This window comes from Sciurus carolinensis (genome assembly GCF_902686445.1).
Source record: "Sciurus carolinensis chromosome 14 unlocalized genomic scaffold, mSciCar1.2 SUPER_6_x, whole genome shotgun sequence".
Classification (NCBI taxonomy): Eukaryota; Metazoa; Chordata; class Mammalia; order Rodentia; family Sciuridae; genus Sciurus; species Sciurus carolinensis.
The window spans coordinates 8,093,297-8,165,385 of NW_025920104.1; the positions used below are offsets into that span (position 1 = coordinate 8,093,297).

At 34.6% G+C, this 72,089-nt stretch overlaps 1 non-coding gene and 1 pseudogene across 1 annotated transcript; one reads left to right on the plus strand and one right to left on the minus strand.

The window, feature by feature from the left end:
- Nucleotides 1–2,607: 2,607 nt before the first annotated feature.
- LOC124973102 (ankyrin repeat, SAM and basic leucine zipper domain-containing protein 1-like) lies at nt 2,608–44,041 on the minus strand (annotated as a pseudogene).
- Trnat-ugu (transfer RNA threonine (anticodon UGU)) lies at nt 21,591–21,663 on the plus strand. The gene has a single exon. It is a non-coding gene; the product is annotated as a tRNA-Thr (tRNA).
- Nucleotides 44,042–72,089: the final 28,048 nt, after the last annotated feature.

Consider the following 72,089-nt stretch of genomic DNA (forward strand, 5'->3'; position numbering starts at 1 on the left):
TCAAGAATCACATGATTATTTCAATGGATGCATAAAAAGCATTTGAAAAAATAGAGCACCTCTTCATGCTTAAAACACTAGAAAAAAGTGGGGTAGTGGGAACATTCCTTAACATTGTAAAGGCTATCTATGCTAAACCTATGTCTAATATCATTCTAAATGGTGTAAAATTGAAAGAATTCCCCCTAAAAACTGGAACAAGTCAGGGATGCCCCCTTTCACCACTTCTATTCACCATTGTCCTTGAAACACTAGCCAGAGCAATTAGGCAGACCAAAGATATGAAAAGGATATGAATAGGAAAAGAAAAACTCAAACTATCCCTATTTGCTGATGATATGATTATATACTTAGAGAAACCAGGAAATTCCACCAGAAAACTTTTAGAATTCATAAGTGAATTCAGTATAGTAGCAGGATATAAGATCAATGCTCATAAATCTAATGCATTTTTATACATAAGTGATGAGTCTTTGGAAAGAAAAATTAGAAAAACTACCCCATTCACAATAGCTTCGAAAAAAATAAAATACTTGGGAATCAATCTAACAAAACTGGTGAAAGACCTCTACAATGAGAACTACAGAACACTAAAGAAAGAAATGAAAGAAAACCTTAGAAGATGGAAAGATCTCCCATGTTCTTGGATAGGAAGAATTAATATTGTCAAAATGGCCATACTACCAAAAGTGCTATAGAGATTCAATACAATACCAATTAAAACCCCAATGACGTACCTTACAGAAAGAGAGCAAGCAAACATGAAATTCATCTGGAAGAATAAAAACCCCACAATAGCTAAAGCAATCCTTCACAGGAAAAATGAAGCTGGGGGTATCGCAATACCAGAACTTCAACTATACTACAAAGCAATAGTAACAAAAATGGCATGGTATTGGTACCAAAATAGACAGTTAGATCAATGGTACAGAATAGAGGACACAGAGAGAAACCCAAATACAATTTTCTCATTCTAGAAAAAGGTGCCAAAAATATGCAATGGAAAAAAGGTAGCCTCTTCAACAAATGGTGCTGGGAAAATTTGAAATCTATATGAAACAGAATGAAACTAAACCAATATCTCTCACCGTGCATGAATCTCAACTCAAAATTGATTAAGGACCTTGGAATTAGACAAGATACTTTGCAGCTTATAGAAGAAATAGTAGGTCCAGATCTTCAACATGTCGGCTTAGGACCAGACTTCCTTAACAGGACTCCCATAGCACAAGAAATAAAAGCAAGATTCAATAATTTGGATAGATTCAAACTAAAAAGCTTTCTCTCAGCAAAGGAAATTATCAGCAATGCAAAGAAAGAGGCTACAGAGTGGGAGAAAATCTCTGCCAATCATACTTCAGATAGAGCACTAATCTCCAGAATCTATAAAGAACTCAAATACTCTACACCAAGAATACAAATAACCCAATCGACAAATGGGCTAAGGAAATGAACAGACAATTCACAGAAGAATATCTACAAGCTATCAACAAACATATGAGAAAAAATTCCACATCTCTAGTAATAAGAGAAATGCAAATCAATACGACCCTAAGATTTCATCTCACCCCAATTAGAATGGTGATTATGAAGAATACAAGCAACAACAGGTGTTGGTGAGGATGTGGGGAAAAAGGTAAACTCATACATTGCTGGTGGGGCTGCAAATTAGTGCAGCCTCTCTGGAAAGCAGTGTGGAGATTCCTTAGAAAACTTGAAATAGAACCACCATTTGACCCAGCTATCCCACTCCTTGTCCTATACCCAAAGAACTTAAAATCAGCATACTACAGAGATACAGCCACAACAGTGTTCATAGCTGCTCAATTCACAATACCCATATTGTGGAACCAACCTAGATGCCCTTCAGTTGATGAATGGATAAAGAAACTGTGGTATATACATAAAATGGAATATTACTCAGCCATAAATAATGATAAAATTATGGCATTTTCAGGCAAATGGATGCAATTGGAGAATATCATGCTAAGTGAGATAAGTCAATCTCAAAATAACAAAGGTCAAATGATCTCTCTGATAAGTGGATGATGACACATAATGGGGGTTGGGAGGGGTTAGTTTTAGGGTCAGGTTTAGGGTTAGGGAGCGGGGCAAGAATGGAGGAAGAAGGGACTGTTAGAGGGAAAAGAGGGGTGGGGGCAGGGGGAAGGGAAAAAATGACAGAATGAATCAGAGGACATTAGCCTATGTAAATTTATGATTACACAAATGGTATGCCTTTACTCCATTTACAAACAGAGAAACAACATGTAACCCTTTGTTTACAATAATTAAAAAAAGGAAAAAAATGCAAATGCAAGTGAACTGTTGACACACTTACATGAAAAAATAAAAGTTAAATTAAATCCACACACAAAAAAATGGGAAGTTCATTACAGTGATCAGTTTTAATTTTTTGTCTTATTTATTTTCCTTTGCTTGTGGGTGATAACCCAGTATTTTTCAACTAATTTGTATGCAAAGGAAAAATATTAATTTACTTTATTTGATATTAAATTGAACAAGTGATACTTTACCAGATCAGTACTTGTTACTGAATTATCATGAACTTATTTGGAGTGTTCTTCAGCATTCAGACTTTTTCACTTAATAATTTTGTTAGAATACCTTATGAGAATTTACAGGTAATTCAGTAAAAATATTCTGTACAGCAGTTATTAAATGGCCACACTGTTTGTTTAATTTCAGAAGAAAGTGGAGGAACTCATCACCACTAAAGAAAGGAAACAAATAAATAGAAATCACTTAAGAGCAATTTTCTTCCTTCTACTGCTCTAGATACAAAATCTAGTTATAAAATTAATAGATCCTTTAAAAATGTTTATAGATTAGGTAATATGTATTAGGAACTGAATTAGTTCTTGTATTAAACCAATTAAAAAAGAGGAAAAATAAGTTTTGAATCTTAAGGATCTCATATTTCAAGATGAATGTGGACACACAACTGTAACATTGTTACCTAAAGGGATACACGAACAGGAAAGATAAAAATACCAATATTTGAATATCTACCATATGAAGAGACCACTAGTTATTTTTACATATATTATTTCTTCCAATCCTCAACAACAACTAATATTAATCTAGTTTATAAGGTAGATCTATAACTGAGTTATTAAAGGATTTTAAACAAGAAAGTATAAAATCAGGCTTTTGTAGAAGAAAGTTTATTAGGAGAGTGATGTGGCTTAGAGAAACACAAAAACAAAAGTAGAGAGAATCACTAGGAGAATAATAGAAAGAATCATTGAAGAGATGATGAAGCTTAAACTAAGGATCTGTCAGTCTCATTGGAAGGAGGAGGTTGAGTGGAGTTTAAGAAACTTCTGGGATAAATTGAAAAATGTCATGATAGATTTCATGCAAAATAATAGAAAGAATTTGGAATGATTCTCTATTATTTGCTTTCCATTAAAGTTGGTGCGAAGCAGAGAACTGAATTTGAGGATGGGTGGTGAGGAGAATAGGGGATGGAGAGAAAACACCGTGGCATAATAATTAAGAGCACAGACTCTTGCATCAAGACTAATGCTGAGTTTGGAATCAACTACCACACTTACTATCTTTATGATATTGCACAAGCCTAATCTTGAGCCAAATGTTTCCATATCTCTAGAATGGTGAAAAAGGACTTTCAGAAGGACTGTTGGAGGCAATACAAAGAATTGTGTCTCCAAACAGCTGGCATTCAAGTAGACTTAATTATGGTAATGACTGCAATTAGGATAAGAGGCAGGTGGTAACCACTAGTAAGAAGTAGATAATGCAGGTCTTACAAGGATATTTACTCTGAAGTCTACAGACTCTTGAGTTTACATACAATTCAGAGGTTCAGTGATTTCCATCGGGAAAAAAGTTACATTTTTATTTTTACTAACCATTATCTGGAATTCAGCCTTTCTTGTGAACATATTAACAAATCACAAGAGTAATTAGAAATGTCTGTGACTTGATCAACATTAGAAATCAAAATTATGGTCACAAAGATCACAGAGAAAAAGGGCATGCTGTGAAGAGAGAGCAATTGATCAAGGGAAAACACAAAAGACATTAAAGGAAAAGTAGCTTCAGCAGTAGAAGAAAATAAGGAGTTAAATTTTGCTATAAATTACAATACAGGGGATCATTTCAAGACAAAAAGGTCAAGCACAATAAATAATGTAACTACCAATTTTCACTAAGAGAAGACCTGTTGACTAGATTAGTTTCAGTAACACAAACTAATTTACAGTGAAAAGTACCAAGAAACACAACTCAATAATTAAGTAAACAAAGGTTGTAAACAGCTAATTCAGAGAAAAAGAAACAAAAATTAAAATGATAATAAATGTGAGAATATAAAATGCTATATTCTAGCAAAATGATAAGAATTAAGTAGATCATTAGCATTAAGAGTTGACAAGATCATGAGCTAACCTTTCTGGAGAAGGTTTTAGTAGTATCTACTGAAATAAAAATGTACACAAAATCTATTACTAAAGAACCAAATGACACTTTTAAATCCAAACAGAAATTCTTAGTTGCAGAATTATTTCATTATAGAGCATATAAAGTTTCTCTACCACCATTTCTAGGATGATACATTATCAAAAACAAGCAAGTCAGCCTTAAGTAAAATCAATAGGAAAATTTTCCTTAAGAACCCTTACAAGAAAATATATAACATTTTCAATTAAGAAAAGTCTTTTCTGTTAGCTTGAAAAAATTAGGTAGGAAATATTGTTTATAAAATATAAACTTTACGAACATAAAAAATATATATATATATATATATATATATATATATATGTCACTGACAAAGAAAAAGACCTTACAGTTGCTTTTGATAAGCAAATTGAAAATAAAAAAATATACTACTTAGGAAGAGAAAGTATTTATAAAAGCATTTTCAAAATACATGTAATTTTTTATTCCATTTCCTTTCTGGGCTTTACTATAGAAAGGACAGAACTTAAAGAATACAAGACATTATTGCTACCCAAGCCATAGCACTAATTACTTGTATTTTTTTCCATGTGATATTTATATATACTTATAATTTAGATATTAGTGCTCTTTTAATATGCAAATTTTGTATACTACTAAAAATACTCAACAAATAAATCATTAACATGAACTATATTTCATGAACTCAAGGAAATTATTATCGATTCAGAGTTGCCCCTGGAAATATCAAATGATATCAGTTATGTAATTCTAATAGATGATTTACAGATATACATGTGGAATATTAATTTATCAGCTCTTATTCTAAAAACAGGAAGGGACTCAGTAAGCAACTCAGATGAAATGAGCAAATATTATTAGCAAAATCACAGTTTTAATCAATATAAAGAAAATATATACATTTCTTTTGACATTATTTTCAGAGTCCCTGGGTACAGACAGTCAAATCATACAAAACAAACTCTTCAGAGTACCATTTTTATCATATACATCAAAACCACACATTACATAACCTACAAAACTTTGTATGACAGCCCTAATACTTTTGCACCTATTTATTAAAAATAAGCAAATATGACACAGGTATGGTTTACTTAATCAAATTAGCTATGTCTCTGTATTTGTGTGTGTGTGTGTGTATGTGTGTGTGTGTGTGTTTGTTTTAACTAAGCTAACTATAACCTTGTCAAAGGACTATAGCTTAAGCACCAGTAACATGAGGCCTGGTCACGTGGCTTGCTTTGTCAAATAAAATATGATTGGAAGTCACTGTGTGACTTTTGAACACAAGCTTAAAAAGTAACCAACTGACCTACTGGTTCTGCTGCTTGACTAGTGTATTTCTTTTTTTCCTTTGCCATAGAAAGAGCTTATCAGAGACTGGGACTGCTCCTTTAGCCTATTCGCAACTAACAATGTGGAGAGCTACCACAGTTATTCAATAATAACCAAGAAATAAACTTCAATGTTAGAAGTGATAGACATTTAAAAATTATTTGTTATAACAAAATGTAGCAGACTAATAAATATAATACTCAATATTTAAAATTTGAAGTCAAGCATTAAAACTTAAAATCTATAATAAAATCATTATATTTAGGTACTATGTACTCATTGTAGAATATCTGAAAATAATTCAAGAATCAACATTTTTACCACCCAAAGATAATAACTGGTATTAATAACTGAAAATAACTGAAAAATATTCTACAGTAATATTTTCTTTAATACACATTTAATTCCAGTATTTTTGTTAGGAATGTACACAAATGACATTATATTTCACATGTAATTTTACATTGTACATTTTATGCTTATTCTGAGTATGTTTCCATGACACCAAGGTTCAAAATAATCTTGATGAAAAAAATTATACTGATGTAATCTAATTCAACCATTTTGTTGGATGTTACATCTTTAGTTTTAATATTTTTACTTGTTCTAATTAGTAGACATGACAGTAGAATGCATTTTGACATATCATACATAAATGGAGTATAATTTCTCATTCTTCTAGTTTTATATGATATAGAATTACACTGGACATGTAATCATATATACAATAGGCTCATAATGTCTGATTTATTCTATTATCCTTCCTAACCCTGTACTAACTCCCCACCCTTCACTCCTTAGAATGTTTATAAATAATAGAGGTGAATAACACATTACATGTAACATTTTATATCTATGTAAATTTTTCTTTTTTGAGAAAGACCAGTTTCTCCATAATCAGAACTGTGAGAAATTCGACACATTCAAGTAAATTTCAGGTAGCTCAGAGCTAAGAGAAAATATCTGGGCAGAAATTGATAAAAATATCAGACATGAATGAAAATTCATTATTTCTGTTAAAAAATATCTAAAAGATGCTGTGGAATGGCAACTTTTAAAAATTGACCTTTTTTTAATTCTACAAGTCTACTAAAGTAGGAAGAAAGTAAATGAAGTAAGCATATACACTTTTGTAACAGAAATTATTGTAAAAATTTTTACACATACAAGAAAAGCATGAAACAAAATGAACAAATATATTCAAATTTATTGATTTTAAAATCTTCTTACATGATAATCTTCACAATATATTGAAGAAGGGGAAATGCCTATAAGATAAACTTCATGATAAGGTTTTAAAGAAATATGGATAATATATGTTATTCTTTGGAAGACTTCTCTAAATTTTAAAATGGTATGGAAATCCATTTGTTTATAATTGTTACAATGTTAGCTTTAGTAAAGGTGCCCCAGTGATGATACTATTACATTTTTGAGTATTATATTTTATAGAATACTGTAATTCACTGGCTATTTATTCAATAATATTTGCCTGTAAAGTTATATCCAGCAATGAAGAACAAGACTAATATATACATCAAGTTCTTCTGGTCATTCTGATGTGACCACGTATGGAATCACTACTGTAAATCATGATTACTATTTCTCCATATGTTTTCAAAGACCGTATATAGAAACCACATATCCATTGACATTTCTGGAACTTTAAACTTAAATATACAAGCCTCATTTATAACATTATTTCTGGGGAGAAAAGAAAAATGGAATATGTTGAAATAAAAAATAGTACTTGGCAGTGGAAAAATGTTAGTATTTTAAAGTATCAAATGAAATCCTTCACAATGCATTTAAGAGAAGAGGAAATGTCATAATAAAAAATTATGTTTGTAATTTTTTTATTTGTTCTAATTAGTTGTATACTACAGTAGAATGTATTCACATATTTTGATAGCTCATACATAAATTGAGTGTAATATCTCATCTTTCTGATTATACATATTGGAGCATCACATCAGCCATGTAGTCATATATGTACATGAGGTAATAATGTCTGTTTCAGTCTACTATCATTCCTAACTCCATACCCCTTCACCTCCCACTCCCTTCAATACCCTCTGCATAATATACAGAAACTCAATTCTTCCCTAACACCCCCAACATTGTGAATTAGCATCTGCATATCAGAGAAAATTTTGGGTCTTCAGATTTTGGGGTTTGGCTTATTTTTTTAGCATGATATTCTCTAACTCCATCCATTAACAGCAAATGCCAGAATTTCATTTTTCTTTAAAGTCAAGAAATACTACATTGTATGTATGTGTGTGTGTATATATATATGTATGTATATATACATATATATGCATACATACCACATTTTATTTATTTATGCATCTGTTGAAGGGTATCTAGTTTGGTTCCATACTTTAGCTATGGTGAACTGAGCTACTATAAATAATGATGTGACTACGTCACTGTAGTATGTTGATCTTTCAGTCCTCTGGGTACAAGTCGAGAAGTGAGATAACTGAGTCAAATGATGGCCCCTTTCCAAGTTTCTGAGGAATCACTATACTGCTTTCCATTGTGGTAGCACAATTTTGCATTCTCAACTGCACTGTATGAGTCTATCTTTTTCCTCACATCCTTGGCACTTATTCTTGATAAGTGCCATTCTGACTTAAGTGAAATAAAATTTTAGAGCTGTTTTGATTTTCATTTATCTAAATGCTAGACATTTTCAACATTTTTTCATATGTCTGTTGATCAACTATAACTTCTGTGAAGTAATTTTTCAGTTCCTTAGCCCATTTATTGATTGGGTTATTTGGTTTTTTGGTGTTTTTAAAATTCTTTGTATATCCTCAGATTAATGCTTTATCTCAGGTGCATGCAGTAGATTTACTCCCAATCTGTAGGCTCTCTCTTCACATTTATTGATGGTTTCTTTTACTGAGAAGAATCATTTTAGTTTCAGTCCATCCCACATATTGATTCTCAATTTTGCTTCTTGTACTTTAGGAGTCTTGTTAAGGAAGTCAGATATAGGCTGTCATGGTGAAGATTTGCATCTGATTTTTTCTTCTAGTAGTAACAGATTCTTGGTTCTAGAGACTAAGTCTGTGATCCACATTGAGTTGAGTTTCATGAATGGTGTGAGATAAAGGTGTGAGATAATTTCATTTTGTTGCATGTGACTTTCCACTTTTCCAGCACCATTTGTTAATAGGCTATCTTTTCTCCAGTGAGTGTTTTTTGCACCTTTGTCTAGTATGAGATACCTATTTATGTGGGTTTTTGTCTCTTCTATTTTATACCATTTACATTTCTGTTTTGGTGCCAACACCATGCTGATTTTATTACTACAGCTGTGTAGTGTATTTTGAGGTCTGGTATTGTGATGCCGCCTCCTTTGCTTTTCTTGCTAAGGATTGCTTTGGCTATTCTGGGCCTCTTATATTTTTCAAATGAATATTGTAATTGCTTTCTCTAGTGCTATGAAGACTGTCATGGGAATTTTAATAGAAATTATATTAAATTTGTGTAACATTTTTGGTACATGGCCATTTTGACAATATTAATCCTGACTGTCCAGGAGCTTGGGAGATCTTTCCATCTTCTAGGGCCTTCAATTTTTTTCTTAGTGTTATTTAGTTTTTATTGTAGAGGTATTTTGCCTCTTCTTAGATTGATTTCCAAGTTTTTATTTTTTTTTTGAGGTGATTATGAATATTAGAAACAATACTACTCTGGTATTGAAGGTAAGATTAGAGGATTCTGAGGAGGCAGAAAAATGTGATTCTTTATAGGGAACTCATTGGATTTTATGCACATTTGTGGTAGGGAAGGAGGATCTGGGGATTGAACTGGGGGCTTTCTACAAGGTAGGCAAGCACTCTGCAGTGGAGCTATATAGTATATCCCCAGTTTTTTTTTTTTTAATTTTAGTTTAGGTCATGCTCTCACAAAGTTACCTATACTGGCACCCAACCTGTCATCCCCTTGTCTCAGTCTCCCAGTAGGTGGGATTTACAGACATGTATAATCATGCCTAGCTACTGTCAGGCACTTTTAAGGGCTGTAGAGATAAATATCTGTATTTGTCCTCTGCACAGACATTATTCTTAAATTTGGTGTCTGTAATAATGGTTATTTTTATTTATTTATTTATTTTTTTGGTACTGAAGATTGAATACAGGGTAACTCTAATGCTGAACTACAACAAGCCTCTTCTATTTTGAGACAGGGTCTCCCTAACTTGTTTATTGCCTCACCAAATTTAGGAGGTTAGCCTCAAATTTGTGTTCTTCCTGCATTAGCTTCAGGGTCATCAGGATAATAATGGTTACTTTTTGAGTCCAATGAAACTAAAAGGGAGAAGGGGATGAGAATTTTCTAATTATTAAAGGAACAAACAGGAAACAATGAGTTAAGGGAAGCATACATAAGAAAAAGACTCTGTTACCATGTACAATGAGAAGCAGAAGATGAGGGAAAACATAGTTGGTAAGAAAACTCCAAATAGTGAAGAAAGATATGACAATAAAGAAAATTTCATAGTTTAATTATCAGGTAGTATTGCTAAGTAGGAGCAGCTCACAATTACTTGGTAGAAGAAAAACAATTTTTATGGGTAATTCAGGATTCCAAAATCAAGGTGTTTTACTATAGCTAATGTCTACATACAAAATTTTTTTACAAAAATTACTAAATATACAATCATAATCTAAAGCAAAAGAGTCTTAGGGGTTTTCTTTTTTTGATTTTTTTTCTTAGTTATACAAAGCAGTAGAATGAATTTATGTATTTTGATAAATCATATATAAATTAAATTTTATGTCTAATTTATCTGATTATATATATTATAGGATCATGTTATATATATATATATATATATATATATATATATTTACACACAAACATATGTGATGGATTTTGTATTCTATGCTAAATCCTTCTATAAGCAAAAACCCTCCAGCTGTATTATGTACAGTGAAATTGTTATCTTATTTATTCTAGACATCATATTTCTATTAATTTGGTCTAACAGTGGCTAGGCATGAGACACAAATAATTTTGAAATTTTTATTTCTTCCTACTAAATATGACCCTATTGTTTGGGGGGATTTGATTCAACCTGCCAAGAGACCATAGAAGAATTTGGGCAACAATGTCAATTGACATAGAAAAATCATTGATAAAATTCAACAAATATTCATGATAAAAAATTTTAGAACAATATGAACAGAGCTGAATATTCTGTCTCATAATAGTATCTACAAAAATCCCTACATAGCTAAAATCATGCTTGGTAGTAAAAAAAATAGTAAAATGAGCGATTTTCCCTTAAGAATGAGAAGAAGAAAAGAATGTCCATTATTCACCTCTTATTCAACAAAATACTGAAGGTTTTGTCCACTGTAATAAAGCAAGAAAAATAAAAAGCACAAAGATTGGAAAGAAATTATCAGATTTCTCTGTAGACCACACTATTTCTATAGAAAATGTCAAATAACTTAGAAAAAAAGCCTTCTAGATCTAGTAAGTGAGTTCAGCAAAGTTGAAATATTCACAATCAGAAGATATAAATAAATGCATGTGGAAACAAATAAAAGAGTCAATACCACTAACAATGCTGTAAAGATAATGAAAGAGTTAAATTTGGTATATATTTAGATTTATGTAATAAAAATTACATAATGCTGATTAAAGGAAAACCTTGAACTTGTGTGCTCATGGATTTACTAGACTTAACATAGTTAAGATGTCAATTTGCATAGGATTAGTGCTATTACTATAAACATCTCAGAAAAGTTTTTTGTAGACATAGAATAGCTTAATTTAAAGCATATATGAAAAGAGAAATGTTCCAGGATAGCCAAGACAATTTTGGGAAAGAAAATAATGATAGGAATAATTTTTCCTGATGCTAAGTCTGTCCATTTACAGTTAGAATAATCATGACAGTATGGTAAAAATTGGACATTGCTAACTGGAAAATCTGAAATCTAGATCCAATTTCTGAGCACTTTGGATTTTTGGATTAGGGATGTTAAACAGGTAGCATCTATGGAAATATTCCCAAATCCAAATACACTTCCAAACATCTGTAATATTTCTGATCCCAAGCATTTCAGATAAGGGTAGATAGTCATGTACAGTTACAGAGGGACAGACACCTGAAGAAACTGGAATAGAGAACCCAGAAAATTCTACACTAATATGTCAAATTTAGTTTTAACAAATAATGAAAACCAAATCTGCAGAAGGAATAACCTTTTTAACAAACAGTGCTGGAACAATTGTACATCCAGAGTCCCCAAATGAACTGCAGCCTCTACCATACAGTCACAAAAATGAACTTAAAATGTACCATGGACTTAAAAAAAACATTAAGAATCTAATTTTTTAAAACTTGACACTAGAAGTAGGATCTATAAGAGGGAAATGCTAGCCCTGAAGATTAAAAGTTTGCTCTATGCAAGACCCCATTAAGATGAAAATAAAAATTACAGACTAAAAAAAAATAGCACAAATCCAACAGAACACTAGAATTTAGACAACTTCCCAAAATCAATGTTAAAAAAACAATACATACAAAATTAAATGGGCAAGAGACAGAGACACTTCACCATAAATGATACACAAATAGCAAATAAGACATGAAAAGATATTCAACACCTTTATCCTTTAGGTAAATTCAAATAAAATCAAAATGATCCATCACTATGCTCCTGTAGAAATGGCTAAAAATAATTAGTGCTGACACAAAATGCTGATGAGTATGCAGAGAACCTGGATCACTAATATATAGTAGGTTGAACATAAGATAATACTGACATTCAGGAAATAAGGGGACTAGTTAATAAAAACAAAACAACTAAAGTGTAACTCCCATGCAACTTTTAAAATGCTCTCCTGAACATTTTACCAGGAGATATTAAAACTTACTTAAGAAAAGAATCTTATTCACAACAGTTTAAATTGAAATAATCAGATTTTAAAATCTAGTTAAATGCCCCTCAATTGTTAAATGATTAAAATGTCGTTAAAACATAGCATGGAATACTACTCATCCACAAAAAGGAATAAAGTATTATACTGATACATGCAACATTATTGACTGAACTTAACAATGATCGCAAAAAAATCAATTTTTAAAAGACATTTACTGCATAATTCTATTTGTTTAACATTCATGAAATAATACTATAAAGATGAAGAACAAATTATCATTTGCTAGGTGTTAAAATGGGGAAAGGGATGAGTATGGCTATAATGCGGTTGGATGCAGAAGCCAGTAGTACAGGAATATTGTAAGTGTTGACAGTGGTTACATGAAACTATACATGATATAATTGCATACTTAAATATACTCACACTAATAAATGCATGCATATCTGGTAAAATACAAATAAGCTCTGCAGATTGTCAGGTTTGGATATTATACTACAGTTATGTAAGACATGAACACTGGATCAAACTGCATGAAGAAAGCATGGGATCTCCCTTTTATCTCTGAAATATGTGAATCTATAATTATTATAAAATAAAAAGTTCAAAAACATTCACTTCTCTATAATTTATTAATAAAATCAAAGACTTTGGATTATTAGTATTCAGTGCTTAACAAATTTATAGTATTGGAAATGAAATTTATATCTTGATAACATATTTCACATAATAAAGGCTAAAAATATATCCAAGACCATATGAGAAATGCTTTCTTATTAAGAGAAAATATTACTACTCTAATGTTTTTCTTTTTGACATCTAAAATCATTTAAAGAGTGTAAGAACTATACTAGGAAAGCATGGTATCTCTTATATAGCCTGATTGAACAAGAAGCAATAAAAAATAAAGCATTAATGTTTCAACATGAGTTAAGATGGTGCGCTGGTTTGCTTCTTAGTAAAATAACTATAAAAATTGACTTTACAAAGGCTATCTTATTTCTGAACAGAGAATATTTCAAAATCTCTTTCCTTGAGAAAATAATGTTATAAAATCAAATGACAGACATTATCAATATTAATCTCAACAAGAATAGTTGACTCTACATAATAGTAATATAAATTGATAAGTTAACTTTACCTGACTTCTGACTTTGCCAATTCAGGTAACTCTCCAAAATTTATCTCTTCTACCTCCAGTTCTTTAACAGCAGCCAGAATTTTCTGCTGATCTTTATTGGTAATCCCAATCTAAGTAGAAATAATTTCAAGGTGTAGTTAAGATAATTATACTAGAATAATTTAAACTTCAAAATCATTGAAGAGGTTTTCTGCTGAAATCTGCATCTTGAAAAACAGATGTATTAGAAATAATATACTAAAATATATAGTTTGCTTATAAACATGACTGATGAAGCTATTTACACTATTAAAATATTTTTGCAATAAAAAATAGTTGTGATAGACTCTCAAACCTAATTACTAGATTTTAATATATAATAGTCAAAACAACAGAGTACAAGTAGATATAGTATGCTTATTTTGATTTCTGTAATAATTAAAATTAGTGAATCTAATAATAATTTCAGGTTTCAATCAAAATTAGTGATTATAATATTTTCAAGTTTCTAATGTGTTCAGGTAACAAAGTTCATTGCTTTTTTACACAGTCTATCAAAATACCTCTAATATTTCTCAAACTACTTTTTAATTGTTAATAATATTAGTGTCAAATTCATGACTTTTTATTTGTTCTTTTTACATATACATGACAGTAGACTGTATTTTGACATACTGTACATACATGGAGCATAACTTATCCCATTAAGTTATGCTAATTAGGATCCCATTCTTGTGGTTCTATATGATTTGGATTCCACTTGTTGTGTATTCATATGTGAACAAAATAATATCTTGATATTTTTGAAAAAATAACAATACTGGTACTATTTGTAAGACACATACCTATATCCACATTGTTAGGTATAAAGCCACCTTTCTCTCCCGCTACAGGAACCACCTGTCAATCTGCGTTACCCCCGCCTCTCCCTGTTACAGGAACCCAGCCTGCCAACCCACCTGTCAATCTGCATTACGCCCGCCTCTCCCATTACAGGAATTTCCAGCTTACGTTGCAGTAACCTTCCTGCCTCCCACATTACATTCTAATATGTCATTGGTCCATCAGTCAGTCTGTAATAATTCTCCTCCGCGATTGGTTCCTCCCAGCCTGCGAAATTCCCATAACTAATAAGAAACCCTGCGCCATCTTCTTCTTTTACTTTCCCCTTTCCCCCGAGCGGGCACGAGTCGTCCACATAAAATAAAAAGTTCCTCATGTGGGACCTGTCTGCGGAGCGTTTTTCTGGGAGTTATCGATGAACCAAAACTTCCCCTAACATCTGGCCCAACATCTGGCCTAACATCTGGTGCCCAAAGACCCGGGATGTTTTTTTTTCCACTGACTAAGCAAGTGGAATCCCATCCGATGGCTCCTGCACCCACAGATTCAGGCTCACCTTCCATTTACCTGGATGCCCAGTTTTCTGCATACAACACCGGACTCCAAAATTGGTGAGTTCCCCTTAGGCAGGCCCCTGACTATTTAAACACATCTCGGCCACCCGCAGCAGTCCCCTCCTCATTTAAGAAGCGGTCGCCCCCACAGTTCCCTCCGCCAGCTTGCGGCCTTCCACCGCTCGCCCGCACTTCCCTCTCGCCTCCCTGCGGCTTCATCCCTCGTAGCTCCCGCCGCTCAACTGCCAAGGTGTGGGGGTACCTCCTTGGTCCTCATAATTGGTCTTAGTTGTTGGGTGGATGTCTGAATTTTATGGTGCTGAGATTCTTTCTCAGGGTTTGAAGCTCGCTCTCTTCTGCCGCTGCTCGTCTCACGGCTCCCTCTCGCCGCCCTGCAGCTTCCCCCCTTCGTGGTTCTCGCTTGAAATCCTGGCCAGGTCTTCAAACTCTCTCGACTCTTTGCCCAGTTAAACATTGATTTCAGGTGATGACCAAATCATTGTTCTAACCTCTCGTTGCCTGGCAGTGTGGTTCTTGGGACTCCAAATCCACTACCCAGGTGGGTCTCAGATTACCATGGAATTCAAAACATCCAACCCAGCAAACTCACCCCTGAGATGCTTATTAAATCATCTCAAACCCCTTCACCTATTCCCTGAATCAGAGCTAAATTGTCCTTTAGATAGTAAGTCAGAATGGTCTATTTATGACACCCTAAATTTTAGCTTTATACTAGGTAAAATTATATGCCTTATTATACTAGTTATAATTAAGTACATATATGGGCAACCTGGTGAATGGAACGGAGCTCTTCCCCTTCTTGTTTTTCCTTTCTTTCTTGCTAAACCTCTCTTGGCTTCTCCCCCACCTTTTAACCCTTCTTTCCCTTACAAGTTTACTTCATTCTGTTTCTCCTTCTGCTCCTCCATTCAGTCCACCAAGTACACCAACCATGCGGTCTCATACACACATTCTAGCTCCTTTACTGGAGGTGGCTGACATGGAGGGAGTAAAACCTGAACACATTCTCTTAGCTGATTCCTTATTTTCAAATCTTTTCTTTCTTAGCTCTCCCTGCAGACTCAAGAACTTAATAGGACCTAAGCATCAAGTCTCTGCTAGAACATATTAGCCCCTTTCAGATTCAGATCTCAGTCAAGGGTTACATTGAAATGTAAATGAAGAAAGGCTCAGTGGGAGACCAGGTTAAAACCCAAGAAAAAAAAATGTCCATTTTAAATTTCGCCTGGGCTACAACTCAGAATACTTTTCTCCCTTTTGACTTTTCTCTCCTTCTCATTTTCTCATGCTTTAATTAATAACCATTATCATTTTTCTTCTAGGACTTTATTTTTCTTAAATGCTGTATTTTTGAGCTCACAATTTTGATCCTACAGACCTAGGTTAATGATTTTTTATCAGTTCTTTTTATTTAACTCTAGAGTTATTTTTGAACATCTGTTACATTGCAATGGAGATAAATATTACAGGGCCTTTACTTTTGTGTTAAATATAAGCATGCATAAAAATTAAATTTTTAAAAAATGGATCCAAATATTTTTTTAACTCACGTGATTTAATGAGGTTCAATTTAAATTGGGTAAACTGATAGAAGTAAAATGTCCTTAAAATTAACTCACAAGTCTCTAAGTGGTCAAACTAATAAAATATTAATGTTTATAAAATGTCTAACATCAATTCTTCTAGGAATTTTCTTCAACAGAAAAGAGACGGCAAATACTATTGGTACACTTGTCTGATAGCTTGGTTTTTCTACAATAAGATGAGTGAATTGGAGTCAACATGTATGGGATTACTCAAATGTGTTTGTTAGAGACATCTGATTAATTTATAAGGTTATTCCATGGAGTAACATACTTTAAAACATTATTCTTTGTATATTAAATGTGTTCTTATTTTCCAGGTATACAAGCCTTTAAAGCAGAAAATTTATCAAGCTGCTGTTCTCCAAATTAAACTTGTCTGTAATGGTAAACCTATCATTTAATATTCTATTACAGGACCTGTCATCAATAGGGTATATGTAAACATTTAAGAAAGAGTATAATATGCAGTAGCAAAAATGGAACTCAGCCAAAATTCAAGATAGCTATTGCACAAACTGAATGTTTTACTGTTGGTAATTCCATTTTGTATTTTCCTTGTAAACTCTAATTGTTGCCTGATCAATATTTTGCAGAAGTACTGCTTCAAGAGCAAACATTGTAAATTAACTTGGAATAGTAAGCCATCACCTATAGGACAGATAATGTAAACCCCAATTAGACAAAAGGGGGTAAATAACTGTAAAGTTATAGACATTAAAGCTAAATCCCAGTACTCTTACTTTATGACTGGTGAGACTGACTTGCTTGGTGGTTAAGATCAAACTTAGAGATTAAATACAGAGGCCAAGAAAAACTCCATATTTGGGTCTTGCCCTCAAAGTCAGCCTCAACCCAGGGAACAAGAGGACTTCTCCAAGGAGCTTTGCAACTCTGGGTCACACAACCTCCTGAGCAAGGAGATTGATGAGGCTGCTAGAGAAAAAGCCACTCAGTGCATCTGCTGCAGAGGAGGGTCACAGAAAAAGGCAGACATCCCTGATGCTTTCAAGGAAAGTCAGGTCATCAAGAAGACCCTGCCTAACCAAATGGCACTAATGAAGCTAAGAAGCTGTCTTAAATTCTCTATGAGTGACCCCTGTGGAAACTCAGCTGACTCTAACAGACAGGAACAGGTCACTTTGACCAGTTTGATCTTAAACACCTAGCAAATCAGTTAAAACTAAAGTATAGCCATTCTTGGGCATTTAAAAATAATAGCAACTATGAAGAGAAACTGCTAGAGTCAGAATTTTTAGTCAGTTTAAGGCCTACAGACACAGGTAGGCTTAATATATGTTTGCTAGTAACAGCTTAAGCATAGAGATCTCTACTAAATGTTGTGTTTACATTCCTGATAACCTAGACAATGTTAAAGCTCCCAAATTAAGGCCTGTCCTCTCCAGCCTTTGCTAGGCCTTGTTATGGGAAAAACTTCTCAATTCTTCCACCCCCTGTCTTTTACTTCCATGTCAATTAATCAACTTGTATTGCAGAAATATCAGGATCTCACAAAAAAAAAAAAATTAGAGCCTAGCTGCAGATGTGCCTCCAGGATTGGAGCCTGGCTGCAGATGTTCCTTCAGAGAAACTAACAAGTCTCCAGTTCTTCCTGCCACAATGATACCAGCTCTACATCCACACCCAGCAGGAAGTAATTACAGAACACTGACCTTCATCCATGTACACAAAAATTTGTTTTTATAAAATAGGAAATGGGGGAATGTTAGGTATAAAGCCACCTTTCTCTCCTGCTACAGGAACCACCTGTCAATCTGCATTACGCCTGCCTCTCTAGTTACAGGAATTATGTTGCCGTAACTTTCCTGCCTCCCACATTACATTCTAATATGTCATTGGTCCATCAGTCAGTCTGTAATAATTCTCCTCCACGATTGGTTCCTCCCAGCCTGCGAAATTCCCATAACTAAAAAGAAACCCTGTGACATCTTCTTCTTTTACTTTCCCCTTTTCCCCGAGCGAGCACTAGTCGTCCACATAAAATAAAAAGTTCCTCGTGTGGGACATGTGTCTGCAGAGCGTTTTTCTGGGAGTTATTGACGAACCAAAACTGCCCCTAACATCTGGCCCAACATCTGGCCTAACACACATACATTTAAAAAAGCATCTCTTATTTCTAAGAAGTCTGTTTTGCAAATCTATTTCACATTTGGAAATGAAGTACTGGTTTTAACTGAGATATCATGACCACCTAAAGGAAGAAAACCACAACTTTATTATGTCTTTAAGTGTTTTTAAAGTCACTTAATACTATAATCAGATTTTTAAATGAATTTTTCATAATCATATTTAATCAAGAACCTAATAAAGTATCAATCAGTTTGTAACCCTAGGATTACTGAAATAGCAAATAAAAGAAGGCCCAATTTAAACAAAAAAATAGTATAGCTAGTTTTTGAAAATGATACCAACCTTTGCGAATTCATCATTTTCATGGTCAAAAGGTGTCTTAAAGTTATGTCCCTTTCCTGTAGAAAATGTAAAAAAATCCCTATTACCTTTCAATATAAATAGTACAAAGGGAAGTAGTTAAGTGTACATAAGACAGTGAACTGCTGCACTCTTAAACAACTTCCAACTTTCCAGAGGGGATAGAGATGTAGATAGAGAACTACACTACTGGGTAGATAATATATACTCACCTCAAAAAGTATAAATATAACTAGTTTTCCAGATTCAAATAACATGATTACTTTCAAATTACTTTACAATTTTGCTTACATGACATGAAAACATTTCTATCAAATTGGATAGAAATTATATTTATACTGAAGATTACTCCAAATAGAAAAATAGTTTCAAAATTTTGAAATAGTTTCAAAATTGTACAATAAAACCCAACTCTAGTCAGGCATGGTGGCATATGCCTCTAAGCCCAGTGGCTCAGGAGACTGAGGCAGGAAGAGTTCAAAGCCAACCTCAGCAAAAGTGAGGTGCTAAGCAACTCAGTGAGACCATGACTCTAAATAAAATACAAAATAGTGCTGGGGATGTGGCTCAGTGGTTGAGTGTCCCTGAGTTCAATCCCTGGTGCCCCAACAAAAAACCCAACTCTAAAGCACCTGAACCAAATGTGCATAATCCTAAGGGGGATCTGTTTTAAGTACTAATTTATTGTATCACTATCCTCATAATTCTAGTCTACTCAAATCCAAAATATTTGCTTAAAGTACTTAGGTAATGTTTGGCATATGGGTCTAATTTAATATTCAAGACAACCTTACATTACCTATTATTACTTTAAGGGAAAAAATGCTTAAGTAACATATTTTGGTCAAAAATCAGAGGAAGAATCTTATGTCATGTTTGTTTGGTTTAAAATCATGCTTCTAGTATTCTATACAAGAAGATCAGCAACTGCAAAAACAAATGGTTTATTTACAGTGGCATTGGACTGTTGGCAAAAGTTGTTAAATTCAACTAGCTTATACTTTTTGTAAATATAATAAATTTGGGGGTATTTATTACAAGTTTCAGATGGGATGTATTATAAATTACACAGAAAAGGTACAGCATTCATTCATAGGCATCTTTATGAATTAAAATTTAATGTTATGTTAACCAACAAATAAACATATATAAATCTCACCTTTAGTAACTCTGTCATATGTTCCAGTCCAAGACCATGTGAAAATATTTCCAGATTTCCAAATGCTGTGTATGAATTATACATATTTATAGTGATGTCAATTTCAGAACAGACTATCAATGTATGAATAATAAATATATGCTTATATTTTAAAGAAAAATTTAGAATAGTAAGAATGAATTAATATAGAATATATTTGTAAATGTACACTCTAGATTTGATGCTGTATCAAGGATTGAGCAAGTGTTAATTCATTTTTCTTCTACCTGGGTTGGAACTGAATCCAGGGCTTTGTAAATGCTAAGCAAAGCAAATCACTGAGCAATCCTCTCAACTCAAAGCAGGCTTCCTAAGCAATGATATCAGAGGAAATAGGTGATGGCAAAGTGTAGTTCATCTTTCCTAAGAATGAAAATACTCATTAACATATAGTCCTTGTAAAATATCTGCATGTAAAATTCTCTTTAATTGTGATAAGTAAGAATTAATGAACAACTTTATATGGGGTAGAATGGTTTATAATTGTATACTGAACAATAGTGCTCAGGAAAATATTTTTAGTTTTAGTTTAAACAATGAGTAATGTGCTTAAAATACTCAGAAAGCAAGGGATAATACAGTGTGAATACTAATGCAGATGCTGAATCCATTAAAATGCATTTCACTAATATTTTACTAAGTTTACATTTAAAGTCAAAGTTGTTATGATTAATATTGGTACACATAAATAAAGCCCTCTAAAATTATGGAGACCAATGCACCTAAAACCCAGACATTTCTAAGTGATATTTAAAAATGCTTGTCAAAGTATAGAATATCATATATCTTAAACACATCATTATATGTAGAATAAGTAGTAAAAGCATGCATTTTTAACTTATTTACAGGAATTCTTTTGAAATAAAATGTTACCCAAATATGTGAACTTTTTCTTTATCAGAATCTGCTATCAATTGTTTACAAAGAGCCTCTTCTTTACTTAGCTCTTGAAGCTTTCCTTCCAATGGATTTAAAGTCAAGGAAAGAAAGTTGAAGATCTGAAAAGGTTCAGAAATTAGCCAAATATAGTTAATATTTTATACACTGTTAAGTGCACTTAAAAAGAAATAACATATGATTATTTTTAAAATGGAAAAAATAGGGCTGGGGAGATAGCTCAGTTGGTAGAGTGCTTGCCTTGTAAGCACAAGGCCCTGGGTTCGATCCCCAGCCCCCCCAAAAAAAAAAAAGGAAAATAAAATTTTAGCAAGGTATAAGGGACAGAACTTTCATGACCTGTTACCCTGAGAATGACTTTTATGAACTCAAGTAAATTCTTTCTTGACATAAAATAAGCAGAAGAATATAACTAATTTGAAAGAGTAAAATTAGAGTAGCATTTTTAGTAATATATAATACAAAACTAAAATGCCATTTTGATAAATGACTCAGAAAGATCAAGTTTAAGGTAGTAACTGAAATGCATTGCTAAGAGGGAAGGAAGCAATAAACTTGCTTAAATGTATACAAATCTCAACTATATACCTCAAAGCAATATGGTAAAATTTGTTAGTATTACATTCTAACTTCTTACAAAGTCAAGGCTATGTCATGTAATCATTCAAAATATAAGATCAAATTTCATTATAATAAATGATTTATGATTCAATACAACCTTTGATGCTCATAAATTTATTATATCAAATTCAGTGTTATCTACCCAAAATTTAATAATGTAGTAAACTAATTTTTAGTTTCCTAATTTTCAATAGTAAGAAGAAATAATGCAAAAAATGTTTTGTTGTTCTAGGGATTGAACCCATGGGTGCATAACCACTGAGCCAATTCCCAGGATGTTTTTATATTTTATTTAGAGACAAGGTCTCTCTGAATTGCTAGGTGCCTTGCTAATCTCCTGGGGCTGGCTTTCAACTGGAAATTCTCCTGCCTCAGCCTCTGGAGCTGCTGGAATTACAGGCATGCACCACCATGTCCAGATTTCTTTTTGAAATTTCACAAGAGTTTAGTGATTAGCCTCTATTCTAGAATAATTTTGGAAATATACATATTATTTGGAAAATGATATCATGTTTATTAGATTGCTCAAAATTTAGTGAAGTTATTTTATGTGCAGTATGACAGTTGTATGATACAGTTTGTGGAATTTCACAAACTGTAAAATTCAGAACCTCAGTGTTATGAACTCTTGAACTTAATAATTTTACAATGGCATTGTACTTGACTCATGCTTAGAAAGTACAGGCCACTGACTAAAAGTTTAGTATTCACACCAAAAGTTTGTATTCATAAAATAATTTGATATATGGCAAATATTTATCATTCAGCTTTAAAATCTGAATGACAGCAGATCATATACCCAAGTATGTTATCACTTTACCACATACCTTGTCATACATATAGGAATAAATGTTGCTTAAGGATTTAACTTTTAATTTGTCTAACATCTAAAACTTAAAATTATATGTTTTAAGTACATCTTCAAATGATTGACACTTGTCTCAATACAAAAGTTAATTTTTAAAAATCTAAACCAGTTTAAAATATTAGTGTACTCTACTTTTATTACCAGCAACAGAATAAGACTGTTATCCTTTTATATAACTTATCACACTATATATGTCTTTGATTTAGTAGATGAAAAATTACTAGAAAAATAATAGGTGGAGAAAAAATATTTATACATTTAATAGCTGAAAAAACTATTATTACACTTGTGAGTTCCAACAAAATAACATAAAGTTCTATATAAGAGAATATGATATACCACAGAAAAATTAGTTTAACATATAGATGATACCTCAAGATGTTTGTTTCTTTTTGCAATCTCACTTGGTATCTTTCCATCTTTGGTTGGTAGCATTTTATTAGCTCCAAGTTCAAGCAACATCAAAACTATATTTTTATGACCTTGACATGCTGCCCATGTTAAAGCCTATAAGGGGAGGAAAAGAGGATTGCTTAAAGAGAAGGAGTGCACATGAGACAGATAGGAATTGTTTTCAACAGTATTAATGGCACATTAAAAAAGAGAAAATGGTTAATTTATAGAATGATACAACCTCTTCATTTAACAATATAAACATATTTATCATATTGTAATGTAACATACTTCCCATGCTATAATTGCAAAGCAGACTGCAATGTTCACTGTTTTATAAAATCAAATATTTTACAGATAAGCAATGTTATGGAACAAAATGATTTATATCTCAATCACCAAAATGTTTTCTACAAAAAAGGAATCTTTATGTAAATTCAGAGTCCAGGTCTCTTTGCACATTGTAATTTTTGTCATGAATAATGACTACCAGAGTCAAATGCTTACTTTTTTCCTCATTCATTTGTTGCTGTTTTTCACCAGTGATTATATCCTAGATTTTCTGTAATTATTACTTCTTAGAAATACTTTTGTAATAAAAACAACCAAACATCTATTTTTGTAGATTATGAGTAATAATAAATTTAAACACAAAAATTTAAAAGAAATATTGTAGAAGTGTTTCTTACAGCATAACCATTCTCATCCTGGGCATTCACTTCTGCACCATGTGCAACCAGGAGAGCAACCACCTGAGGGTGGCCATCCCGTGCAGCATACATAATGGGGGTCATCAGTCTCCATTGAGGAGGAGGAAAGGAGAATTAGGGTTAGGGCTGCCATTAATGATTCTCAATTTCATGAATTTAAGTACACACAATACTATCAGTATTGTTTTGAAAGCAAAAGAAAAAGATATAAAAGCATTTAATAAGTCAGATGATTTAAAAATCTAATTTTCCAGGAAAAATATAAAAGAGATGACACTTGAAGAACTGAATGCTAACACAGCACCCTCTAGTTAAGAAATATATAAAAATTAATAAAGCATGATTTTTAATGTTTTAACAATTTATACATTCATCTAGGAAATCATCAGGTTAACTGCACTATGCTTATGCAGGGGATATAGTGATGATGATGCAAATAAGCCTCCTCCTGCACTGGATTTATTAATTCTAAATCCTTATTACATTTTATATGGCAGATTGCTGAAAAATGTAAACTTTAAAATCTTTCTTTATATCTTAATGTGTCACATTATGATTCTATTTAAGACTAAAATAATTTTATTCTGACTTGAAGTCTTACTCTAATCAAGAAAGAGATCAAATAATTTAGTCTGACTAACATTGTTTGGAAACTACTTTCTGGGAGAGAACAATAGTTTCTCTCTAGTTTATCATTTTCATAAAACTGGATATTCAGACCCTTTACTCCTGGGTGTTAGTCAGCTTATTTCTATACCAAAGGACACTAGATTATTCTATCAGTTCTACTTGGGCTGAATTTAACAGTCTATTTTTAAAAAGGGTCTGACATTCTGGGACCAATCTTCATTAATCATCACCAATATCTGATTTAGAAACAAATAACTTCAGAGAACAACAAATTAAATAAGTTCAGAACTCTGCATGTTGATATAAGAAAGTTTATCTTGGTTATTCATATTACTTACAATACCTATAACAAAAATGTGTCTCAATAAGGCTTATTATTGTTAGGTAAATTCTGAATCTGATAACTTCATGTCAATGTCTAAAGCACAAAACAATTCACACATTTATCTGTTTTTTTCCTATTTCCTAGTATATTTTGATTGCCTTATTTGAAATTATATGCTACATTAAAACATTTCCTCCTTTGTCTTGAATATCCCCTACCTAGTGGTTTTATTAAGATACACAATTTTTATAAAGTGAAGATAGAATTTTCTGGATAATTTAAGCAAACACAAAAAGTACATTCAACAGAAATATTATGAATCAACTACTTATTCTAATTCTTTACTACATGTAAATGAGACCTCTTGGTAGTCTCTCCTCCATTCCATGTTCCCCTCACAAAGTCCAAACATGCACCTCTCAAGTCTTTCCTGTTTCACTAAGCCATCATTACTCAGACATAGGCTAGTTCATGATCTTCCCTATCACTCCATAAATAAGTCTTCAGGAGGTCCTAAGAGCCCTACCTTCACAAAATATCTGCAGATGAGCACCTCTTCTCACCTTGTCCTCCAGGACAGTAGTCCAAACCATACCCATTCTCCCTGAACCTGCATTATTGCAAGAGCCTCATAGCTGTTTCCCATGCTTTTTTTTCCTGTCCACTTCAGTTAATTCTCTTTGAAAATGCCAAGTTGTTCCCTTTTCAGGGAAACACTGTTACACTGGTTTCTGACTACTGAGAAAAGATAAACTTATCAAACAGAACAGCAAAATCCTATGCCAGTATAGCTTATCCAAAATTAATTGAATTTTAATACTATTTAAGTGAAACCATCAATAATGTTGCAAGACATTTTTGAAAGGAAAAAGAGCAATTCTTCTAGTATTTCCTACTTGTTAGTTTAATGAAGTAGCAATTTCATTATCTCCTCAGGAAATTTTAGAATATATTATCTGATCTACTCAAGTAACATGGTAAACTATTTGTGCTACTGATACTTTCAACACTAATTTTCATCTTTTTCTTAAGATTCAATGTAAAGAATTCTCATTCTCTTTTAAAACTACTGCGATTTGGTTCTGCTTGCTCCTAACATAAAAAAAAAATTAGTTTATTGTATACTCATTAATTTTTATTTTTTCCTATCACAAATTTTCCTTTATTTGTTTTACTTCACTTAACACTAGTAATGTTTGATATTGATATCTCTTTCTTTTGGCTTACATTTACTTACAAAGTTATCAAGTTCACACACTTTTAATTCAACCACTTCTAATGAACAGGATTTAGCTATTCTTTTGTTTGTTTTTAAGACTGAATCTCAGTCTGTCTTTTAGGTGATAAATCCAATACAGTCCCATTAACCCTAATGACTGGTATACTTGACAAAATTCTTTTCAGTTTTTGCTGGTTTACTACCCACTACATTTTGAAAATCTGGTGACTCTATGTTTCTATTAAACTTTAGTAGTTTTCTGTGCCCTTAGTATCCTGCAACACATAGGAGAATTTCACTCAAAATGTCAGTCGTGCCTCTGCTCAAGATGACGGCTTCACATTCCAAAGTATATGCAAAAGTCTTTATTTTGCCCCTACTCTTGAATGCAGAATGAATAAACACATAATTACAGATCCCAAGTTTATTTCTCAGACTATTTGCCTTCTTCCACATATAGCTTCTATATTATGAAATATGTTAGATGGAAATTTCTGTATAGAAACACTTTGTATAGGTAAAGTGTCTCGTTAGTAAGCAACTCTTAGGTATTTTTCTTTATTCTTGATATATTGAGTTCAGAGTGATGTGTGCTTATTTTAATTTTTAATCAAAATATATGTGCTAACTATTTGTGTTTGAATTTTGCCACAAGTACAAGAAATATTTGAACTCTAAGGTTTTGTGTCTTCAGTTTGGGAATATTCTTGGCCATTATTGATTCAAATACTGCATAACTTTTTCTGGAACTCTTATTAGTTAGATGTTAGAGTTTCTGGAAAGATTCTTCATGTCTTTAACCTTTTCCCTTATATTTTCCACTTATTACCTTTGTCTTTTTTTCTAGGCAATTTTCTTCACATCTAGGTTCTAGTTCATTAATCCACTCTTCAGTTGAGTCCCACCTGCAATTTTGCACATTATACTTAGTTTTAGTAATCAACACTAGTTTTCATTATTCACTGTACTTGTTTTGTACTTCCTGTTTGTTATTTTGTGGAGGCAATCCCTCTTTTATTACTCAGAACAGTAAAGTTCTTTTAGATTCTATTTTCACTAGTGTAAGTGAATCTTTTTGTAGAGTTTATTGTTTCTGTTTCATTCCATGATGCTTACCTTATGTAGATTTTAGTGATTTGTGTCTGTATACATACTTTTCAGACTATTACTGTAAAGGTCCTCCAAGCACAGAAGACTCAAGTCACTAGCCTTCACTTTGCCTATTAGCAGTTTTAGATCTTGCCAGAGTTCCCATCTGTTTCTTTCATCAGTTATTCATTTTCCATTACAGAGGTAATTGATTTTTGTTTTGTTTTGTTTTTATATCCAAAATTTACTTTGGGAGGGCAAGGCTTCAGCATATTGTTCTCTGCTTAACATCTTAAAAGTCAAATTTATTTTCCAAATTTTATCAGATCTTTTTTCATCAATTTTTCTTCGAGAATCTTTTAAACAATTCATTGAGTTAAAACAATTCCTTTAACACTCTGAATGTTTAATTATATAAATTAATTTAGATTTTTAAAGATATCTTCTTTAATGCTGAGTCAAGAAATGACATGTCTGCTTATTCAATCTTCTTTTGTTTCACTCAGTGGAATTTTAAATTTTTTTTAAATATAAACATTCATGTTTGTTGTACACTTCTATCTCCATATCTAGGTTTTTGTTCTTTAGAATGTGATCTATAATCTCATTGTATCCCCAAACTGGTATTTGTAATTTGAAAACTAAATGAAATTAGAAAATTAGTATAAAAATCTCCCTCATTTAATACTGATTTCTAACAGTTTCTGAGTTGATTATCTTGGATTTATCAAGTATATCATCAATAGGATTTTAAAAATAATAATTTTGTCTTATCTTTTCTAATTAAAAAAAGCCTAATGGCTTATTCTGAGACAACAGAGTTTAATGTCATAAAATGTAGGACAGAAAAATCTTCCTGTAAAAGGCAAGGGAGTCTGTCTTCCAGGGCTGGTGGAACACCCTGGGACATGCATGCCACAACCACTCAATTTTGCTGTTTTAGCATGAATGTTGGCATATACAGACATAAATGAATGAGCACGACTGTGTCCCAATAGAACCCTAGAAGTCTACCAACCTCTGCTTTAGACTATGAACTGTGACATCAGTCAGCCTGGTTCAAATCAAGCTTTCAGCCTTTACTGGGTGAACAGTACTGGGCATATTTCTTAACTTTCATTGTCTCAGGTCCTTCATATGTGCAAACAAGTTTCTACATGTGACAATTATTGTTGATATTACCATAATCTGTGACAATGGAATGATAATTTTTGTAAGAAAACTACCCGGCACAAAGAGTCTGTCATTATTAGTTATTCTTATTAACTACATCTCATTTTCTTTCCTAGAATGCTTTGTCTTTCCTAAAACAATGGTAAATCAAAGACTGCTTATAAGTACACTTGTCTTGTTCTGAATTTAAGGCAAATGCTGTTAGTGTGTTTCCACTAAGCATAAGACTAGTTCTGACTTCATATGTATGTTTATAAAATTAAAGAACTATGTATCTAATTAAATTTTACTAAAATAGAAACCTGAGATAGATTTTAACTCTCAAAAAATGCGCTTTGGAATCCATAATAATGGTATCCTTTCTTTTATTAAAAAAATCCCTTGACCAATTCATGAAAATGTCTTCCCTAATATTGAACCAATTTTTCATAACAGACATGAATTTTATTTGATCACGGTATATTATTAATTTTATTTACTGATAACATTAAATATACTGATACATCATTAACTATTTATACTTTTTGTGTCTATGTTCATAACTAAGATTGATGTATATGGTTTTGGGGGCAGAATAGTTTTAACATGGAATTTCAGAATAAGTGATTTTTGCTTTATAAAAAAATGAAATTGAAAGACTTCTAGTTTTTTATGTTCTAGGACTACTTAGGCAGTATTAGAGTAATATGCTCCTTGGAAATTTAAAAGAAGTATTTGATAAATTCTCATCTCTGAGTCTGATACATTTATTAGAAATAGCTCTCTAAAAGTTTTTTTTTCAATAAATGGATAAAAATCACAACATAAAAATTCTTTTAAAGCATAAATAAAAAACAAACTATAACAGATCTTCCACACACATAGCAATAAAAAAATTCTATAAGATGCCTGCAAGTGCCATAATTTCATTCTTTTTCATGGTGGAGTAATATTTTATTGTGTGTATGTCAGCATTTTCTTTTTCCATTCATCTGTTGAAGGACACCTAGGTTGGTTCCACAGTTTAGGTATTGTAATTTGAGCTGTTATAAACACTGATGTGGCTACATCAGTGTTGCATGCTGATTTTAAGTCCTATGGATGTAAACAGAGGAGTTGCCTAGCTGGGTCAAATGAGATAAGCCAACCTCAAAAAATCAAAGGATGAATGATCTTGCTGATAAGCAGATGATGACACATAGTAGGGGGTGGGAGGGGGGCAAGAATGGAGAAAGGATGTACTGTATAGAGGGAAAAGAGGAGTGGGAGGAGTAGGGGAAGGAAAAAAAGAACACAATGAGGCAAACAACATTACCCTATGTAAATTTATGATTGCACAAATGGTATGCCTTTACTCCATGTACAAACAAAGAAACAACATGTTTCCCATTTGTTTACAATAAAAAAAATAGTAGTTCTATTCCAAGTTTTCTGAGTTATCTCCATACTGCTTTCCATAATGGTTGTACCCCAATCTGCAGTCCTACCAGCATAGTATGAGTGTATCTTTTTCCCCACATCCTTGCCAAAACTTATTATTGCTTGTATTCTTGATAATTGACATTCAGACTGGAGTGAGATGAAATATGAGAATAGTTTTGATTTGCATTACTCTAATTGTTGAAGATAATAAACATTTTTTCATACTTTTGTTGATTGTATTTCTTCTGTGAAATGTCTGTTCAGTTTCTTAGTCCATTTATTGATTGGGTTTTTTTTTTTTTTTTGGTGTTAAGTTTTTTGAGTTCTTTGAATATCCTGGAGATTAGTGCTCTGAGGCGCATTGGTAAAGATTTTCTCCTACTCTGTAGGCTCTCTCTTTACATTACTCAGTTTCCTTTGCTAAGAAGAAGCTTTTAAGTTTGAATCCATCCCATTAATTGATTCTTAATTTTAATTCTTCTGCTTTAGGAGTCTTGTTAAGGAAGTCAGGTCCTAAACTGACATGATGCAGATGTGTTTTGGAGAAGTTGTCAAGAGTTTTTTGTCTATAGTGTTTCTTAACTTTGCCCTCTTCATTTTTTGCTTTCAAAAGAATCAGGTTGATTTCCAGGTATGTTAATAGCCATGTTAATGCTATGCTTGAAATATGCAAAATAAACCTAAGGTATTTGTCACTACATACATATAAAATTGCTTAACAAAGATAAAATCAGTTTCCACGTATAAGGAAAATACAGGTAAATAAAAAGATGAGCATAGACAATTTATAAATAAATATATATATATATATATATGTTGATTATATAAGAAAAGAGATTTTAATAAACTGAAAATAAGAAAATAAAAACTATGAAAATGCTCAGGATGCAGGTGTAGCTCACTGTTGTAGTGCTTGCCTAGTACACTTGAGGCTCTGGGTTTGATTCCTGGCAAATCCCCCACAGAAAAAGAACAACAAAATACCATCACATGCTCATTATTATCTACCAGATTGATAAAACCACAGTTTAATATGTTGACAAGGATGCAAAAAATGGATGCTCTCTCACATGTTTTACACTGTAATGTGGAAAAACTTTTAGAGGACTATTTGGATGTAACTTGGAAGATTTTAAGTGTAAAAAGTTTTTCAGCATATCAATTTCTATAAGACTTACAAAGTTAATATGCTCCAAAATATCATCATCCTCATTGTGAAGGCAAATATTTTAAGGCTTACTCTGTTGCTGGGTACTGTTTTAAGTATGAAACACCTTTATGAGTGATATTTTTATTTTTGTATTATAAGAATTAAACTGAACAAATGAATAACTCATTCAAATTACAGAGTTAGTAAATAATAGAGCTGGGATTCAAACCTTGACAGTCTGACTCATGAGACATCACTCCAACTACCACTTGAAACAATAATGCAAATACTACTAACTACTACTGACAAAAAAAGATGCAAACACATTTCTGAGTGAAAAGAACTGTGTATGCGTGTGTTTGTATGTACTTTATAAAAAAGAATGGAAACATTGGCAAACTGATTAAAGCAGATAACTCTGAAATAAAAAAAAATTCTAGAAATTTGTTTAGTCAAGGAAGACTCATGCATTACTAATAGAATTACATATTATTTTAATATTCTGTGACAAAATATATTGACTATATACATTTAAAAAGGACAGGAATAATATCACAAAATAAGTGATAATTTCCAGTAATTTAAAAAACTTTCTGAATGAATATTTCTGCTCATATTTTCAGAAAAAAAGATGTCAATTATTTACCTACAATTAGTAAACAAGTTAGTATCATCATCTGCTTGGTTTTTTGGGGATTGGCTTATCTCATTTAGCATGATATTCTCCAACTGCATCCATTTACCTACAGATGCCATAACTTTATTCTTCTTTATGGCTGAGTAATATTCCATTGTGTATATATGCCACAGTTTCTTTATCCATTCATCCACTGAAGGGCATCTAGGTTGGTTCCATAATCTATCTGTTGTGAATTGAGCAGCTACAAATATTGATGTGGCTGTATCTCTGTAGTATGCTGATTTTACGTCCTTTGGGTATAGGTCAAGGAGTGGGACAGCTGGGTCAAATGGTGGTTCCATTTCAAGTTTTCTAAGGAATCTCCACACTGCTTTCCAGAGTGGTTACACTAATTTGCAACCCCACCAGCAATGTATGAGTGTACCTTTTTCCCCACATCTTCACCAACAGCTATTGTTGCCTGATAATAGCCATTCTAATTGGGGTGAGATGGACTTTTAGGGTAGATTTGATTTGAATTTCTCTTATTACTAGAGATTTTTAACATTTTTTCATATATCTGTAGATTGCTTGGAGATCTTCCTTGAAGTGTCTGCTCATATCCTTTTGGGTTATTTGTATTCTTGGTATAAATCTTTTTGAGTTCTTTGAATGGAAGAATGATACATTATATAGAGGAAAAAGAGGGGTGGGGATGGGAAAAAAAAACAGACTGAGGCAAACATCATTATCCTATGTATATGTATGATTACACTAATTGTGTGACTCTACTTTGTGTACAATCAGAGAAACAACAGTTGTACCTCATTAGTGTAAAATGACTCAAAACAAATAAATTTTAAATAAAATGAAACAAGTTAGTATTGAAAGCCAATACTGTAAATCTACCAAGCTGCTCTAGTGACATTTGTAACCAAATTTATATTCTAAGAAAGCAAACAATATTTTTCCCAAGGCATCTTTTGTTTCTTAAAACAAGAAATAACATTCAACAAGGTAACAACCAAACAGTTATTAGGTCAAAATCTTGGGCATCAGTTAATATGTGCTATCTTATCAATTATAATAAAACAGTTACTGAAATTAAAATATCATAATGTTTTACAAACCCCTTATCTCATGACTGAACAATCTGAAAATAACAAACTCCTATGCTAGAAAAATTGCCTTTTAAATGTAAAGAAATCTTTTCTCTTTTTGAGACACAAAAAGGTTTCAGTGAGCTAGAAAAAAAAGCCCTCACAAAAACAAATGTTAATTACATGCAATATTTCCAGCCTTATTATTACTCTTAACAAGAAGAATGCCACCTCCATTCATGATGTGTTTCAACTATGTTGTTTATTCAATTATCTAATACAGGCCCTCTTAATTTTAATTTATAATATGATTTTTATTGAATTATCAATACAAAAAAAATAGTAAGTTCACACCACATTATAAATGCCTAGTCCCAAATAACTTAATCAAGGCTACTTTGCTTTCAGGCCTAAATATATTTAAGCTAAATTAAGTGATACTTTCCTATCCAGTTTGTGGACTTTTAAATACTCAACTACCTACTACAATTTACAAATATTTAAATTTGAATATTTACAAATATTCAAGTTTACAAAATGTTCCACTATCTACTACAATTTACAGAAAAAGACAGTAAAAAACAAACAAAATACTCAGATATAGGCAATTTGACACAAATATGTGTTTTGCAACAATTAGAAAAGTCATGCTGTTTAACTGGTTTGTGTTGAAAACTCCTAAATATAGTAAAAATGATGGAAAATATAAGTAAATTCTGCTGGCAATTGCTGTTTGAATTAAATTATTGTAAATATCCTTATCACATTTCTGCTACATTCAAAGGCACTTACATATTTCAGCACACAGTTTCTGTTCTGTACAAATAACTTCTAACCCTGAGTTATAAGTATTATTTAGACAATATTTAAAAACAATTAACATGGGGCTTGGTATACAGAAAATATTCAACTAAAATTTATTTAAAAACAAAAACCCTAACACCCTCAAAGAAAAATTCTAAAGTCAAAATAAAAAAAGAAAACAGTAAATTGCCATATTGGCTTGATACAGTACACTGTGCTAAGTATCTTCTATAGAAAGACCTAAGAGAAATAAAAGATATGATTTGTGTCCTAGACAGTTATACTCAAAAATAGATTTTGAGTTGCCAACTCATTACTATTAGCCCAAAGGAGGGAAAATGAAAATAATAAAACAAAATACAATTAAAAACACAAACTAGATTTCTATGTACTAATTATGGAAAGTCCATCATGAAATACTAAATTAATGTTATTTCCAAAGAGATTTTAAATAAAATTATAAAAAAAAACTCCATGGAAAACAAATAACAGAGCTGACATCAATAAAATAATAATAAACAAATAAATAATTCAAAAATGTCCAAAATACTGAATTTTATTTCTAGTAATAAATAGCAAGTTAGAACAAAATTCAGACCAAAAATTTAAAGCATATAAAAGAGCTGAATGAAAACAAATTTCAATTTCTTGAAAACCATAGAACTATGGTAACAAGGAAGAAAATCTAGACAGCAAAAAGCCAGAGACAAAAAGTGTGCATTCACATTTGTTTTTTCCCTGACAGTATGTACCAGTTTAGGTGGGAAAATGAGCCACAGCTGATTTTGGTGGCCTAAGGGGAACAAAATTGAAAGCCCTGGGCCTATACAAGGTAGAGAGTGATAAGTCATACTTAAGACAAATTCAGCTGAGACTCAAAGGGCTATATCTTCAGGTTAAGGATAAACCAGAAATAACCCAGCTCTTCATGTTGTATACTCCAAAATGGCCGAGAACCACAATCCCAAATGTAAGATTACACGACTCATGGACCCACAGTACTCAAAGCATGTTTTCAAAATATATAAAATTTTCTCTAATGGAACCTCCTAGAACTCATAATTAGTCCTCCATTCAGATTTTAAACCTAATGACTAGCTCCTAGGCATGAATGAGAAGCATCATACACGTTACTAACAGATATAAACTTACAGAAATTGGAAATGCTCCATATAGATGATATGTTTATCATATTAAAGAAAAATTGGGGGGATAATGGGGAACTGAATGAAGGGGCATTCCACCAGTGAGTCACATCCCAGTCCTTATATGTATTTTATTTAGAGACAGGGTCTCACTGAGTTGCTGAGTGCCTTGTCATTGCTCAGGCTGCCTTTGAATTGATCCTCCTGTCTCAGACTACTGAGCTGCTGGGATTACAGATGCCCACCATCCAGCCTGGCTAGAGAATTTTTAAACTAAATCTTAAAAATATTTTCAGGGAAAATGAGTTATAAAGTGATACCACAATTTTAAAAAGAATCAAACAAGTTCTAGAAATTAAAAAATAACTCAAATTATTGATTCAATTGGTGAATTTAATAAAAAATTAGATGTGAGTTACAAAACTAAATGCATTATTCAAAACTGATCTAACTGAATAAATTATAAGTATTTCATGTATTTAAGTTATAGCCAATTTTGAAAACTATTACAGAATTTTTCAGTACCATTTCAGACAGATTTCTAATAAAATAAGTATAGGAAATTCATCAGTTTCCTCTTAATTAATTTTAATTTTTCTAATTTTTCTATTTATTGGCTTTTAGTACAAATGGAACCAAGTGATTTGAATCAAGTAATTTATTTTCACTATATGATCTGCAAACCCCTAGAATTGTCCTTTTGTTCCAAACACAAGTAAATCCTTTCCTTTTATTTCCCCCATTTTATGTACAAACTAAGACCCTGTCTTTTGAACTTTTTCCACAGAAGGAGTAGTTTCCATGCTACTTTTACATATCAGACTGGGACTTCAGTCCCTAGTTTAGAGATTGACCACTAAGACTGCTATTACTTTCACTTTATGAGAAAAGACTATGGGTCTTATTTTAGTTTAAAAAAAGTTAGTGTTCGATGTCTTTTGCAACAAGTAAGTATGTGGCCATGCAGCTTTCATGAAAACTACAAGCTATATGGCAAACTCTTCACTTGTGCTATTTTTCTTGAAAGGTTATTTTTCTCAGCAGAAGAGCTGCTCAACAGAAGGGAATATGAACAGAATGAAAGGAAACTCATCTAAAGATGTGTTTGTCTCCCTGATATCTGAATAGTGGTTCCCTAATACATCTTTTGGCACATTTTACATGAAACTTAGCAATAATATAATTTGTCTATACAATTCCCACAGTTTCACTGTATTCCTGAGCCCTGAGATGTTTTTCTCCCCTTTCACATTGGTGTATGTTACCCCTACCCCACTGTATATTCACTTATGCTATCCTCATAAAATCTTCAGGTTAAAAAATCTCTATTTGCCATGAGGTATATTCTTTTCAGGACTAATGAACAAAACACAATTCAGTAACTGTATTGGTTCAAGCTCTGAACATTAAAGAAGACTAAGTAGCTGAAAGTTTATTTCTGAAGTTATTTCTCATATTTGTTTATTGAATAAATGGTTTTCTTTAATGATGCTTTAAAATTATGTATTTCATTTGATTACATACCAATTTAAGTCTTGCGCTGCTTCAAATTCACTAGCTTTCCTTGAGTTTTCAGTTTTAAAATTGCCTTATGGTATGATTGCTTTATAGAGTTTATCATGAGATACTAATCATGTTATTTCAATTCAAATGAAATCTTTTTCCAGATACATACTATATATCTGAAAGATGCCGTATAATTCTTGAGAGGAAAATTAGTCTAATACCTATGGTAATGGCTTGCTTAACTTCACATTCAGAATTTAGAAGATGATAAGTGAGTGAGATGGTAAAGAATTGACTACCTATAATATCTTGGAGAAGTAGCAAAGAAATTTTAAAAACCGAGGTACATCAATAAAAACTGATTTTCCATTGAACCCAGAGGGGCACGTCTTATCTTATGCTACTTCAAAACATATAAATCAAAATCACAACACATCTGGAAGTGTACTTCAGCTAGTGTCCTGAAGTACATGTCCTGATTTCAAGGTGCAACTGGATTCAAATTTTACACCTCATTAGGGATACCATAAATGAGAGAATTAAAATTCCTGTGAATTGATGTGCTAACAATATGTAGATAGAATTTTTTCCAGTTATTTTTAATCTTTATTTGTTAAATATTGATTGTCTACTGTATAAAACTTGGCCTTTTTAATACTAAATCAGAATTTTCTCAGCTTTGTCATTTTGGGTTTCTTATTCTTTGGAGGACTGTCCCACACACTATAAAAGACTTAACAGCTCCTTTGGCTTAATCCACTAAATGCTAATAATGACTTAAAGGTGTGACAATCAAAAACCCTTTTAGACATTACCAAATGTCCCCTGGGCAGCAGAACAGACCACCCTTGAAATCACTCATATTAGAGCAAAATCTTTTTCATCTGGGAATTATCTAAAGACATATAAAGTATTATTTTTATTATTATAAATGTTTCAACAGATGCAAGATATATTTGTTGTTTTCTATGTATAATTAATTGCTAAAATCTTAGGGAAATAGAAAACTTTGAATATGTTTTTATACTATATGTGTACAACTTGTTACACAGAGAAAGTTCTTAATTGGTTTTACTTCTCTATCTGGATCATCATATTCTTTTGAGTGTATTCACAGGAAATCATTGTTTGATGTACTCTTTTCCTTTTCTGTCCAAATGTGCATATAATTCCTCTTAAATTAAAAGTTGAAAGGTCAACTTCTCTTGGTACTCCTATATAATTGGAACTAGGAACTTATGACCTAATTTCTTCCATCAAGTATTTGGCCAAGTAAACAAACATTTTTTATGATTTTTAAAAATTCATATTATGAAGTGTTTAACAGGATGATAAAAATTACTTCAACATGTTGAACCAATAGTAAGGCTCTAACCTACAAGTTACATTTGGATCAGTGTTTCTTGAAAGTAGCAGCTCTACACACTTCAAGATCTACTTCAGAGTCACAAGCAGAACATGCAGTCATCAAAACAGTCTGCTTATCTACAATAACCAAGCAAGAAAAAGTCCTCATACTTTAGAAAGTATATCTAATTCACTTACTTACCTTTAAAATATTCTATATATTTTTTGCACTGTAGAATTCTACAAAATCTCCTGAAATCTCACTCATAAGATTAAGTCACCAAAACATGAGATCAGGGATGGATCCCTTTCCTCTTCATGTTATATGCAAAATGCACTTCTTAACTTACTTCCCTTATTCCCTTTCCTCAAGACAATGAATCAACAATGTAGCACATGACTCTGGTACATTGCCTGAATATGAACAGTTTTTGGTAGATTAAATTTTTCCTTGCTCAACTTATGACTGCAAAATGAGTTGTATTCTCTGGCTTCACATCTTTACTTCTCACCCATCTGACAACTCTTGAAATCTATCTTATAATCTCCCTAATGAAACTGATACAATGGCCATATTCATTGTTTCCTTTTCAGTCCTGGTCTGCTTAATCTCTCTAAACTCACTCTGTTCCCTGAAACTATTCTTCCCTTAATTCCTATGGTATCAATGGGGAAGAGGGTAGACAGAAGAAAGCAAAACCCATTTCTCAATTAATAACCTAGAAATACAAAAGGTCACTATAGCCATAGTTTATATTACTGGTTCACTACAGAGCATAAAATTCTACTCCCAGCTCTGTGACTAAAGAACTGTGAGTTCAGTGAGGTCTTAATATCTCATTAGATCTAAATTATAAGTATAAAATTAATACCTATACTCTTTACCTGACTTGTGCTATCAAAGACACATAAAAGCATTTATGTGTACATTCTAAGAAAAATATGAAGTGTTTTAAAACTGTAAGTATTCCTCCAATTAGAAGAAGCAGAATAAGAAGTTTTTGAGCAGAATATTTTCTATCCTTTCAAAAATACCATTCTTAAATGTAGATTTCATTGAGTAATATTCTTAAAGAACAAAGTGAAAAATGTTCTTAAATGTAAAACTAAGAGAAATTTTTGAAAATATATAAAAAGAAACAGGGAGGGTTTTACAAGTACTTAATATACATACAAAGAAAGAATGTGAGATTTAACTCTAAAATAAAACCTATACATTAATCATGAAGTGAATTCAACTACCCATTAAAACAAGTTAAACCATGTAGACATGTGTATAATCCCAGTGACTTGCAGGTTGAGGCAAGAGGATCTCAACTTTGAGGTCAATCTTGGAACCTAGGTGACACTTTGTCATAAAATAAAACAATATAAAGGACCAAGAATGATTTGCTAAATCAATATAACAAGCTGGATATAAAAATATATACTTTTGCTCTTTAAAAATATTCAAAGTGCTACTGAGTGGAAATCACTTACTAACAAAAACAGAAACAAACATATTAAATAAACTACTTTTGAAACAACTTTATGTGATATAATTCAAAGTTGAGTTTACAATTTCATAAACTGATTTTCAAGAACTTTTCCAAAAATTCACTCTATTGATTTTTTCAATGTATTTTTTCTTTAAAAATAGTCATATCTACTATAGAAGTTAGAAGTACATAACAATATGCTATAAAGAAAACATATCTAGAATCTACCTTTGTGCAAGGAGTTTTTTGAATTAGGCTTCTAATTTGATTGTGCAGATTATTTACACAATTCAACTAACAGGTTATTTTCCAAACTACTTTAACTTTTTTCTTCTTGACTAATTGCTTTTGGGATTAAAAGAATCACAGCAGACACAACCAGTTAAGTTTTATCAAACATCTTACCCTTATCAAAGCTTGCATTAGCACCTCTGTCCAAAAGGATCCGAACCATTTCTACATTGGCAATGCTAGCAGCATACATTAGAGGGGTCTATCCATACCAAAAGTTGGAATGTACACTAATGCCTGTCAACACAAAAACAATATTTAAAAGTCCCACCATCAAAAACAAAACAATAACAAAAAAAAATCCTCACTGCAGTGTGTGTATATACACATAGAGACATACAAAATATAGTTCATTCTATAAGAGGTTTTCTTGGTAATAATAGTCTTAGAAAAATAGTAATATTGTCACTGATAAACTTGCTAACTTAAGTTCACTATATGTGCTATATTCTGAGTCTTGATCTGAATTTATCAATATAAGTATAAGATAGCTTATACTATAACAGGTTTTTCTATGCCACTTCTTTCTCTTAGGGGAGTTGGGAAAGGTTTCAGACAGGGAATATGTCTTTTAATTTAGAATATTACACTTGGACCATATCTAAGATTGCAAATACCACATATTTCCCTAAGATATCCTAACTTTCTCTTCAACACAAAACTTACCCATGGGTGACCAGATAAAACAAGAAGCTAAAAAGTTAGGTTGAGGTTAGATTATGAAAGCTCTGTTATGAAATACAAACTACACTTTGTGATCCAGGGATTAACATCATTCTATCTGTATTATAAAGGCAACATAGATATATCACTGTTGAGAATGGGGCAGGATGCAGGGAGACCAATTTATGAACATCAAATTAAGGTCAGGGGAAAAAGGGAGAGAGAGAGAGAAGGATAGGGAGAGAGAGGAGGAGTGAGGGGGAGGGAGAGAAGGGGGCAGAGGGAGACAGAGAGAGAGGGAGAGAGAGGGCATGAGTAGGGTGGGGCAGGGTGTGTATAACAAAAGGACATTCAAATGTAGGATCATCAGAATTTAACATCATTTTGACAAGGAGTGAAAAAAAGAAATCAAAAATGACTATCAGGTTCTACCTTAGAAAAATGAATAATAAGTAGTGAGCTAGAATTCTCTTCACAGATGACATATCAGGACTTAGGTGTAGGAAAAAGTTTCAGAGTGTTATAAGGATAGATAGTAACTAGGACAAGAACCAGTTGATCTTAAAGTCCTTAATAATGTAATGGTAAAATCCTTGAAATTATATCTTTTTACCTAGTAATATTGATAAATTTGGTTATATACAAAAAGACTGAACTGTTTTTGGACTGAGGAAGAGCATAAAAGATGTAATAGAAGGCTAAAGATACAGTAAGTCAAGGAACACAATCCATTACATTTAGGTAAAAACATTTCTATAAGGAGATAGAGATTTCAATGGCAATCTCTCTCTTCAACCTAAGTAGAATTTGCTAATCTCAATAAGGAAAACATTTTTGTTTCAAAGAAGGAAAAATTATATATGAAGCACCACTGAATATGAACTTGGCTTTAACACTGTATAATTTACAGATTTTATTGTCTTTGGCTCTGATGTATTCCACTTGCAAAGATGAAGGTAATATCACCAAGAAAATATAAACTTAGGGCAGGGATTACTTTTTTCTGTTGAAATATTAAGTCACTGAAAATCTAGATATGTCCAATTCACAATTATCTCACTTTAATTGGTATAAGGCAGATGAAAAACATTGAGAGAAAAAAATACTGAACAATCTCAGTACATACATAAAATGCTATCCCAACTTGTTGACTCTGAAATATTCCTCTTTAAATTGCTACAACTGAAAGTATATGAGTTCAGAAAAAAGTAACTTTCTCATTCTTTCCTTATTTGATAATACTATTTGAATTTTGATAGTAAATGTAGAAAAATGAAAAGACATGAAACAAAAAAATAAAACATTTGATATAAAAGTTCTTACCAGTCACCTCTAATATTAAAATTAAGTTCTAGGTATAGTGTTTAAAGCAGGTATCTCATAAGGATTAATGCAACATACTATATAGTTCAAAATATTCAAAATAACACTACATTGTTTTTGGATATATACATATATCATAAAAATATAAAGATATTCATAGGAATGATACCCAACAACTGTAGGAAAGTGATCAACTCTGTGTGTGTGTGTGGGGTTTCTATATCTTTCTTGAATATGCAAAGTACTTCATAGAGAACTAAACATATTACTATACAGAAAAATAACAAACACTTGAGACACCTTCAAACATAAAAATGGCTGTTACTTTTTCTTTTATACCAAATTCCAGGCACTTAACCATTTAATCACTGAGACACATTCATGGCCCTTTTTTGTATTGTCTCACTGAATTGCTTAGGGTCTTACTACATTTTTGAGGATGACTTTGAACTCATGATCCTCCAGCTTCATCCCCAGAGCCCCTGGGATTACAGAATTGTGCCACCTCACTTGGCACAATTTCATTTTTTAATAAAAGGTTTTGACTGGTGTAGAAATATGATTCAAAGATAAAAATGGTTTTGAAATGCAAAATCATAGAAAGAGTTTTTAAAGACTTCAATGAAAACATGTAGAATAAAATACCCCAAAAAAGCAGTAAGGGTGTGTGAGTGGGAACAAAAAGGCAACATATCTTTCCACTTTACACATACGTATTTTTTATATTTTTAATGACCTTTCAATATTTTGTAATTAAAATCAAATTTCAAATGGTTGACTAACTACTTAGCAGTAGACTCCTTCAAAAGACTCAAAAAACATATGTGCTATCAATTATATCAAGTTCTAATTCTTCAAGAGCCTCTCCATCACCTTCATTGAATCTCATCCCACTATTCCCAGGACAAATTTTCTTTTCTAAAACAAATTTCTGCCTATTCTTTCCCAGTCAACACTACTAACACTATACATGCATTTATATTCGTTATTCTGGCCTCTTTCTCCTTATTCAAATTTCATTCAATATCATTCTTCAAGTAGAAACAAAGTTCCATCCCCTGACCACCAAGTCCAACATTTTTTTCATTTGCTAATAATAACAAACATTTGTATATTGTTTATATGTTCTACATCCTTTAATTTACACATTGTCTCATTTCAAAATATTTAATAAACAGAAAAGCAAAATGGAACACAGAAGAGTATCGTGATGCTTTACATAAACAGATGCTCCAAAAGTTCAAGAAATTTTCCTAAGAAACTACACTGAATAGGCAATAAAACTGGAACAAACAGTCAAGGCAGTTTTTTATAACATCTAAGCTCAGGCCTCATTTCTATTCTCTCTCTCCCCAACAATCCTTTTATATAAATGCATCCATATTTTACAAGGGAGGAAATTGAAGATTAGGAAAGTTTGTACCTGGGTCAAGATTACAGAGCCATTGAGCCACAGAGTTAGTAATCAAGACTGATCCGATTTGTTTCCAAAAAATTTTACTTTCTACCAAACCATATATCATCACTAACACAGAAGAAAATCATTTTGCTATATACAATCTCTTCTATTTTGTGTGTGAAAGTTTTCTAGCTATAACTAGATGGTAAATATCTGTTATATTGTTGCATAATTTCAACCATTAGAGTCAATAATTTACATTTGCATATGAAGGTAATTTAAAAATATTTAATAAACAGAAAAGCAAAATGGAACACAGGAGAGTATCGTGATGCTTTACATAAACAAACAGATGCTCCAAAAGTTCAAGCAATTTTCCTAAGAAACTACACTGAATAGGCAATAAAACTGGAACAAACAGTCAAGGCAGTTTTTTATAACATCTAAGCTCAGGCCTCATCCCACCAAAAGCAAAAATGCAGGACAGAAAAAGAAAACTACAACATATACAACTAGGAGCAATTCTTGAGAAATATAAACTACAGTAAAGTAAATGCTGAAAAAGAAAACTCAGGGTGGGATAGGATTGTCCAAATAGTCCTCTTGAATGATTTGTAAGAACCAATGTAAGTTAATTAGCATGGCATGCAATGTGAAGGCAAAAAAATTAAGGCAGGCAGAACTCAAAGTCAACTAAGATATTTAGAACGATGGTTACATCAACTTCGATTGCGTTTTCATTAGAAAAGCAGCACAAGCCTCTTGAAACAAGGAGTGCTTGTGAACTTAGAAGACTGTGTTCAGTTGACATTATCCCTTAACTCTCACCAGAATCCAGGAGCTCTTCCACTGAGGAAGTATCTCCAGTGGTCAATGCCTTCTTAAACCTTGCATTCTTTTCTTCTGTAGGCAAAGGAATGTTTAATTTCTAAAGAAAGGCAAAAAGTTAACTCCGTGTTAATCATGTTTCTGTTCTCAGGTCAGGAAACAGTGGCATCTGCTGAGGACACAGCTGTCATGGTCTGTCCACAGGGACAGATTATGCAGTGTCCATACCTAAGAGGAGGGGCAAGGCCAGGTCTGATCTTAAGCGAGGAACTGCCTGAAAGTCAAAGCAGTGCACCTGTGAAAACCACATCTGCAGAACGGAAGGAAAAATGAGGGGTTTGCTTCAGTCCCAACTCCTGTACTTGGAAACGCTGGTGAAAAGGGAAACACCTGAAGGAGACAAAAAGCTTCCGGGCAGGGCCTCGCCTTCTAAAACCGTACACACAAGGCCCCAGCCCTACCTGGGAGGCCCGTTCGAGGTACCTGATCTGCCAGCCGTCATCCTCGCTAATGCTACTCTCCTCTCAGCCAGCTACCGACACACCCCGGAGCGGGCCCACTACAGCGTCTGCTGCCATGCCCGCCCAGCAGCTCTCCCAGCGCCTGGGCAGTGTGCGTGCGCAGGGCTGCGCACCAAGCATGGCGCGAGAGGGAGCAACTTGAGAACGCTGGGACCTAGGCCTCCGCACAGGCGCATGGCTGCGTGTATGACCCCATCTCTCGGCTCCTACTAACACAGAGGAGAGCTTGAGGGGTGGCAACCCCGCATGTCCAACAGGCTGACAGGCTCCTGACCGAAACTTTTGGTTCCTTTCAGGTACTCTCCCGCTGTCCTTATACAGTATTTGGTGAACCATTTTCTGGGGCAGGAATGCCCAGTTGTGGCAAAAGCCAACAAGACCAGGCTCTCCTGGCCGTCCACCATCCTGTCCATCACCCGTGGCCAGTCCTGCTGCTAAATGTGTGTCCCCGGGAAAGGACTCGCGCTGGTGGAGCACTATGCATGTGAAATGACATCAGACAGTGTGATCCAAGAGGAGTCACGAGGAGGACTCTCAAGGAATTCTTTACACTTAAGGTGATGTCAGAGTTAGACACTTAGACCATCGGACACTTGCCTGCTGTGAAATATAGATGTCCCAGAGGAAACTCAGTCAAGAACTTGGGGTGCAGGGAACAGTGGGTCCAAGGAGCTACAAAGACTGTGCAGATTTAAACAACCAGACAGGAAGTAAATGATTCAAACCCCAGGAGAAAGCAGCCCAAGGTCAAACACAATTTTCAACTTCTGACTTCTAGATGGAATCTTGATAGCACATTATATTTGCTACTAAACAAAAGTTGATTCATCAAAGAACAGAGCACATTTATATACCAAGATTAAGAGGGAAGTAGTCATGCACCATTCTTTAAAAAGTGCTAAGCAGTACATTTTTTCCTTGAAGATTCTTGGTTACTTGTTTACTTCAGAGACTTTCAAAGGTAAGTACTTTTAAGTAAGTTACTTTGGGGTCACATTTGTCTTTCTAAATGCATTCATTCAGTGCATGTTATGGATCACTAGGTATACTAGGCCCAGCTAGGTTTGATAAGACAACATTAAAGACAAACCAAGTTGCCTCATGGAGCTCATATATATTTTTTTAAATTTATTTTTATTGTAAACAAATGGGATACATCTTGTTTCTCTGTACATGAAGTGGAGGTATACAATTTGTGTAATCATACATTTATCTATGGTAATAGTTTTTGATTCATTCTGTTATTTTTTGGAGCTCATATTTTAATGAGAAAAAGTATGCAAATAATTGAGACTTCAGATAGTAAGAGCCCTAAAGGAAATAAAATAGTGTTGCTCAGTTTTTGAAATCAAATTACTTAGGTTGTTTTCTGGTGGAATCATTAGTTGTACCTGTGAGCCCCTGAGCAATTTTCTTAGCTTCCATCTCTGTACCAGTTAACTTTTCTATAAAATGGGGATGCCAGTAGTGTTCAACAAAAAGAGTTGTTGTGAGGATTAAATTTAAGTAATGGGCTTGAAATAGGGCCCATCTCAGTGTGAGGTAAATAAATCTTAACTATTATTATTGTAAGTTTAGGTAAGGTACTTAAAGTCTGAACAGGGTCCCAAATGTCAAAAAGTTGTTAGTCACAAAACATGGGAGATTAAACCAAGACTAGGCAAGACTGTAAGGCAGGAAAAAGTTGAGACTTAGGTCTAGAAACATGGTGGATAAATGAGACTCTAGAAGGGCAAAGATTAAGGATATACTCACTGACAAATGCAATGAGTGCCCCCTTAAATCTCAGTCACCTTGCTTTCCTTGCTTGTAGCATCATGAGGTGTTAATGAAAAGACCCCTGCCCCATCAGCTCAGGCCTATTTTAAGAGAAAAAGAAAAATCATTAACGGGGCATGTTAAAGGAATTTATCTGAAGATTTAGTTAATAAAGGGGCAGGATGATTGTGAAAGTCAGAGCATGTCTGAACTAACAGGAGCTGATATGCAGGAACTATAAAACTGTCCTGTAAAACTTCTGATACCAGATTCCTGACCAAGGACAGAGTAAATAGGATGAGATAACAAAGGACTGTAAATGACAAAGTAAAATTATGACCTGTGAAGCATGTTATCTTAAGTTCTGAGCCGCTCTGACCCCCCCCCCCCGGAGGGTAATCCTTAGTAAGGTTCCTTCTCGGGTCAGCTCCCCTGGGCTTCACAGATAAGATGGGAGAGGTCTGTGTTTATACATTCTTTACCATTTTTACGACCCGTGCTGCGGGCAATTAGGGAAAAACCTGTGTTTATGCAGGAGCGGAAGTGCGAGGCTGCGGGCAATTTGGGGAAGCCTGTGTCTCTGTCTGTGTCTCTATCTATCATCCCCCCCTCTCCAGTTAAAGTAAATTTATGGCTTTTCCAAGGATTTCTAAATGCTGGATTCAAAATAGCCAATAAGATACCTGTTGCTTACCGCGCACGCGAAACCTGCCCCTTCACCCTATAAAAACCCTGTGCCCCAAAGCCCGGTGTGCCAGTTCACCGAAGCTCCAACTGAGGTTTTACTGAGCACCCGCAGGCACCTGTGTACCAAATAAATAGCCTCTTGCTTTTGCAGTCAGTGTCTTCGATCTTCCTTGGACAGGGGGACGGAGGGTCTTTCATCTGGAGGTCCCACCGAGATTTGTGTTCTTGCTGCCCCGAATCCCTGCCCGAGGAAATTCTGGAAGAACTACTGGGAGGTAAATTGGCCAGCTCGAGCTCGTTGTCGTGTTTGTTTCGTGTCTCGTGTTTGTTTCTACGTCACTTGAGCGCAGCGTTTGTACGATCACGCGTGGTCACTTTGTACTTTGGGCAGGCCCGAGAAGGAGTTGACGAACTCAGACGTCTCCCCTGCCACCCTGGGAGACGTCCTAGGGATCCTAGTGCCCGATTCGTTGGGACTTGTATTTGGTCGGAGGAGCTACGCTCCCCAACACCACTTGGTACCTTCGGCCTGTGCCGAAGACACGCAGCGTTTGTAATTTGTTTTTGGTCGGGGGGGGCTACGCTCCCCAACACCACTTGGTACCTTCAGCCTGTGCCGAAGATGCGCAGCGTTTGTGATTTGTTTTTGGTCAGGGGGGCTACACTCCCCGACACCACTTGGTACCTTTGGTTTGTGCCGAAGTCACGCAGCGTTTGTAATTTATTGCTTGGCCGGAGGGGCTTGCGCTCCCCGACGCCGCTTGGTACTTTCGGTCTGTACCGAAGACGCGCAGCATTTGTAATCTGTTGTTTTGTCTGCGTTCTCTTGTGCTTGTGCCTGTTTCTTAATTTCCTTTTTACCAGCGAGACTGAAATGGGGCAATCCATGGTAACCGCCCTGAGTCTCACCCTCGACCATTGGCAAGACGTCCGGAACTGTGCCAGCAACTTGTCGGTCGAGGTCAAAAAGAGGACGTGGGTAACCCTCTGCACTCTGAATGGCCAACCTTCAACGTAGGCTGGCCCAAAGAAGGGTCTTTGTGACTCTGTCGCATTTGAGTGACTCTCACATCTGAGCAGCTTTTGTGCTGCATTCTGGCAACTTGTCGAATCTGGTTAACTCTTGGCCCCATTTGGGCATTGTGTTGTGCCTGGGCAACTCTTTGATATAATTGGAAATTGTTTGTTTTTATTGACAAAGTACCAGCTAGCCAATTTTTGATTTAGTGCGCTACGTGTCTATCTGTTTGTGTATTGTACTATATGGTCTTTACTCTTGCCTTCTATTAAATTCTTCATTGTGTTAATCCGGTCTTAGGCTTAGGGATACTCATTGCAGGGTCTTTTACAGTCCTTCTCCTTGTTCCTGAGAGATTTGTTTACTCCAATCCCCCTAGGCAGAGAGCTCAGCAGCTCCATTCCTCAAAAGTAGTGAGAAATGATGTTTTGTGATCTTCTGCATTCAAACCTAACCTGATTTCTCAACCAGGAAGAAAAAGGGTTAAAAAGTCCTAGGTGATCCCCCCCTCCCCTCTGCCTGGCCTTGCCAAAGCTTGCATTGGAATGTAAACTGCAGCAGTCTCAGCGGGAAGGGGGGGGCAACCTGAAGAAAAGAAAAAAAAGGTGTCCGTTTTAAACTTCTACACAGAACTAACTCATTCTCTAGGATTCTTGTTTTGTTTTGTTTTTCTCTAATGCTGTATTTTTGAGCTCATAATTTTGATCCTGCATACCTAGGTTAATGATTTTTTTCTTTTTGATCAGTTCTATTTTTATTCAACTAGAGTTTTTGAACATCTGTTACATTGCAATGGAGATTCACCTATAAAGTTAAAGTTACAAGGCCTTTGATTTTGTGTTATTTGTATGTCGTACTAATGTCATGTTTTGTCTGTGTCAAAACTGAGCGCTCCTAAAATTAAAATTTAAAACTGGATCCAGATACTTTTAATTCACGTGATTTAAAGTTTCAATTCAAATTGGGTAAACTAATGAAAGTAAAATGTCTTTGAAAGTAACTCGCAAGTCTCTAGGTGGTCAAGCTAATAAAATATTGATGTTAATAAAATGTCTAATATCAATTGTTCCTAGGACTTTTCTTCAACAGGAAAGAGACAGCAAATACTGTTCAGGACACTTGTCTGATTTCTTGGTTTTTACAGAATAAGTGAATTAGAGTTAACATGTATGGGATTACTCAAATGTGTTTGTAGAGACATCTGATTAATTTACAAAGTAAAATGCTAATTGTTAAATAACATCGAGTATTTTTAACTCCTTAAATTACATGGGGTAACATACTTAAACATTATTGGTGTTTTCATAGATTGGTAAATAAAAAGGGTTTACAATTACTTTGTGTCATCACTAAACTAAAAACAAGGTTACTAAGAGTTATGTCCTAACAAGTGCAATTCTATATACAAAGGGTCCCAAAAGTTTCAACTGTGTTTCAATTAGAGTACTATAAACAACAAAATATTTAATCTTGATAAAATAGAGTAATTTATCTAAATTCAGAAATTTCATAAGAGTTGTTTCAGAATGTGAACAAAAAGGGGTCAACGAATAGGAAAGAGAAAATAAAAGGTTCTGAGTATGGAAATATATTTAGTAAAAGGAAAAAGGAAATGTTTCTGGGTAAGAAAGTGCTTGTGTGATGAAATACATGAGGGTCTAAGTAAGTGCTAAGAAAGTCTGTGTAAGTAAAGGGCAAGTTTCAACAAGTTTGCGTGTAACTAAGTTGGTTGTATGTATGTGAGACAGCTAAAGCTATTTAAGGTTTTTCCTAAGGTGAAATACTAATGTTCTGATATAAACCAAAGTTTAATCTATATGGTAAAATAACAAGGATTTCTTAGAAACACTAATTTACTCTTAACTTTGTGTCTATTAAGTTTTATTCTTTAGAACAATTAGTCTTAAAAATTGGGGTTTATACAGTTATGGTTAAACAACTCTTAGAGTATTGTACTATGTTACAGAGTCTACATTTTTCTTTAAAAACTAAATTTGGTAAGATAAAAGTGTCAAGGTAATTGTGAAATGATTACTAGTTGTATATTAAATGTGTTCATATTTTCCAGGTATACAAGTTTTTAAAGCAGGGAATTTATCAAGCTGCTATTCTCCAGATAAACTTGTCTGTAATGGTAATCTTAAACTTATAAAGAGTAAATTTTATTGGGGATTTATTTCTATCATTTAATGTTCTGTTATAGGACCTGTTATCAATAGGGTATATGTAAAATTTGTTACTTTTTACACTGAGATAAAGAATTTCAAATATAAATGTATTTATAAAAGTTAGAGCCTGACTTGTTTAAAGGTTAATTTTGTGAAACATGAAAATATTTCGCCACTTTGACACACAAAAGGAAAGTTAAAAGCTCTCTCAGCCTTTCTTTGAGTCATGTTTTAGATACAATGCTAAATTGTGTTAATTATAAAGTTTATATAGACTCAGGAAACAGTATATGTAAACTACTTAATGATATTTAAGGAAGAAGCAAAAATCAACATCAGAATTAGAACACTTAAGATTTGTAAAGAGCCACGCCTTACCTGATATAAGGCTCTGCCTCCCACCTTACTGCATGTTAGAGTGACTCCAAAATAAGTCAGACTTCAGCTTATTTAAAGTTATAGTCAAAAGATTGATTCTTGTTGAAAAGTAGTATGATCTCAAATAGGGAATATAATGTGGTTCTCAGTCAAAATTCAAGATATCTATTATACAAGCTAAATGTATTTTTACTCTTGCTAATTTCATTTTGTAAAACTGTTACCTGTTAATGTTTTGCAGAAGTAGCTGGTTCAAGAACACACAACCTAGGTAACTTGTGATAATAAACCATCACCTATAGATAGTGGTAACTTCCAGTACTAATGCAGACTCCAGTTAGATAAAAGGGTAACTAACTGTAAAGTTATGAACATTGAAGTTAAAGCCCAGTATTCTTACTTCATGACTGGTGAAACTGGCTTGCTGAATGATTAAGATCAAACTTAGAGATTGGAATTAAGTACAGAAGGCAAGATGGACCAGTATTTGGATCTTTTGCCCTCAGTCAACCTGAACCCAGGGAATAAGAGAACTTCTCTAAGGAGCTTTGCAACTCTGGGTCACACAACCTCCTGATCAAGGAGATTGTTGAGACTAGAGGATGAAAAATTACTCAGTGCATCTGCTGCAGAGGAGGGTCATGGAAAAAGGGAGACATCCCTTAATGCTTCCAAAGGAAGTCACCTCATCAAGGAGACCCTACCTAACCAATGGCACTGGTGGAGCTAAGAAGCTGCTCTTAAGTTCTCTACAAGTGGCCCCTGTGGGAACTCAGCTGACTCTTTAACAAGACAGGAACCAGGTCAACTTGACCAGCTTGATCTTAGACACCCAGCAAAACAGTGAAAACCAAAATATAGCCATTCTTGGGCACTTAAAAGAAATAATAATTAAATGTAACTTAAGATGTACACTTGTGTTAGTCCACTACAATAAAGACTGGAAGCTACAAATAAAAGATTCTTCAGCAAATGTGCCTGATAACTATCAAGAGAAACTGCCAGAGTCAGAAGTTTTTAGTCAGTTTAAGGCCTGCAGACCTTCCTAAGCTACACAGGTAGACTTAATCTATGTTTGCTCAAATGATTATCTAGCCTTAAGTAACAGAAGTATAGAGCTCTCTACTAAACACAGGTTATACCAATAAAGGGATATTTTACAAAAAATCAGACGACATTAAGTAGCTTAACTATATTTTCTGGGGACATTAAGAGTTAAATGTTGTGTTTACATTCCTGATAACCTGGACAATGTTAAAGTCCCCAAATAAAGGCCTTGTCCTCTCCAGCCTTTTGCTAGGCCTAGTTATGGGAACAATTTCTCAGTTCTTCCACTGCCTGGTGAGAGATTGACTTCTGTCATTTTCATGATACTCAGTGGCATGTTCCAGATGCTGCAACATTTACTTTGTACTAATCTCATTTCAGTACTCATGTCTTTTTGTTCTTCTATATAGAAGCACCCATCCCCAGATGACTTTATAACCTGCACTTCCCCAACCAGACATCTACCTTGGACCCCTCCATTGACCCGATTTTTCAAAAAAAGGAACTCCAAACTGCTTGCCCCTCACTGCCCCCTTTCAGCTTTGAATCAGCCAGAACGACCGATGCCCCCTTTTCCTTAAAGCAGTTGGGAGTTCCTATAGCTAAAGGGGGGAATGAAGCCAGAATTAAGGACAGGTAGTTCGTGTAGAAATGGGGAATCGGGTCAATTCGAGGAAATGAAGCCATGAAGCCATCTGCCTTTGAAAATGTCAAGGATATCCGGAGCCCATTGATTACCAAATTTACCTGCCTTTATCAAGGACTGCAAGCAAGGAGATGCTGATTGATGCCCCCTGGGCCCTTACCTGCCTGAATCACCTTGGCCCTCCCCCTGCCCATGGTTTCTCACTTAATGCAAAACCAGGCCTAGTCACATAGGCAGGAAGGAGAGAAAGGTAAGGGGAGAGAGAACTAAAGAACAAAAGAGACTTTAACCTATAAAAGATGTAGGGTGCGCTCACTTCTTGGGACTTTTAGAACATCAGCATAACCGAGGCAGGATGGACAAATGGATATAAGATTCTATCCATGATAAAGAAAAAGGGGGGAATGAAAAGACCCCTGCCCCATCAGCTCAGGCCTTTTTTAAGAGAAAAAGAAAAATTATTAACGGGGCATGTTAAAGGAATTTATCTGAAGATTTAGTTAATAAAGGGGCAGGATAATTGGGAAAGTCAGAGCATGTCTGAACTAACAGGAGCTGATATGCAGGAACTATAAAACTGTCCTGTAAAACTTCTGATACCAGATTCCTGACCAAGGACAGAGTAAATAGGATGAGATAACAAAGGACTGTAAATGACAAAGTAAAATTATGACCTGTGAAGCATGTTATCTTAAGTTCTGAGCTGCTCTGACCCCCCCCCCCGGAGGGTAATCCTTAGTAAGGTTCCTTCTCGGGTCAGCTCCCCTGGGCTTCACAGATAAGATGGGAGAGGTCTGTGTTTATACATTCTTTACCATTTTTACAACCCGTGCTGTGGGCAATTAGGGAAAAACCTGTGTTTATGCAGGAGCGGAAGTGCGAGGCTGCGGGCAATTTGGGGAAGCCTGTGTCTCTGTCTGTGTCTCTATCTATCATCCCCCCCTCTCTAGTTAAAGTAAATTTATGGCTTTTCCAAGGATGTCTAAATGCTGGATTCAAAATAGCCAATAAGATACCTGTTGCTTACTGCGCGCGCGAAACCTGCCCCTTCACCCTATAAAAACCCTGTGCCCCAATGCCCGGTGTGCCAGTTCACCAAAGCTCCAGCTGAGGTTTTACTGAGCACCCGCAGGCACCTGTGTACCAAATAAATAGCCTCTTGCTTTTGCAGCCAGTGTCTTCGTGTGATCTTCCTTGGACCGGGGGACGGAGGGTCTTTCATTAAGAGTGGGAAATGAAAGTGTTTTGTGGGTATTAAATAAGGAGTTTGGGTTTTACTGTTAAGAGTTTTTTAAAAATGAAATGTTTCTAAGCTAATGAAAGATGTTTTCTGAAAAGTGTGTGTAAATTGAAAAACATTCACTTTTGTAGAGTAGTCTTTTGGTTTGAACAGCTGGATAAGTAGTGATATCATTTTATTTGATGAAGGAAGGCTACAGAATAAACTTGAAGACATAATGAGCATCTCAAAATTAATTCAAAGCCAAACAGCCAAGTGTAATTGTCAAGTGGGTGGTTAGAGGTAAAGAGCTCAGGAGAACCTGTCTTGGAGATTTGCATTTGGTACTTATCTACAAACAAGTAATTGCTTTAAACCTTGTGGTTTATCCAGCAAGAGCTTATGTAAATATTGATTAGATTATTCTAGAACTTATAAGGAAAAGTAAAGGAACTAGAATACTTAAAACAGTTCCAAAAAGAAGAATGAAGTAAGAGGAATCGCTGCATTGATTTCAAGATTTTCAGGACTTTGTGATACAGATCAATGGAATAGAATGGAGAACCTAGAAATGGCACCATGCAAGTACAGTGTAGCTAACTGGACAAAGATGTGAGATCAACTTAATGCAGGAATGGTATAGTCATTTCAAATAGTGGTGCTGGAGCAATTTAATACCCATATGTTAAAAATAAAAAGAACCTCAACCTAACCTTCATGCCTTTTAAAACATTAACTTAAATGGATCATAGATCTACATGAATGTTAATAGCTACATTATTTGTATTTTCCAAAAGTAGAAAACAACTCAAATTTTCATCAGCTGATAAATCGATAAACAAAATTGTTATATCCATACCATCTGTATTAGTTTCCTATGGCCACTGATACATATTATCACAAAACAATGTGGCTTATATCAGAATTTTTATCTCTCACTGTTCTGGAAAGTAGAAGGGTTGCTCACAAAATTTATTTTGAATTGTAATCAATAGGATTTGATAATTAAATGTGAAGGGTGATGAGGTGAGAAGTTAAAGTAGATAATAAAATAAACAAATAATAAAGAGAATAAAGAGGAGGAAACATCATGAATGTTTAAGGAATATTGATGTCCAGTTAAGTCTGGAGTTCCTCGGAGAGTCCTGCACTATTGGTTAAACTTAAGAAGTCATCTTCCTAAAAGACAATGACATAAGGTGATGATTACCAAGAGAGAATGAAGATGAGGTTGGGGTCTGAGAATATATCCTTGGGTACCACCAAAAGAAAAGGAGTAATACAAAGGGCTTAAGAAATAGTAATCAAATTAGCAGAAGATAAGGGAGAAATCAGTGCTTCAAAAAATTGCACCAAATTATAACCCAAATAATAACAACAAAAATGATGATATTCATTTGATAGTGCTTCCTACACTCCAGTTAGTGTTCTAAGGGCTTTACTTATATTAAATTAGTAAACTTCACAAAATTCTATGGAAGTAAGTACTATATCAATTTAACTGAATGGGAAATAAAGGCACACTGGGTTTAGTACTTCCATGTGTTCTGACATTTCTCTAAGCACTTTATATCCACTGATTTATATAATTTTCACTATAGTTTTTAATATTCCATTGTCTGACCATTTTACCAGTAAGGAAACCGAAGTACAGAAAAGTTATATGAGCTGTCCAAGAACACATAAGTAGGATAAACTAAATTTGTACCAGGCTCTTTGGCTCCTATGTTGTGTTCAGGTTTAACTTGGGAAAAGGAATGCCCACAAGTCACTCTCTCCTCTGGGGATACTTGTTGTACCATTTGAATGATTCCCGCACTGTAAAGGGAAGAATTCCCTCCCAAAGAAGTTTTCATCTTCTTGCTAGAAAACAAGAATAAACTATGATTCATTTACAGGTTAATCACAAGTTTTATTCCAAGATAGATAAAAAAAAAATGGGTGATTTGGTTGTGTCTGAAAACATTTAGGAATTTCCCCAGGATAATTTCCTGGAATGGTCAGAAAACCACCTACCCACTACAGGAAAGACTCCAGTATGCTACATGTTTCACTGATGAAAAGAATCTGGTAAAACAAAGACAAGAAGAAACCAGGGACATACCAGGAGTAACTGTTATTCAAATTTAGCCTTTTCCAGTTCTTGGGTTTGTTTTTTAATAGCTTTTAAGCTTTGACTCAGACATTAGTGTTGATTAGCCAATACAGTTTATTTTTCCATAACAAATGATGATGCCGTATTTCAAGGGAACTTGTCTTACTGTTAGTATTATCACATTTTCATAATTCTTGCTTATTTTCTATAGGAGTATGCATGGCATAATTTATAAAAATTTGAAAATATTCTATTCGGATCCTGAAATCATAATCTGATCTGAGTTCCATTTCAGTTAACTTTCTCATTTGGAGATAATTTTGCAGGCATAAAATGGCAAAACCATTTCTCAATTATTAGAATTTATGTTCACAAGACAATTAAGGTGAAAGATAAGCTATATCTTTTTATTATATGGCATTCCTTGAGTTCATGAATACTTACTGTGGGGCCACTGTATTTTCTAGGCATCATGGGAAAAGTTGTAAGGAAGGCAGGCAAGATCCCTGATCTCAGAATATTTATAGTCTAGTGAGAATCAAATAAATAAGTATATTAAATATCAAGGGAAAAATTCTATTAAGAAAAATTAGCAAGGTAAAGGTAATAAAAGATAATGGAGGCAAATGGAAATTTAAAATAGGAATTTTAGGGAAGTCCTCTCTGAGGTGATATCCTTAGTGTGATGGGAAGTGACAGGGATTTGATTTATCATTATAAAAATATCACTGACTGCAAGAAGAAAAGGGTATTACATATAGAAGCATACCAGTCACGTGAATTAGTGAATATAAAGATTCGAGGAGTTGGATCTAGGGCAGTTCCTAGTTTTTATTAAATATATTAAGTTTTATTAAAAATATAAAAAAATACTTAGAATGTTGAAGTTAAAGTACTAAAACAGGAATGAATTCTTATCTGAGTTCTTATATGTTTCTTTAAGGAATAATCTTAGATGAGAGTATAACCCAAATCTTTTAAGTAGAAAAAATTTCACTTGGAAATTATGAAAATGGATGTTGGTTAAGAAGCATCAAGTAGGCGATCCAAGATGGCGGCCTAGAGGGAGACTGCACCCCCAGTCGCTCCAGAACCCTGGAGTTAAGAAGGGGAGGCATTGAGAGACTCGGACTGAAATAGAGCCACGGGTGAGTCTGCCCACTGGGTAAAGCTCGGTCCGGGTGGCAGGCCCAGATAGAGGTGGCTTATCGGAGCCGGGCAGGGCAGCTAGAGTCATCCACAGGCAGCCCTGCGCACTCCGGCGGTGGGCCCCGCCCACACAGCCAGCTTCTCCAGGTTCTCAGAACGGAACTGGCCCGCTAGTGAGAGCCTTTTGACCAGAACAAGCTCCGAGTCCCGGAGCCCCTGCAGCGCAGCGTACTCTGGCAACGAACCAGTGGAGAGCCGCGATCCGCAAACAGCCTCTGGGATTAGGGCAGGGCAGCCAGAGACCTCTTCAGGCGGCTCTGCCCACTCCGGCTGCAGGCTCTCTTCACGGAGCGATCCAAGATGGCGGCCTAGAGGGAGACTGCACCCCCAGTCGTTCCAGAACCCTTGAGTTAAGAAGGGGAGGCATTGAGAGACTCGGACTGAAATAGAGCCACGGGTGAGTCTGCCCACTGGGTAAAGCTCGGCCCGGGTAGCATGCCCAGATAGAGGTGGCTTATTGGAGCCGGGCAGGGCAGCTAGAGTCTTCCCAAGGTAGCCTTCCACACTCCGGCAGTGGGCTCCTCCCACACGGCCAGCTGCATGGCGCAGGCCCACAGTGAGAGCATTTCCGCACAGAGCCAGTTCCAAACCGTGCAACCAGTAGGGGGCTAGGGGCAGTTCTCTTCGGATGAGCTGCTTTATCAGATTCCTCCAAGACATCAGGCTACTGAAGGCTGGGAGGTGATACACTGGAAATCTACCGGAACACTATAAGCCAGTAGCGGAAAACTGCAATATCTCAGGGTCCCACTGACAACTGACCAATATGGGAAAACAAGGGAAGAAAATGTCCCAAACAAATCTAGATACTACATCAATAAAACCCAATGACAGCACAGCAGAAGAAATGTCAGAAAGGGAGTTCAGAATGTACGTAATTAAAACGATCAGGGAAGCTAATGAGGAGATGAAAGAGCAAATGCAGGCATTGAAGGAGGAGATGAAAGAGCAAATGCAGGCATTAAATGATCGCACCAATCAACAGTTAAAAGACCAAATACGGGAAGCAAGAGATCATTTCAATAAAGAGTTAGAGATACTGAAAAAAAAACAAACTGAAATACTTGAAATGAAGGAAACAATAAACCAAGTTAAAAACTCCATAGAAAGCATAACTAATAGAATAGAACACCTGGGAGACAGAACCTCAGACATTGAAGACAAATTATTTAATCTTGAAAGCAAAGTTGGCCAAACAGAAAAGATGGTAAGAAATCATGAACAGAATCTACAAGAATTATGGGATATCATGAAAAGGCCAAATTTAAGAATTATTGGGATTGAGGAAGGCTTAGAGAAACAAACCAAAGGAATGAACAATCTATTCAATGAAATAATAACAGAAAATTTCCCAAATCTGAAGAATGAAATGGAAAACCAAGTACAAGAGGCTTATAGAACTCCAAACATACAAAATTACAACAGACCCACACCAAGGCACATTATTATGAAAATACCTAACATACAAAATAAAGACAGAATTTTAAAGGCCGCGAGAGAAAAGAATCAAATTACATTCAGAGGGAAGCCAATAAGAATATCAGCAGATTTTTCAATCCAGACCCTAAAAGCTAGAAGGGCCTGGAACAACATATACCAAGCCCTGAAAGAAAACGGATGCCAACCAAGAATCATATACCTAGCAAAACTTACCTTCAAATTTGATGATGAAATAAGATCCTTCCATGATAAACAAAAGCTAAAGGAATTTACAAAAAGAAAGCCAGCATTACAGAACATTCTCAGCAAAATATTCCATGAGGAAGAGATGAAAAACAACGATGCAAATCAGCAACAGGAGGCGCTAGCCTAAAGGAATAGCCAAATAAAGGAGAAACCAAATCATGTCAAAAACAAATATGAGTCAATTGACTGGGAATACAAATCATATCACAATAATAACCCTGAATGTTAATGGCCTGAATTCATCAATCAAAAGACACAGACTGGCAGATTGGATTAAAAAGAAAAATCCAACAATATGCTGCCTGCAAGAGACTCACCTCATAGAAAGAGACACCCATAGACTAAAGGTGAAAGGATGGGGAAAAACATACCATGCACACGGACACAGCAAAAAAGCTGGAGTATCCATCCTCATCTCAGATAATGTGGACTTCAAACCAAAACTAGTCAGAAGGGATAAAGAAGGACATTACATGCTGCTTAAGGGAAGCATAAATCAGCAAGACATAACAATCATAAATATCTATGCCCCGAACATTGGCTCATCCATGTACATCAAACAAATCCTTCTCAATTACAGAATTCAAATAGACCACAACACAATAATACTAGGCGATTTTAACACACCTCTCTCACCACTGGATAGATCGTCCAAACAAAAATTGAATAAAGAAACTATAGATCTCAACAACACAATCAGCAATTTAGACTTAATGGACATATATAGAATATACCATCCAACAAAGAACAAATACACTTTCTTCTCAGCAGCACATGGATCCTTCTCTAAAATAGACCATATTTTATGCCACAAAGCTACTGTTAGCAAATACAAGAAGATAGAGATACTACCTTGTACTCTATCAGATCATAATGGATTGAAATTAGAAATAAATGACAGAATAAAAAACAGAAACTTCTCCAATACCTGGAGACTAAATAATACACTATTATATGATGAATGGATAACAGAAGACATCAGGAGGGAAATAAAAAAATTCTTAGAAGTAAACGAGAAAAAAGACACATCATATCAAAATCTCTGGGACACTATGAAAGCAGTACTTAGAGGAAGATTTATTTCATGGGGTGCATTCAAAAAAAGAAGTAGAAATCAACAAATAAACGAGCTAACACTACAGCTCAAAGCACTAGAAAAAGAAGAGCAGACCAATACCAAAAGTAGTAGAAGACAGGAAATAGTTAAAATCAGAGCCGAAATCAACGAAATCGAAACAAAAGAAACAATTGGAAAAATTAACAAAATAAATAGTTGGTTCTTTGAAAAAATAAATAAAATTGATAAACCCTTAGCCACACTAACAAAGAGAAAGAGGGAGAAAACTCAAATTACTAAAATTCGGAATGAACAAGGAAACATCACAACAGACACGAGTGAAATACAAAACATAATTAGAAGCTATTTCGAAAATCTATACTCCAACAAAACAGAAAACCTCGAAGACATCAACAAATTTCTAGAGACATATGAACTACCTAAACTGAACGAGGAGGACATACACAACTTAAATAAACCAATTTCAAGCAATGAAATAGAAGAGGTCATCAAAAGCCTACCAACAAAGAAAAGTCCAGGACCAGATGGGTTCTCAGCCGAGTTCTACAAAACCTTTAAAGAAGAGCTCATTCCAATACTTCTCAAACTATTCCATGAAATAGAAGAGGAGGGAACCCTACCAAACTCGTTCTATGAAGCCAATATCACCCTGATACCTAAACCAGACAGAGACACATTGAGGAAAGAAAATTTCAGACCAATATCCTTAATGAATATCGATGCAAAAATTCTCAACAAAATTTTAGCAAATCGCATACAAATATATATTAAAAAGATAGTGCACCACGATCAAGTGGGTTTTATCCCAGGGATGCAAGGTTGGTTCAACATTCGGAAATCAATAAATGTCATTCACCATATCAACAGACTTAAAGTTAAGAATCACATGATTATTTCAATAGATGCAGAAAAAGCATTTGATAAAATACAGCATCCCTTGATGCTCAAAACACTAGAAAAAATTGGGGTAGTGGGAACATTCCTAAACATTATAAAGGCAATCTACGCTAAGCCCATGGCTAATATCATTCTAAATGGTGAAAAACTGAAAGCGTTCCCCCTAAAAACTGGAACAAGGCAGGGATGCCCTCTTTCACCGCTTCTATTCAACATCGTCCTTGAGACTCTAGCCAGAGCAATCAGACAAACCAAAGAAATTAAAGGGATACGAATAGGAAAAGAAGAACTCAAACTATCCCTGTTCGCTGATGACATGATTATATATTTAGAGGAACCTGGAAATTCCACCAGAAAACTTTTAGAACTCATAAGTGAATTCAGTAAAGTAGCAGGTTACAAGATCAATGCTCATAAATCCAATGCATTTTTATACATAAGTGATGAATCTTCAGAAAGAGAAATTAGGAAAACTACCCCATTCACAATAGCATCGAAAGAAATAAAATACTTGGGAATCAATCTCACAAAAGAGGTGAAAGACCTCTACAATGAGAACTACAGAACACTAAAGAAAGAAATTCAAGAAAACCTTAGAAGATGGAAAGATCTCCCATGTTCCTGGATAGGCAGAATTAATATCGTCAAAATGGCTATACTACCTAAAGTGCTATACAGATTCAATGCAATTCCAATTAAAATCCCAATGATGTACCTTGCAGAAATAGAGCAAGCAATTATGAAATTCATCTGGAAGAATAAAATACCTAGAATAGCTAAAGCAATCCTCAGTAGCAAGAGCGAAGCAGGGGGTATTGCAATACCAGATCTTCAACTCTACTACAAAGCAATAGTAACAAAAACGGCATGATATTGGTACCAAAATAGACAGGTAGATCAATGGTACAGAATAGAGGACATGGACAGAAACCCAAATAAATACAATTTTCTCATACTAGACAAAGGTTCCAACAATATGCAATGGAGAAAAGATAGCCTCTTCAACAAATGGTGCTGGGAAAACTGGAAAACCACATGCAATAGAATGAAATTAAACCCCTATCTCTCACCCTACACAAAACTCAACTCAAAATGGATCAAGGACCTCGGAATCAGACCAGAGACCCTGCATCTTATAGAAGAAAAAGTAGGTCCAAATCTTCAACTTGTTGGCTCAGGATCAGATTTCCTTAACAGGACACCCATAGCACAAGAAATAAAAGCAAGAATCAACAACTGGGATAGATTCAAACTTAAAAGCTTTCTCTCAGCAAAGGAAACTATCAGAAATGTGAAGAGAGAGCCTACAGAGTGGGAGAATATCTTTGTCAACCATACCTCAGATAGAGCGCTAATTTCCAGAATCTATAAAGAACTCAAAAAACTCTACACGAAGAATACAAATAATCCAATCAACAAATGGGCTAAGGAAATGAACAGACACTTCACAGAAGAAAATGTACAAGTAATCAACAGATATATGAAAAAATGTTCAACATCCCTAGTAATAAGGGAAATGTAAATCAAAACTACCCTAAGATTTCATCTCACCCCAATTAGAATGGTGATTATCAAGAATACAAGCAACAATAGGTGTTGGCGAGGATGTGGTGAAAAAGGAACACTCATACATTGCTGGTGGGGTTGCAAATTAGTGCAGCCACTCTGGAAAGCAGTGTGGAGATTCCTCAGAAAGCTTGGAATGGAAACACCATTTGACCCAGCTATCCCACTCCTTGGCCTATACCCAAAGGACTTAAAATCAGCATACTACAGAGATACAGCCACATCAATGTTCATTGCTGCTCAATTCACCATAACCAGATTGTGGAACCAACCTAGATGCCCTTCAGTTGATGAATGGATAAAGAAACTGTGGCATATTTATACAATGGAATATTACTCCACAATGAAGAATGATAAAATTATGGCATTTGTAGGCAAATGGTCGAAATTGGAGAATATCATGCTAAGTGAGATAAGCCAATCTCAAAAAACTAAAGGTCGAATGATCTCGCTGATAAGCGGATGAGGACATATAATGGGGGGTGGGAGGGGCTAGCATTAGGTTTAGGGTTAGGTTTAGAGTTAGGCTAAGGACAGCGGCAAGAATGAAGGAAAGAAGGACTGTGTAGATGGAAAAGAGGGGTGGGAGGGGTGGGGGGAGGGGAAAATAAAATAAACATCATTACCCTATGTAAATGTAAAAAAATTTAAAAAAAAATTCTTTTTCAAAAAAAAAAGAAGCATCAAGTAATACAGTGTGAAGAATCAAGTTAATAAAAATGTTTGTGATATGTTTGTTTCTTCAACAGCACATAAAATATCTAATAAGTTAGAAGTAAGATGATAGGGAAAGAGGTCAGAATGGCATTCAAATTATAGGACTAAATAATTTGGAGAATGATGATAGTGTTTACCTCACTGCTGAAAAATGAATGGAAATGCAGAGTTGAATATGTGTTTATGGGATAAGTTGGGCATTGAAATTAAGAGTACCAATTGAGATCTGGGTATGGTGGCACATGCCAGTAATCCCAGTGGCTCAGAAGGCTGAGGCAAGAGAATCTCATGTTCAAAGTCAGCTTCAGCAAAAGAGAAAAAATTAAAAAGGGGCTAAGAAATTCAGTGAGACCCTGTCTCTAAATAGCACAAAATAGGGCCGGGGATATGGTCTCAGTGTTCTAGTGCCCCTGAGTTCAATTCCTGGTTACACCCCACAAAAAAACAGTGTTAATTAAACTAAAATGAATTTAAATAGGAAGGTAGATACAGATTCACAATTTGAATGAGCTGTTTCCTGGGATGTTTCTTTGATTTTATGTTTCTTTTTTTTTTTTACCCCTCCCACCCCTCCCACCCCTCCCACCCCTCTTTTCCCTCTACACAGTCCTTCTTTCCTTCATTCTTACTGCTCTCCTTAGCCTAACTCTAAACCTAACCCTAAACCTAATGCTAGCCCCTCCCACCCCCCATTATATGTCCTCATCCGCTTATCAGCGAGATCATTTGTCCTTTAGTTTTTTGAGATTGGCTTATCTCACTTAGCATGATATTCTCCAATTTCGACCATTTGCCTACAAATGCCATAATTTTATCATTCTTCATTGCGGAGTAATATTCCATTGTATAAATATGCCACAGTTTCTTTATCCATTCATCAACTGAAGGGCATCTAGGTTGGTTCCACAATCTGGCTATGGTGAATTGAGCAGCAATGAACATTGATGTGGCTGTATCTCTGTAGTATGCTGATTTTAAGTCCTTTGGGTATAGGCCAAGGAGTGGGATAGCTGGGTCAAATGGTGTTTCCATTCCAAGCTTTCTGAGGAATCTCCACACTGCTTTCCAGAGTGGTTGCACTAATTTGCAACCCCACCAGCAATGTATGAGTGTTCCTTTTTCACCACATCCTCACCAACACCTATTGTTGCTTGTATTCTTGATAATCGCCATTCTAATTGGGGTGAGATGAAATCTTAGGGTGGTTTTGATTTGCATTTCCCTTATTACTAGGGATGTTGAACATTTTTTCATATATCTGGTGATTACTTGTACATCTTCTTCTGTGAAGTGTCTGTTCATTTCCTTAGCCCATTTGTTGATTGGATTATTTGTATTCTTCGTGTAGAGTTTTTTGAGTTCTTTATAGATTCTGGAAATTAGCGCTCTATCTGAGGTATGGTTGGCAAAGATATTCTCCCACTCTGTAGGCTCTCTCTTCACATTTCTGATAGTTTCCTTTGCTGAGAGAAAGCTTTTTAGTTTGAATCTATCCCAGTTGTTTATTCTTGCTTTTATTTCTTGTGCTATGGGAGTCCTGTTAAGGAAATCTGATCCTGAGCCAACAAGTTGAAGATTTGGACCTACTTTTTCTTCTATAAGATGCAGGGTCTCTGGTCTGATTCCGAGGTCCTTGATCCATTTTGAGTTGAGTTTTGTGTAGGGTGAGAGATAGGGGTTTAATTTCATTCTATTGCATGTGGTTTTCCAGTTTTCCCAGCACCATTTGTTGAAGAGGCTATCTTTTCTCCATTGCATATTGTTGGAACCTTTGTCTAGTATGAGAAAATTGTATTTATTTGGGTTTCTGTCCATGTCCTCTATTCTGTACCATTGATCTACCTGTCTATTTTGGTACCAATATCATGCCGTTTTTGTTACTATTGCTTTGTAGTAGAGTTGAAGATCTGGTATTGCAATACGCCCTGCTTCGCTCTTGCTCCTGAGGATTGCTTTAGCTATTCTAGGTTTTTTATTCTTCCAGATGAATTTCATAATTGCTTGCTCTATTTCTGCGAGGTACATCATTGGGATTTTAATTGGAATTGCATTGAATCTGTATAGAACTTTAGGTAGTATAGCCATTTTGACGATATTAATTCTGCCTATCCAGGAACATGGGAGATCTTTCCATCTTCTAAGGTTTTCTTGAATTTCTTTCTTTAGTGTTCTGTAGTTCTCATTGTAGAGGTCTTTCACCTCTTTTGTGAGATTGATTCCCAAGTATTTTATTTTTTTCGATGCTATTGTGAATGGAGTAGTATTCCTAATTTCTCTTTCTGAAGATTCATCACTTATGTATAAAAATGCATTGGATTTATGAGCATTGATCTTGTAACCTGCTACTTTACTGAATTCACTTATGAGTTCTAAAAGTTTTCTGGTGGAATTTCCAGGTTCCTCTAAATATATAATCATGTCATCAGCGAACAGGGATAGTTTGAGTTCTTCTTTTCCTATTCGTATCCCTTTAATTTCTTTGGTTTGTCTGATTGCTCTGGCTAGAGTCTCAAGGACGATGTTGAATAGAAGCGGTGAAAGAGGGCATCCCTGCCTTGTTCCAGTTTTTAGGGGGAACGCTTTCAGTTTTTCACCATTTAGAATGATATTAGCCATGGGCTTAGCGTAGATGGCCTTTATAATATTTAGGAATGTTCCCATTACCCCAATTTTTTCTAGTGTTTTGAGCATGAAGGGATGCTGTATTTTATCAAATGCTTTTTCTGCATCTATTGAAATAATCATGTGATTCTTAACTTTAAGTCTGTTGATATGGTGAATGACATTTATTGATTTCCGAATGTTGAACCAACCTTGCATCCCTGGGATAAAACCCACTTGATCGTGGTGCACTATCTTTTTAATATATATTTGTATGCGATTTGCTAAAATTTTGTTGAGAATTTTTGCATCGATGTTCATTAAGGATATTGGTCTGAAATTTTCTTTCCTTGATGTGTCTCTGTCTGGTTTAGGTATCAGGGTGATATTGGCTTCATAGAACGAGTTTGGTAGGGTTCCCTCCTCTTCTATTTCATGGAATAGTTTGAGGAGTATTGGAATGAGCTCTTCTTTAAAGGTTTTATAGAACTCGGCTGAGAACCCATCTGGTCCTGGACTTTTCTTTGTTGGTAGGCTTTTGATGACCTCTTCTATTTCATTGCTTGAAATTGGTTTATTTAAGTTGTGTATGTCCTCCTCGTTCAGTTTAGGTAGTTCATATGTCTCTAGAAATTTGTTGATGTCTTCAAGGTTTTCTGTTTTGTTGGAGTATAGATTTTCGAAATAGCTTCTAATTATGTTTTGTATTTCACTCGTGTCTGTTGTGATGTTTCCTTGTTCATTCCGAATTTTAGTAATTTGAGTTTTCTCCCTCTTTCTCTTTGTTAGTGTGGCTAAGGGTTTATCAATTTTATTTATTTTTTCAAAGAACCAACTATTTATTTTATTAATTTTTCCGATTGTTTCTTTTGTTTCGATTTCGTTGATTTCGGCTCTGATTTTAACTATTTCCTGTCTTCTACTACTTTTGGTATTGGTCTGCTCTTCTTCTTCTAGTGCTTTGAGCTGTAGTGTTAACTCGTTTATTTGTTGATTTCTACTTCTTTTTTTGAATGCACCCCATGAAATAAATCTTCCTCTAAGTACTGCTTTCATAGTGTCCCAGAGATTTTGATATGATGTGTCTTTGTTCTCGTTTACTTCTAAGAATTTTTTTTTCCCTCCTGATGTCTTCTGTTATCCATTCATCATATAATAGTGTATTATTTAGTCTCCAGGTATTGGAGAAGTTTCTGTTTTTTATTCTGTCATTTATTTCTAATTTCAATCCATTATGATCTGATAGAGTACAAGGTAGTATCTCTATCTTCTTGTATTTACTAACAGTAGCTTTGTGGCATAAAATATGGTCTATTTTAGAGAAGGATCCATGTGCTGCTGAGAAGAAAGTGTATTCATTCTTTGTTGGATGGTATATTCAATATATGTCCGTTAAGTCTAAATTGCTGATTGTGTTGTTGAGATCTATAGTTTCTTTATTCAATTTTTGTTTGGACGATCTATCCAGTGGTGAGAGAGGTGTGTTAAAATCGCCTAGTATTATTGTGTTGTGGTCTATTTGATTTCTGGAATTGAGAAGGATTTGTTTGACGTACGTGGATGAGCCAATGTTCGGGGCATAGATATTTATGATTGTTATGTCTTGCTGATTTATGCTTCCCTTAAGCAGCATGTAATGTCCTTCTTTATCCCTTCTGACTAGTTTTGGTTTGAAGTCCACATTATCTGAGATGAGGATGGATACTCCAGCTTTTTTGCTGTGTCCGTGTGCATGGTATGTTTTTCCCCATGCTTTCACCTTTAGTCTATGGGTGTCTCCTTCTATGAGATGTGTCTCTTGCAGGCAGCATATTGTTGGATTTTTCTTTTTAATCCAATCTGCCAGTCTGTGTCTTTTGATTGATGAATTCGGGCCATTAACATTCAGGGTTATTATTGTGATATGATTTGTATTCCCAGTCAATTGACTCATATTTGTTTTTGACATGATTTGGTTTCTCCTTTATTTGGCTATTCCTTTAGGCTAGCGCCTCCTGTTGCTGATTTGCATCGTTGTTTTTCATCTCTTCCTCATGGAATATTTTGCTGAGAATGTTCTGTAATGCTGGCTTTCTTTTTGTAAATTCCTTTAGCTTTTGTTTATCATGGAAGGATCTTATTTCATCGTCAAATTTGAAGGTAAGTTTTGCTGGGTATAAGATTCTTGGTTGGCATCCATTTTCTTTCAGGGCTTGGTATATGTTGTTCCAGGCCCTTCTAGCTTTTAGGGTCTGGATTGAAAAATCTGCTGATATTCTTATTGGTTTCCCTCTGAATGTAATTTGATTCTTTTCTCTCGCGGCCTTTAAAATTCTGTCTTTATTTTGTATGTTAGGTATTTTCATAATAATGTGCCTTGGTGTGGGTCTGTTGTAATTTTGTATGTTTGGAGTTCTATAAGCCTCTTGTACTTGGTTTTCCATTTCGTTCTTCAGATTTGGGAAATTTTCTGTTATTATTTCATTGAATAGATTGTTCATTCCTTTGGTTTGTTTCTCTAAGCCTTCCTCAATCCCAATAATTCTCAAATTTGGCCTTTTCATGATATCCCATAGTTCTTGGAGATTCTGTTCATGATTTCTTACCATCTTCTCTGTTTGTTCCACTTTGTTTTCAAGGTTAAATATTTTGTCTTCAATGTCTGAGGTTCTGTCTTCCAGGTGTTCTATCCTATTGGTTATGCTTTCTATGGAGTTTTTAACTTGGTTTATTGTTTCCTTCATTTCAAGGATTTCAGTTTGTTTTTTTTTCAGTATCTCTAACTCTTTATTGAAATGATCTCTTGCTTCCCGTATTTGGTCTTTTAACTGTTGATTGGTGCGATCATTTAATGCCTGCATTTGCTCTTTCATCTCCTCCTTCAATGCCTGCATTTGCTCTTTCATCTCCTCATTAGCTTCCCTGATCGTTTTAATTACGTACATTCTGAACTCCCTTTCTGACATTTCTTCTGCTGTGCTGTCATTGGGTTTTATTGATGTCGTATCTAGGTTTGTTTGGGACATTTTCTTCCCTTGTTTTCTCATATTGGTCAGCTGTCAGTGGGACCCTGAGATATTGCAGTTTTCCGCTATTGGCTTATAGTGTCCTGGTAGATTTCCAGTGTATCACCTCCCAGCCTTCAGTAACCTGATGTCTTGGAGGAATCTGATAAAGCAGCACATCCAAAGAAAACTGCCCCTAGCCCCCTACTGGTTCCACGTTTTGGAACTGGCTCTGTGCGGAAATGCTCTCACTGTGGGCCTGCACCGTGCAGCTGGCCGTGTGGGAAGAGCCCACTGCCGGAGTGTGGAAGACTACCTTGGGAAGACTCAAGCTGCCCTGCCCGGCTCTGCTAAGCCACCTCTATCTGGGCCTGCCACCCGGGCTGAGCTTTACCCAGTGGGCAGACTCACCCGTGGCTCCACTTCAGTCCGAGTCTCTCAATGCCTCCCCTTCTTAACTCCTGGGTTCTGGAGCGACCGGGGGTGCAGTCTCCCTCTAGGCCGCCATCTTGGATCGCCCCGTGAAGAGAGCCCGCAGCCGGAGTGGGCAGAGCCGCCTGAAGAGGTCTCCGGCTGCCCTGTCCTTATCCCTGAGGCTGATTGCAGATCGAGGCTCTCCGCTGGTTCTTTGCAGGAGTACACTGCACTGCAGCAGCTCCGGGACTCGGAGCGTGCTCTGTTCAGACAGGCTCTCACTAGCGGGCCAGTTCCGTTCCGAGAACCTGGAGAAGCTGGCTGTGTGGGCGGGGCCCACCGCTGGAGTGCGCAGGACTGCCTGTGGATGACTCTAGCTGCCCTGCCCGGCTCCGATAAGCCACCTCTATCTGGGCCTGCCACCCGGGCCGAGCTTTACCCAGTGGGCAGACTCACCCGTGGCTCCACTTCAGTCCGAGTCTCTCAATGCCTCCCCTTCTTAACTCCTGGGTTCTGGAGCGACCGGGGGTGCAGTCTCCCTCTAGGCCGCCATCTTGGATCCTTTTTTTTTTAATTAGCTAGGAAATTTAATTATTTACTTCACTTGTAAAGGCAACGTTCTTATACTTTTTACAGTCTATACAATTTTATTTCATGTTATCTATTATTTTCTTTCTAGATTTTTATATATGCCCTGCTGCATTGTAGATAGATATTGTAGAAGACAGTTCTTAAGAGTATTTTAAAATTTATTCAAACACAGCATTATTAATTGTTATTAATTTATTCAAACACAACATTGAGAAATATAAATGGCTTATAAATGCAGAGGCACTCTTGAATTGAAAAACATTGCAAAAAGTTGCAAGTTTAAAAACTGGATTAAAAAGTAACTAATGATAAAATCCTATAACATTATTTCCAGAACTTTCTTGAACACAGTACACTTGAAAATTAGTAATATATTGATGAACACCAAGGAGAGCTCAACAGATATAATTGGCTCTTGAATTAAAGTAGGTACAAAATATGGGCATTTAGACAATTTATTTGCTATAATAAATCAAATCAATCATGTTTAAAATGCATTCTAAATGATATTATAGCTTTGAAATTATAAGACAAGATATTAAACAAATATACATCAGATTACTAATGAAGTTAATAACTTACATTATTAAGTGAAAATTGCAATTGTTCCTCTCTCTGGATTCTGTGTCTGTAGATTCAACCAATTGAAGATAGAAATTTTACATTTTAAAAATTGCTTCTGTGCTTTATATTTATAGTCTTTTCTCCTTGTCATTATTTCCCCCAAAATATGATATTGCACTTATTTATATGGTATTGTTATTGTACTAGTTATTATAAGTAATTTAGAGAAGATATAAAATATATGGGAGGATGCTAATTGGTTTTATGCAAACAATATACCATTGTTTATTCATAAAGGAACTGAGCATCCACAAATGTTGGATGCAGGAAGTCCTGGAATGTATTCTCCTTCTATACCAAGGGACAGCTACTGTACTTAATGATAAAACTCATTTAGCATTTACAATGGCTAGAGATTATTCCAAGAATTTTATATATACTAATCTTGTATCAGTTAGGAATACTTTTAACTGCAAGTGACAATATGCAATAACATTCACTTCAATGGTTTATTTTGTGTGTTAAAGTAGTTTGATACCTCGTATTAGTTCAGTTCACCATAATTTCTCACTGCATCTCCTCCATTCTCTTTGCCTTGTCCTTGTAGTTGCAAGGTGTCTCAATCTCAAGTCATATGTTTGTGTTAAAGATAAGAAAAAGGAAGAAAAGATGGTCCCAGCTACATCTTTCCCCTTTTATCAGGTAAACCAAATGTTTCTTATAAACTTCAATAGTTGTCTGTGTTGGTCTCCTTTGCTGGCATTGTTATCTAGTACTCAAGTAGTGAGAGGGGTTGGAAAATCAGTCATCACACTTTTTGGCTTTTATAGTGCAATAGGTTTGGAACAGGTCTTGGATTTGACAAACAACAGTCACTGCCATGAATCCATGCAATCCTTTTGAAAAGCCTATCAGATGGGTACTTTTATCACCATTTTACAAATGATAAACTATGAAAGATAAATGTAAAAATTGGATCAAATTCAGAAAATTAAATAGTATAGACTGGTAAATCAACTCATATGTTCTGCCTCCAGAATCTACCTTGTTCTTAGCCAATCTACTACAGTGTGGAAAAAAAACCCATAGGCATAACATTGTACCTTCTTCTGTGAGTGATCATACATATTGTTTCTTAATATTCTCATGAATGTTTATTACAATAGACATTATATTACCTAAGGGTAAAATCAAATAAAAGTGTTCTATTACTCTTATGCTTTTTAAAGCAATAAACCACTTAACTAACTCAAATTTGTAAAATCACTCTTTCCATGAATTGTAAGAATTTTTATACCTCATTTTTTATATTTTCTCATAAATCCTGTGAGAAATAAAGAGGTAGATGTGTTTGAATTTGATAATTAGGAACACTAGGTCACTGTTGAGTCAAAGAGATCTGGACTTCAACTCAGATTTACACAGAGACAAGCCATTCTTACTTGATTAGCTATCTGCCAGAATAGAGATAGATGGATAGATAGATTCTCATTTTCATGAACATGATTTTTATAAATTCATTCTTAGGTGGTACATAAAATCATAAAACTTTAACATGTGAATGTGAAATTATATAATTTTTGATACACATGAATATTGTGTAATGTTTAAATCAGGTTAAACATATCTATCTCCTCACATGCCTATGATTTCTTTATGGTGAAATATTTAAAAATCCTTTCTTCTAGGCTCTTGAAATATATAGTACATTATTGTGATCTATAATCACCCTACTATGCAGTGTGGAGTACCAGAACTTCTTACTGCTATTTAACTGTACTACCCATTGATTAAGCTCTTCTCATTAATACCACCTCCCCAGCTTCTGGTAAACACCATTTTACTCTCAACTTCTATGAGATCAATTTTTTTAGTTTGCATGTATGAATGAGATTATGCAGTGCTTCCCTTTCTGTACCCAACTTATTTCATAAATATAATAAACAACAAATAATATGTTGTGTTGCAAATGACATGGTCTTATTATTTTTATGGTCAAATAGTGTACCATTGAGTATATGTCCTGCATTTTCCTTATCTGTTCACCAGCTGATGATGAATACTTAGATTGTTTCCATTTCTTGGATAGTGCGAATAATACTAGCAATGAAAGGTGAGACTATAGAGTTCTCTTTGGCTTAATGATATCCTTTCCTTTGGGTATATACCCAGTAGTGGGATTGCTGGATCTTGTGTTAGTTCATTTTAAATTTTTCAAGGAACCTCTACACTATTCTCCATAATTTCTAGACTAATTTGCATCTCTACCAATAGCGTGCAAGGGTTCTCTCTATGTCCTTTATGATGATTTTAAGAGAAATTGAAATCATTGTTACATTTTAAAATTTCCATACATCTGAAACAGAAGTTTAAAAATTTAAGACTAAGCATTTAAATGATTCTCTACAATTTCTTAATGATAGTCTTCGAGATACCACATTTTATGAGAACGAGTTTCATTGATTACTTAAAATTTTTTAAGACAACGGGGAAAGGTGGTGAGGAAAGACACAGTATTTCCATAGCTTTATTTTGTAAGATAGAACTCTGAGTAATTATAAATTCTGTGTTGGAAATAAGCTCTAGATTGTGTTGTTATTGCCTGAAAGAAATGAAAACATTCCTGATATAATTCATGTCAAGTATTTTGAATATTCAAATGAATCTTTTGTTTCTTGAAATAAAATTAATTTTATATTATCACATTGTAATAGTGAACATTGATTTCTTTGTTTCTACAATGTTTTGTAAATACACAAAGTTGAGATAATTTTTTCTGTCT